The sequence below is a fragment of the Quercus lobata genome, chromosome 7, assembly GCF_001633185.2.
Source record: "Quercus lobata isolate SW786 chromosome 7, ValleyOak3.0 Primary Assembly, whole genome shotgun sequence".
NCBI lineage: Eukaryota > Viridiplantae > Streptophyta > Magnoliopsida > Fagales > Fagaceae > Quercus > Quercus lobata.
In genome coordinates, this window is record NC_044910.1 from 11,641,092 (window position 1) to 11,696,365 (window position 55,274).

The 55,274-nt window shown below is 35.4% G+C and overlaps 3 protein-coding genes across 3 annotated transcripts; 2 read left to right on the top strand and 1 right to left on the bottom strand.

The window, feature by feature from the left end:
- Positions 1 to 10,302: 10,302 nt before the first annotated feature.
- On the top strand, positions 10,303 to 15,817 carry LOC115952448 (3-oxoacyl-[acyl-carrier-protein] reductase FabG-like). The gene is made up of 3 exons (XM_031069622.1): positions 10,303 to 10,821; positions 14,089 to 14,318; positions 15,310 to 15,817. Exons 1-3 carry the CDS (start codon positions 10,482 to 10,484, stop codon positions 15,586 to 15,588), a joined length of 849 nt encoding a protein of 282 aa, XP_030925482.1. The 5' UTR covers positions 10,303 to 10,481; the 3' UTR covers positions 15,589 to 15,817.
- A 6,363-nt stretch (positions 15,818 to 22,180) lies between these two features.
- LOC115951580 lies at positions 22,181 to 23,225 on the bottom strand. Its single transcript, XM_031068756.1, has 2 exons — positions 23,165 to 23,225; positions 22,181 to 23,013 (listed from the first exon to the last, which is right to left on the bottom strand). Exons 1-2 carry the CDS (start codon positions 23,223 to 23,225, stop codon positions 22,181 to 22,183), a joined length of 894 nt encoding a protein of 297 aa, XP_030924616.1.
- An 18,817-nt stretch (positions 23,226 to 42,042) lies between these two features.
- LOC115953145 (3-oxoacyl-[acyl-carrier-protein] reductase FabG-like) lies at positions 42,043 to 46,413 on the top strand. The gene is made up of 3 exons (XM_031070671.1): positions 42,043 to 42,465; positions 44,615 to 44,844; positions 45,903 to 46,413. Exons 1-3 carry the CDS (start codon positions 42,153 to 42,155, stop codon positions 46,179 to 46,181), a joined length of 822 nt encoding a protein of 273 aa, XP_030926531.1. The 5' UTR covers positions 42,043 to 42,152; the 3' UTR covers positions 46,182 to 46,413.
- Positions 46,414 to 55,274: the final 8,861 nt, after the last annotated feature.

The following is a 55,274-nucleotide window of genomic DNA, read 5'->3' on the forward strand; positions in this document are numbered from 1 at the left end:
CTGTATCATGAATAATTTTTTTTTATTTTTTTATATCATGTATCGTAAGATACACAAATACTTTATAAAATTAAAAAAAAAAAATCGATATACATATATGAATGGTATATTTATTATAAAATCATAACATATACAACTAATAACCAATTTAATCGTTAATTATGTAATAATATTTTGGAAAAACTAACTAAATAAATCAAATTAACATATATTTATAACATACATTTTCAAAATGATTAAACCCAAAAGTGATAATACATGATATTTTACCATGTCATGCACGTCATGAATGATATGTTGAACATGTGAAATCAAAATTAAACCATACAAATTTATTTATGAATGAAATCTCTTCTTCTTTTTTTTTTTTTTATGTTTAAAAAATTCAGATCTGTTTTGGTTCGTAAAAAAAAAAAAAAAATTGATTTTGATTTGTCAAAATATCATATTTGTTTTGTAGTATTAAAGAAAAAGTGGTTTTTGGAGATAAAAATTCAGATATGTTTTTATTACATAAAATACAAAGTCTTTTGGTTTGTTAAAAAATTCAGATCTATTTTTTAAGAGATAAAAAAAAAAAAATGTTTTGAGTTTTGTAAAAGATCAGATCTATTTTGATGATGACAAAAAAATGGTTTTTTATGTAACAGAAAAATCAAATCTGTTTCTATATTTGAAAAAGATATATTTGTTATGAAGATGATCTCATTCACAACATAATTTCATATTACATGACTCAAACAAAACAAACAACAAAACAACGATTCATGATCTCTTTCTTTTTTTCAAAAATCTGCATATGTTTTAAGAAAAATCCGATTTGTATCTTAAGAAAGATACAAATCAGTTTTGATGTGAGGAAAATTTAGATTTACATCTAAGGAATATGCAGATCCCTTTTATTTTAAAGAAAAATTCAAATCTGCATCTAAGAAAGATACAGATCTGTTTTATTTGAAGAAAAATTCAGATCTGTTTTATTTTGATGAAAAATTCAGATTTGCATCTAAGAAAGATGCAAATCCGTTTTATTTGAAGAAAAATTCAGATCTACATCTAAAAAAGATGCAGGTTCGTTTTATTTGAAGAAAAATAGTTGACTACATGCAAATCTTTAAAATTAGGAAACAGATTATACCAACAATAAAGAAATCAAGAACATGTTTTTATAAACCAAATTATAAATATTTGAAACAATTAAACATACATCATCATGATAAGAAAAGCATAAAAATAAAAGGGTTTAGAAAACAACCTCTTGCATGAGCACTCTTCTACTTGAGAGGATGTTTTAGGGTTCAAAAAAACCTATTCAGTTATCTTTGAAACCTAAAAACCCTAGCTTCAATAGAAAATGATGCATGTGAAAATCTCAAGATCATTTTTATGATATGCAATAAATGAATTAATGCATGTAATGCAAAGGCAAAATGATGCATGTGATGCAAGAATAAAATGATGCATGTAATGCAAGAATGGCTTTTTTTTGGGTACATGGATGGTCACTCCAATCATCTTCCTTGATTAAATTATGAGTGCAAAATCGAGTGTCTACAGATATATAAGCCAAAATAATAATTTTTTCCATCATCTTGCCTAATCAACTCTATCTAAGTCAATGTTAACATGTTCATCATCTTGCAAAAGTATTTTTTCTTTCAGATTTTCTAACAACTATGCCAAAACCCAATATCCCACTAAAATCCTTCCCACTCAACCTAGTTTCACCAAATCCAGCAGTCTCGGGGCCATCTATTAAGTTTGCACCTTTCTCTAAATCCAATCATCTTATTGTGACCATAATTTACCATAGTTAACCTTTTATTACACTCTTCAAATCCAATAGTTGGATTCCAGATCTAATTTTGGCGCATGATGGACATGTGTCGTATACCTGCATGGTAAACAACTTTGATTGACTCTGTTCTCTCAATTTGACCATCCAAATATTCTCAAATTTGTTTCTCATAAAAAAAATATTCCCAAATTTCGCTAACACCAATATTTGACCATACTCTTCAAATCAAATGATCAAGATTTAAATATGAATTAGAGCATGATGATCACATGCCATGTGGCCCCATGAAGATTTGCTTAGCCTTGTTCTCTTAATCTGACCATCCCATTAAATTATGTTCCCCAAAGTACTCCCTTTAAAGCTATGTTTTCCCCTGGATCACACATGGGGGTGATAGGAGTAGTTCAAAGTACTACCTTTAAAATTATATTTTCCATAAAAAAAATACTGATTTTCAAAATTTAATGTTTAAAGGGAAGATACTTGTAGGTGCTCCCTTGGATCAAACATTAGATTTTCAGTTTATCTTGACATTAACCTTACTAATCATGGGTTTTTCAAATTGTTTTCAAACTAAAGCTATTTTTGTTTTTTCGTCTAAAATCAAAGTCATCAATATCTATACACATAAGATATCATGAGTTATATGCCCCTAAGGCTAGGAAAGTTTGTTCTAAATTGACCAAAATTCTCCCGAAACAACTGGAATGATCAAAATACTCTCGAAACCTCTAAAATGACTCAAATACCCCAAAACCTCTAAAATAACCAAAAATGCTCCCGAAATATCTAAAATGACCAAAATACCCCGAAACCTCTAAAATGACCTAAATACCCTTGAAATATCTAAAATGACCAAAATATACTGAAATTTCTAAAATAACCAAAATACTCCTTAACTTCTTAAAGGACCAAAATTGTCATTTTAGAGATTTCGCGGGGGTATTTTGGTAACTTTACCAATTTCAAGGTATTTTTGGTCATTTTTTAGGTTTTTGTGGGGTTTTTTTTTTTTTTTTTTTTTTTTTTTTTTTTTTTCATTTTAAAGGTTTTGGGAGTATTTGGTCATCTTAGAGGTTTCAAGGTACTTTTGATCATTTTTTAGGTTTTGGGAGTATTTTTGTCTTTTAAAAGGTTTCAAGGTTTTTTTTTTTTTTTTTTTGGTTCATTTTAGAGGCTTCAGGGTGTTTTTGGTCATTTGAGAGGTTTCGGGGTATTTTGGTCATTTATTGATTTCAAGGTATTTGTGTCATTTTAGAGGTTCTAGAATATTTTTTTCTCATTCCAAAGAATTTGAGGGAATTTTTTCTTTTGTGGTCATTTTAGCGATTTCAAGGGGTATATTAATTATTTTAGAGTATTTTTTGGGTATTTTGGTCATTTTGTGATTTCATGGTATTTTTTCTAATTCTAGTGGTTTTAGAGGTATTTTGGTCATTTTAGAAGTTTCGGGAGTATCTTGGTCATTTTACAAGTTAAGGGGTATTTTTTGTCATTCAAGAGGTTTCAAAAGTATTTTCGTCATTTTAGAGGTTTCAATGGTATTTTGGTTATTTTGGTCATTTTTTAGATTTAGGGACATTTTAGTCATTTTTAAGATTTAGGGGTATTTTGGTCATTCTCATGAATAAAATCAATTTTATTATTATGGGCAATTTTGTCAGTCCACAAATTATTTTATCCCCACCAATAAAATTTATTAGTAAAATAAAAAACCTTATTGTGATGAAGCATAATAGTTGTCACAATATTGTGTTTCAACGAAGGCAATGTAAATCTCTCATAATATATGGCCTATTGTGACAAACGAATGCCACAATAGATATAGTTTCTATCACACTAACGCCGGAGATGTTAAAAAAAAAAAAAAAAAAAAGAACACTACCTAACATAACGGATTTGAAGTCCATCATTCCCATCTTTTTCTCGGTTACTCATTATCTCTCGGTTAGTTGTTTGCTTTTCATTTTTTCTTTGTTCTTTAATTCTTCTTCATGTTTATCAAGTTGGTTTGCTTTTCAGATTTTTACCAATTTGATATTAAGATTTGCTCGAAGTCCTACAAGCGGGCCCTAGGTATGACTCTTCTTCTTTGTTTTTGTCATTAAATTAATAAATATATAATATGATAAATTAATAAATATGTAAAATTTTTCTTCTTTAATTCTTCTTCATGTTTATCAAGTTGGTTTGTATTTTTTTTCTTTCTTCTCTGCTTCTTCGTGTTTATCAGTTTATCAAGTTGGTATGTTTTTCAATTTTTTACTGATTTGATATTAAGGTTTGATCCAAGTCCTACAAGTGGGCCCGAGGTATGACTTTTCTTCTTTGTTTTTGTCATTAAATAAATAAAGATATAATATGATAAATTAATAAAAAAGATGGAGTTAAGGATGTAGCTACAGTACTGCAATCCTTTATGCTAAGATTTAGAACCCCTTAAAATTTAAAACACAGTTGCAACATAATATGTTTTCATTGATTCTTTTAAGTGAAGTTGAACATCTAATGGAAACTAAATAGTTTTTTATATTTGATTTTTTTAATATTACTTTCGTAATTAAGATATACTGAAGTAGTGATGTCGCAGAAGCCTGAAGAAAAGCACACATGATGCTCTCTTGATGGAACATAAACTAAACTGTTAGTTTCTAGTAGTAAACCTCATATCCACGAGGGGTTTCCCTGAATCCAGAAGGAGATAAAACTGGAATCTACCAGAAAAAAAAATTTGACAAAACGTCTGTGTTTATTGATAATAGTCTAATCTGCCTTCTGATGGCTACAAAACATATAAATACTGAGATAAACATCTAAAAACTCTAATTCACACTAATTACGCAATTAGGTGACAAAATACTAAAATTTACCAAAAATGACAAAATTGAGTTAAATGCAGAATCATAAACTACTAATCTTAAGGGTCGTTCCCAAATAGATGAGACCTTATTTTGACTTTTAAACTAAAAGTTATTAAGGAAAAACAAGTATTACTATAAATAGCAAAAAACACTGTTATCGGGGCCTTAACGAATGAATTCGCCTAAATTTTAGCGACGTTCATAGCACATGAATCTAGATCAGAACGACGTTTCCATTCGACTTACCAAATTTCATGCAATTCCGACACTGTTACCCCGATGGCCCCCACTGGCACCCCCCTTTGATCTTGTGTTGTGACTTCCTGTGCCCCTGCTGCTCTAGGAAGGCATGTGTTGTCTATTCTACATCAAGTAGATTCTCGATACTTAAGAAATGCTTAAAGGATATAGTTTACTCGAATGTATTTGTTTATTTTTATGTGCACCAAATGGCATACTAAAACAATTAACGGTTTGTTTTCACCAAAAAAAAAAAAATTGTGTGTACTGCATATTACATAATGGATTTATTCAATTTCCAAGTGTGTCTATTAGTTGGCAATGCTACATGTTTTATTTAATTATCATGTTCACAGTATTCACCAGCTAGTTCTTTAATATTGATCTACTAAATATGCAAATAGTATAATGTTTAAATTTGAAGGTGGTGTTGTAGGCTGTTGAAGTGATAAGCATAGTGAATTCACAATATTTTCTAGCTAGTTCTTTAAAAAAATAATAATAATAAAATTGCTAGTTCCACAATTTATTACAAAACTTTTGCCACAACTTGTCACATGGCAAGTTGTAAGTGGTAGGAAAAAAATTGTGAATCCACACCTCCACAACTCACAACTCGTGGCAAGTTGTGGCAAAAATTGTACAATAATTTGTGGTTCTAACATCACTCTTTCTTTAATACTAATCTACTAAATATGCTAATAGAATAATGTTTAAATTTGATGTAGTGCCGTAGGCTATTGAACTGACAAATAAAGTGAATTCATAGGCTGAAAAGACATGCATTTAACGATATATGAATATGTTCATTAAAACTGCAAGCCACTTTCATTAGAGTATTTCGATAATTTCCTTTGTGGCCAAAATGTACCAAGGGGATGAGAGAAGTAGTTTAATTTCTTAAATCTTTGGAGGGAAACAAATAAAAAACACAGCTCACTTGAAAAAGGTGGATTAGTTTTATTCTTTCACTCTTGAGTTCTAAATGTAACCACTTCCCATGTCATTCCTCTCTCACAACATTTCCATCTATTTTAGTATGAGTGTGTTGAACTAATAGAGAATTACTTTGAGCTTCTTGTCAATTTCTACATTTATAGATAAAAATATGGTATAGAATCCAATTTTATATTATTTCTTGCTTTTTTGAACATATCTAACTCATGTAATAGTTGATTACACTTTTTTTGTAGCATACTATGAACAATAAAGGACTTTTTTTTAGAAAGTTTCAATCTATAATGTCCACTCCTAATGATAACTCTTTATCATCAAACTAAGACACTAATTGGTTTTTGGTATAGACGGGAAATGAACCCCAGATCACTTATTCAACTATCAAAGACTTTACTAGTTAAGCTAATTGGAACCCACGAACAATAAAGGACTTAAATTGTATATTGAATTGTGTATTGTAGATTAATTGTCTCTTTTTTCTTTCTTTTTTTGTTGGGATATTGGGACTCAACATGTCTATTGTCTTTCTATTAATCTCCAAAAGAAAGATTCTCCCATGATGCTAGACTATTGTCTTTTTGGTTTGGGAAGTAGAAGAAAGAATTAGGCTTTTTTTTCTATTTATTTATTTTTGTTTAATTAACAATCTGTTTGTATCTCCATTTAAATTCTTTTGCTTTAACTTCATGATATGTTTTTTAGATAAGTGATATTTCGTATGTATTAATGACTTTTCATTTGCTTTAAATTCTTTAACTTTAATTTCTTTACAATGATTATTTTTCTCTATCAATATATATTAGTTGTTGTCATTTTTTTCCCCAAGAAAATGATGAAGACTCAACTATGTTACATAGAGAATGATGTGCTAGCAATAGATTTGGGGGCCTTAATAGCTATTGATGATGTATATGAACAACTTGGTGAAAGTATGTTCATCAATGATGACTTGTCTAATGAGGAATGGGATACAGACTCCAACTGTGAAGAAGAAATATATAGTGATGATGATGTTTTAAGCTTACATCAGGAAAAAGATTTATCTAGCAATGATGAATCTATTGGAGATCTTAGGGATGAAGATTAATTTAAGTTTTGATGCAGGTTAAGTTTTGTTAAGTACATAAAGCTTTCATATCTTCTTAGCTATGGTATTTTTCAAAAATAAAAATGTTAAAGTTTTACTTAGATATTAAAACTATTTTGTACACATTTTTGTCATCTACTTTAGTTGACCTATATGTTGGTTTATTCTTTTTATTTCAAGTTAAAATGTCGCATGTCTTGGGCTACTGATAATGTTGAGGGGAGATACATTTCATTGCAAGCTTGGTTGTATATCTTTTTGAAAAATTTGTTATTATTTGATTAGTATTTGAGAGAGTAGATTTGAATTTAAATTATGTATATGATATTGAACTTGTGTATTGTTTTTCCTTATTAGTAGTTATTTATTGAGCAGTTGTTATGATTATATAAGTATTTGTGATTGAAAATTTGTGATGTGTGGGATTGTGATTTATTATTTCTCATTAGGTAGCCATGTAAAATTCAGAATGTAAATTTTAAAGAAAAATCCAAAAAAATGTAAAATATAATGTCGTCGCTAATATTTTATCATATCATCAGTGATGACAAACAATGTCATCATGTCATCACTAATATGCAATTTTTAGTGATGACATTTAATAGGAAATTGTCATACAAAGTTGTGAATTTTAAAATTTAAAATTTTTACTAAAAGAAAATGAATAAAAACTATAATATATTGTATTTATAATATACTTATATTTTTATTCTTATTTAGGATAATACATTTGTTTTCTTAAACGTTGGAATCTCTAAAATATTAGAATTTAAAATTTTTGATCCCTCATTTTTTTGTTTTTTTGAATCTCTAAACACCTTTGAGGTTTGGGTTAATTGAACTTGGTCCTTAAATTGGTAAACTCATCTTGGACCCTGGAAAATTATTGTGTACTTCCGGAGTACCATAAATGCGTACTCCCTCTTTTCACATAGATAGTGAGTCTTACTAATTAAATTCATGGTAGGACCTACTATTCATGTGAAAGAAGAGAGAGTACGTATTTATGATACTCCGAAAGTACCTAATAATTTTCCCTTGGACCCTATACCATTACTCATTTTTCTCTCATCTCTTATGGTAATTAAGAACTAAGTTAGTCAGTTTTGAAAAGTCTTGGACTTAATTGGCATTAGTCCAAACCTCAAAGGTGTTAACTATATTTTACCTGTTTATCAAATATAAATGAGATGAGTTTAGAATAAACTTCCTAAACTTTAATATGGTTTGATATATAAAATGGATTGAAAATTTTGGGTTTTATTATTATTATTAATTTTTTTTTTTTTTGGCCCAAACCCGACCATTGCCAATTCTACCGATTTTTTACCCATTAAGACATTTAAAAATTAGACTTGACTGGGCTTTGACAACGAAAGCACACAGAAGAAAGTTCCGTGTACCACCCAGGTTCAATTGGACCAGACTAAAATGGTACGGTCCCCCTAATCATAGTCCGGTCCCCCTAATCATGCTCTACACTTGATTTATAGAGTTCCCTTTCATACTAGTACCAGTTCCCACCCAAGTCCCAACAACCCACCCACCTATTAAATTATTTATAGAGTTCCACATTTGCTGGCTCACTTTTTATACTACTTTAATCACCCACCAACCCAAAAGAATTTTTTTTAAAAAAATTTATTAAAAAAAGGTACATAATAAACCTTGAAGTCTTGATCAATCTCATTCTATAATTTTTTTTTAATTATTTGTAATTTGATTCATTAATAAACATTTTCTATATGAATCTCATGCTGAATTTGCTTTTTATAATTCTAGTCAAATACTTGCTTGCAAAATTTGTGGGTATTGTAATTTTTTTTTATAAGTAGATAATGGGATAGGATGATTAGAATCAAGACATAGGATACCACAAAGAAAATGTCAATATATTACTGTTAAAATTAATATACTTTCGAGTGAGTTTATTATTGACATTACTTATGTCATGTGCCAATGACAACAAACTATATTAGAAAATTTTAAAAAGAAAATTGTGTCCTTAAATGCATTAATAGCTTGTTACAACTTATCAAGGAGTGAAAAATTTTATGAAATATTATTAAAATATCATCAATGTTATTATATAAAATTTAATGTCAAGAAAAAAATTGATGCCATATTATATTTTTTTTTTCTTTACTCTTCTCTATGAAAAAAAGAAGGAGGGATATATGCTAAAATTTACAGCACATTATTGCCCTTTTCTCTCTTTTCCGTATTAAAAATAAAAATAAAAGGACCCACTCTTATCATAATGGGGTAAATACAAAATCTTCTTCCCATATTTTAGTATTTCACTTTTTGCTCTAACAATTATACAATGTCACGTGTCTACTTTTTTCAATCGTTTTTATGGAATAATTTTTCTCATTTTATACTTTGGTTAATCTATAAGGGGAAAAAAAAACATGTAATAGACTGTAGGGTGTAAAATGGAACACTCAAAGTAGGTTTCTCAATTAAATTCAATCCGATAATTATATTTAATTTAATTAATCTTAAAAGGAAAACACCATCAATTCATATTGGGTCAATCAAATGATATATTTGAATTTAATTGAAAACTAAAAATCTAATTAACTTCATTATCTTATAAAAAAAATATTGTCTATTTTAAAATAAGAACAAACAGTTTTTATTTTAGCAAACCATTTTTCAAAACATCCATGTTTAATAATCTATTTGATTAAAATATTAATTTTTCTTAATTTTTTAAAATTGTTTTCTCTCTTCACATACAACAATTATTATTTATTCTCTTCCTTCACTTGAGAATCACAAAAAAATAAATAGAAAACTGTTTTGATTAGTTATAGTAAATTTACATTAACACCGTAACAAAATCACATTTTGCATAATTTTTTAATTTTATTGATTATATTAGTCAATCTTTTGATAATCTTTTTTTCTTTTTTAGATAATCGACTATATTAGTCAATTCAAAATAGGAGAAAAAGATAAGCAATATTTTCTTCGAAAATGTTGGAATTTCTCATATTAAAGCTATAGCTAACCTTTTTTTTTTTTTCCTTTGTGTGTGCGGAGAAAAAGAACATTTTTACAAACCAATTATTTATAGATCTCATTGTAGTTTTTAGTATTTTTTAGTATTATTTTTAGCAAACTTTTAACCTTATTTACGGCATTTTCAGGAAAATAAAAAAATAAATTCAATTTGAACTGTTTTCAAACACACCAACTAAATAAGAAGAGATACAGAGCAAGAACCAGTTGAAAAAAGCTGTACCTGACTGGACTATGTTTTCTATTGGTTTGGTAGGCTGACTAGACTTGCCCAAAATAAGAGAAACCCAACAAAATCAGTTAATGCTTATAATAGTAGTTAACTAATTCTGTCCTCGACCACCACCTACCTTAGCAGCTTCCTCTTCTCTCGCTCTCTCACCCATTGCATCGATCTTTCGATCAACACTGTCAGCTTCTTTCCTTAAAAACGGTAAACACAACTCTCCTTATACATTCAAAATTCAATCCTTAGAGCAAAGCAAGAAAAAGAGTCAGAAAAAAAAAAATGGCTAAGTTGTTGGAGTCATGGGAAGGGCTGGAGGGAAAAGTGGTGATGGTGACTGGAGCTTCATCAGGCATTGGTCGAGACTTCTGTATCAACTTGGCTAAAGCTGGCTGCAAGATTCTTGCTGCGGCTCGACGTGTCGATCGACTCCAATCACTCTGTCATGAACTCAATCAGCTATCGGGTTCGGCTTCGGGTTTGGCTTCGACAAGGTACCCAAGAGCCGTGGCTGTGGAGCTCGACCTCACCGCTGATGGACCCACCATCGAAAAGTCTGTTCAGAAGGCTTGGGACGTGTTTGGTCATATCCATGCCTTGATTAACAATGCCGGATTTCGAGGTTTTACTTACTATCTTCAAACCCAACTTTTCCTTTTATTTTGTTTTCTTCAAATTACAAAACTTTTTTTTTGTATATTTGGGTTTTATTTTAGAAACTAATAAGTGAGTGTTTTGATCGCACGTTTTCACGTTTGCGTGTTTTTTTTTTTTTTTTTTTTTTTTTTTTTTCTTTTCACATACTGTATACGCATTATTTACGGGTCCCACAATACTATTTACACATTTAAAAATTATTTTATTATGATATTTTCAGTTTTAAGTTTTTAATTTCTACAAAAATAAATTGCATCCAAATGGACCCAAAAATAAGAACATGTTCTCCGTTGTACTGGCCAAGGAAAAATCAAGCGGTACTATTATATTGAAAAGGTATTATTATATTAAAAAGTAACAAATGTTAATAAATAAATAACCCTTTAACGATTTTATTATTAATAAAAATAGCATTTTTACTGAAAATTGTGTTTTTATAAGTTTTGAAATTTCAAATTTTAGACTGAAATCGTGTTTTGCAAAAGTTGAAGGTTTAATGCTTAAAATTATGTTTAAAGAAAGGCTATTCTCCTAAATAATTTTACCACGATTCTATTTTTAATAATTAATAATAAATTATATTATTTTTTCCAAAACGAAAGCCCTCTTTAACTATAATTTGCTTGACTCTGTAATTACAATAAAAAACTTAAAAGGCAAATTACAGTAAACTTACGTGTAGTTTGGCTGGTTTACATTTTGTTTATCTATTGTTTAAAATTTAACATTTTGTCTACTTATGCTTAGCTCCGTTTGCTCCCATTATCCATCTCACCTTTAAACAATAGAAAAACATATTTTTATGCAAAATTATAACCTAAAAAGATCAAAAGTTCTTCCTATTAGAAAACTTCTCACGAGACCTAGGGTCCATTTGATACGTGTGTTTAAATAACAGTTTTCAATTTTTCTGAAAATATGTGTAAGTGAAAAAATGTGTAGAAATACGTGCAATATTGTTTAAAAACTGAAAACATGTATTTGAACTCGTGTATCAAACAGAACCTAGAAACTTCGAAATCCCATCTTTGAATCTGATCTTGTTCAATTTTCTAGAAATCATGTTACGTTTTCTAGTAAGACTTCCATTTCTGCAACAATAGAGTATTTTTCCGATTATTGTATCGTTTGCTTTCTCGGGAGGCAAGTCACTGATGATTGGCTTCTTTTCAAAATTCATGACTTTAGAAAAATCCATGTCTGTGTAAATTTCTCCAGGCACCCCATAAATGCAATCTGCATGGTCCATTTTATGCGTGTAAGCTCCTTTCACTGTGCTTATAAATTCCCCTCTCATCCCCTCCACGGTCAATTGGGCAATATAGTTATTTTCCATAGGCTTTGAAGAACATCATAGGATATGGTAAGATCTCCATTCTGGCGCGGTAAGAACTTTGTTTTTAGAACTTTGACCTTAAAGTTTGGGTTCCTAGCACAACATACATACATCGAGGTCTCTGCAGAAATATATATAATAAATTTAGATTGGTAACAGAAATTAGAGGCATAAAAGAAACAAGAGCAATCAAGTACTTACTACTACGAGTTGGTGCTGGGCACTTGTATCCATCATTAACAAGCCTTATTGTTTTAGGCATTGGAATCCCAGGTGGTTTCACTCCAAATTGAGTGGCACTTAACTGACTTTTGACTTGAATTCATGTAAGATCTCCAGCAGTGTCAATTGAGGTCTTCAAATCCGCCTGAGGAGATCCTGAAAATAACTCCCATTCCCAACAGCAGCTGGGAAAAAATCACGATTTCTAGAAAATGTAACAAGGTCAGATTCAAAGAGGGGATTTCGAAGTTTCTAGGTCTCGTGAGGAGTTTTCTAAGGGAAAGAACTTTTGATCCGTGTTATGTTATAATTTTATATAAAAAGGTGTTTTTCTAAAGTCTTGAGGGTGAGGTGGGTAACGGGGAGCAAATGGAGTTAAGCACAAGTGGGCAAAATGTTAAGTTTTAAACCACGGATAGGCAAAGTGCAAACGGGCTAAACTACAGGTGGGTTTACTATAATTTGCCCAAAACTCAATTTTAACCTGTGACTTAGTTCTTTGGTGAGTCAACAATGCCAAAAGTCAACATTGCAGAATAGTTTTAGCTATCCAGCATATCCTTATATACAAAGTTTGTTGATCGCATTGGGGTGTTTGAGGGTTGAATGGTGGAACTGTGAATTTGTGCATGTTTGCCTTTTCTGCTACTAGTTTACCATGTTTTGACTTCAAAAAATTGCCTGGATCTATAATGGTCCAGTGAAGTCTGAGCTGTTCAAGGCAATTGAGATGATGTTTGTGCTTGTGTTGGAACTTGGAAGTTATCAATAGTTTCCCAATTACATAAAAAATATTTGTAAATGTAGAGTGTCATTGTCAGTACTCAAGGAAAGCAGATTTGTGTTTTGTTTCTGTGTTTGCAGTCCAATGACTGTTTGTCTGACTGTGTTCTTGTACTGATGGCTTATTTTGTTAGTTTGAAATGAAAGTAGAGGTTATCCCATGTTTGTCAATAATAAATTACCGATTGTCCCAAAAACTTGAGCTATTAGGAAATTGAAATTTATTAATTTAAATCCAACACTTCCTTTCACGTGTAGGCCTGAACAATCCATATTAAATAGGGCCTAACACATGGAAATATTTTAAATAAGAAGCAAGGTGGAAATATGGATTAAACCCAAAACCTCCTGTTTTGATACAATGATAAAATACCAACATTTCCAAAAACTTAAGCTATTAGGAAATGGTGAATGTAATCATCTAATCCAATAGTCACTAGTAAGGGCACAACTGTTGATCATTCTTTTTCTCTCTAGAATTGAGCCCTTTTACTTCTAGCTTCCTATTCTCTAAACACCTTCTTTTCACATTTGACCATATTGTCTTGCTCATAGAGGTAAACTTTGTGTATGTTTGGGGCAGACACAGGTTTGTAAAGCAATAATATCCATACATGGACAAATCTGCTTTAGATGACTTGGACCATCCCACAGTTGGTTATTTAAGACTTATATCTTGGAGTTTTCACTTTTCATTCTTCTATTCACAAGACCAGTTGTGCTTCTTGGAGTTTTTTTGAGTGTATTGTTAACATGGGCTTCTTTGTCTTTTAATTCATGAGCTTTTTAAAGTGTTCTGTAAGCTGGATGTCTATCTGCGTGTTTTTTGTTAGTTAATTGTTGAAGGTTATTGTTGATAGATATTTCTAACTCTTATGTGATGAACATTAGGTACTGTGCAATCTCCATTAGATTTGTCCGAGGAGGAATGGAATCAGGCTATCAGAACAAACTTAACAGGAACCTGGTTGGTGTCAAAATATGTCGGCAGGCATATGCGTGATGCGAAGCAGGGAGGATCAATCATAAACATATCTTCAATTGCTGGTCTTGACCGTGGGCAATTGCCTGGAGGGCATGCCTATGCTGCCTCAAAGACAGGCGTAAACGTCTTGACAAAGGTAATGTCAATTGCCATGCAACTCTTCCAAATTATAGGTGTAATACCACTGTCATTTTTTGTAATTGTTTGGAAACATAATAATTACTATAAGATGAAAAATCATAGTATCTTCATAGAAGAATGCACTACAGAGGAAAGAAAACCTCTCACTAAAAAGAAAAAGTTCACGTCAATTATTTTAACAATAGGTAAATGAATGGAGCTTACTTCTTTTGATTCAAGAAAAGGTCAACTTAAGTACATTTCCTATTTTATTAAAAAGAAGAGGAAAAATTATATCACCAAAAAGATTTTTTTTTCAAGAGGAAGGTCAGTGGGCTTCAGATAGGCACTCATCAGTATGCTTCTTTTTTACCATTTAAAAGGGTGAAAAAAATCCAAGAGCGACACCTAGAGAGTAGACACTCAAATGAAGACTAGAAATTCCCTTCAGGTCAGGCACTTTCAACTGCAAGTTCTAAAGCTTCTCATATTAGTCCCCTTTGGAACTGAGTGCCAAAACAGATATAATTACCATCTCCGAACTCCACCATACTGCATTTTCATGAAGTTGGGACAGATGTATAATATTTGCTCTGTTTGCCTAGATGTGCGTTTGTTTTTCTTTTATTTTTATTTTTATTTTTTATATGAGTACTTTCAGACTGATGACATCTACTTCTTGAGGCATCATCCCTCCACTATGCTATCACTTGGGTTGTCATTTTAGAGTAGGATGCTACCTTTCTCTGTAACTATATGATGAACACATCATAACTATGCTACCCTGAACTTATTTGGAGATAGGAGGAGCCAGTCTTTTTTAAGCCTTTGCCCATAGGAAATGTATTCTTATCAATTATCAGACTAGTTTGTCTTTTTTTTTTTTTTTTTCACTTTTGTCCCTCCTGCTTTTATATAAGAGTGCTGCATATATATATGCGTGTGTTTGTTAATTTTGTTCTTCTTGTCACTATTTCTCCATATAATGTTGGTTCTACTTATAACAGGGCATGGCTGTGGAATTGGGTGTATACAAAATTAGAGTGAATTCTATATCACCTGGCCTTTTTAAGTCTGAAATTACTGAGGGTCTTATGCAAAAAGAGTGGCTGCATAATGTGACAATGAAATCTATCCCTTTAAGAGACACTGGCACCGCAGATCCAGCATTGACATCACTTATTCGATACTTAATACATGACTCTTCTGAATATGTTTCGGGCAACCTGTTCATTGTTGATGCTGGTGCCACCTTACCAGGTGTCCCTATTTATTCTTCCCTTTGAAAGCTATGTAACGTAATGAGATAGTCATAGAACTGTCTTAAAAGCTAGCTTAAATTATTTAATGTTTGTGGGTTCCGCGCTATTTTTTTGTCTCAATTTTATTTCAAATAATCTAATTTTCAATTTTTTGAAAATAAGCTAATTTTTAGCTTTTTGTCTCATAAATTGTAAATAAACTACTGGAAATAAGCAATTTCCAAATGAATGCTTATTAGTACAAGCAATAATATTCTAGCTACATTATTATTTTTGGTTTCTTAAAATTTGCAGAATTTCCTAGGAACTACTTTTTTTTTTTTCCTTTGAATTTTAAAAATCACATCTAAACTGGTTGACGGATATGGTTGACCTATTATATCTGTGTACATAATGCGAAAACAAACCAATTACCAACTCAGTTTACTTTATAGTTTTATATGTGAGATATTCATAGTTTCTGGAACTTATGGTATTATAATTTCTTTTTAATGCTACTATTGAGTTCTGTACACTGTGCTGCCTGCCACTTTTACTTTTATCTATGATTTTAACTTGGTGATCTGATTTGGACTTTCAGAGAAGCATCTTAATTTTTGTTGATACAATGTGGCTGCAACATCTATTTTCATAAAGGCCAATTATCCTTCTATGGCACTTATGAATTATGATCACCATGAGCGTGGTGTAGAATTTTCTATTTATAGTCGTTTGGTCTGCCACATATGATGTTCTGTCAACTGCAACAATCTTATGCCAAAGAGAAAATCTAGGACCACAATTATGTTTGTCACAATTGTAATGAGTGGTGGAAAAAAAAAAAAAAAAGGTCTTAAAACCACTCTATGCCAAAGCAAATGGATATTGATGATGCCGAAAATAGTACCACCAGTGAGTCACACGTTTCTCGTACGATCGCAAATGGCACCTGCACAACGAAAAGGAATAACCTAGCAGAGAGTACCGGTGTGGTACCGGCCAAACACCCTTCGAAGGTCAAGTTAGAACTATTCTCACTGCTCTAGAGTGCTAGAGAGGGTAAATTATGCGTACCTTAGTTTGTGAGGGTGCTTGGGTTTTTATACTAGTAGAAGGTTGACCTCTTTACCTTGGAGTAGAAGTCCTTTCCTTATAGGAGTCCTTTTGAGCGTATTTTACGGGATCTTTTCCTTATGGGGATCCTTTGAATATTATCTAGCGTGGGAAGGAAGTAAACTTGTGCCCGGTCCGTCAGCTTCAATTTACCTCCCTCACCTTTGTTATGCCCGTCAGCCTTAGAGCCGTCAACCATGGAGTCAGCCGACCCTATGACCGTCAACATGAGCACCGTCTGTTACGCCCAAAGGAAATGTATTAAACCGTCGGTTTTATGTCCGTGTGGTTAGGCTCTCCTTTTATCCTCATCAGATATAAAAGGGTAAAACTAGTTGTAAATTTACTCTTTCACACAAGCACCACTTGTTTGTTACGGTGAGATGTGAAATTGGGAGTTTGAAAAATGGTTCTATGGCTACCATTGAATTCCATTGATCACTCGGTCACTTCTCCATGCGTGTGTGTGGGTTGGGGGTGCCTGTGTATATGCACCTGTTAGTTTTGCACTATTTCTTCATAGAGCAAAAGAACTTTTTTGATCTTGTAATAAAAGGCCAAGCTATAGATGAATAAGTGGAAATATACAAAAAAATAAATAAGATTTGAAATGAGTAAATATGTTTAAAGATATGGATAATTCTTATTGATGAAAAAAATGAAGGAGAGTCATTTGAGATGGTATGAACAAGTTCAAATGAGAGTGTCAATGCACCAGTTAAAAGAGCAAGTTGTCCAAGTTGAGGGAATAAAAAAAGGTAGAAAAAGACAAAAATAACATTAGTAGAAGTAATTAAAAAAATTGTCAAGTTGTCAACTAAAGAAATAACAAAAAATATGACTTTAGATAAAATAGAATTGACAAAAAGAATACATATGATCGACTTTAATTAATTTTTTGTGGATTTATAGCATGCCCCAAATTTTAGGACTAAAGCTTTGTGATTGTTGTTAAAAGGCCTAGTTATCTGAAAAATAAATTTGTTGACTAATAGGCCATATACAACCATTAACTGGACAAGAGGTAAAGACCTTATCATCCAGCCTTGAACTCGAGAAAAGCTCAAGATGTCATGCAGAGTTGACGTTTCTAGTGTATGTATTATTTTTGTTTGTTAGAGTACCATGGTAAGCATTAGAAGGAATCTGTAATTTGCTCATTCAGCCAAATTGCATCCTCTCTTCACAAGTCTTCTGCTATTTAATTACACCTATAAATTGTGATGGAAAATGGGTTTAGTTGAGATTAGATAAAAAGTATTTCAGACAAAAATTTATTAAACAAAAAACGGCAAGGATTTCTTTTAGCGGACCCAAATTTGGCATTTGCTATTTTTGTTCACATTGTTTGAAGTTATTTCTGGCTTCAAAGTTTTAGAGAAATCTGAGCTATGGAAATGTGCTTGATTTGGAGGTGTTGGCAAATGTTTTGTGGTGTGCAAACAACGTCTTTATTTATGAAATACTTAGGCATTTTCAATTAAAGACTTATATTGTTTTTTAAAAGGACATTGCTATTCAGTTTCTTTTATCTTGATATGGTGCTACCATTTGCTTTTGAATTTTCTTGCAACAATATTGAATCAAGATTCGTCAACAATCATATAATCCCATAGAAGGATCAAATCTAATTGTCACTTGACATATAAATGAAAAAGTGAAGGAAACAAGATAAATGAATAGATGATTGTTGAAATTTTTCAAATTTTCGGTGGGTAACTTTTAAAGGTTTGGTTAACATGCCTGGTTTTTAAGTAAAATATATCTGTCCATAATGGAGCATTTGGAATGAGAAATTTTTTGAATGGTGATTTGCAAAGAAGGAAAAGTGAGACCTCCTTCTCGTAATCAAGGAAGTCAATACCGTACCGGAGGCTGTATCGGTTTGGTCACCGGTACGATATATTTCGAATACCGGTCAATACCGGTGTACCGTTTCGGGTTTACCGCTATTTTATATATTTAATATATGTATATATATACACACACCCACACAAACACATCCACACAAACAAATCAACACAGAGATACACAAACACACCCAGTGTTTTTGTAATTGAGAAAAATTTTGTAATACTAAAATTATTTATAAGAAAATTATTATTGCACACCTAGTATTACACATAACTGTACACTAACTATCACTATTCTATTTACAAATAAAGACAAACAATTAAAGTGAGTTTGTAGTTATCTCTATGCTTCATTATAATAATTACACATGTTACTATTATTAAATATAATTTAACATAAACAAACATATAAGTACGATGATAAACAAATACAAATAACAATACATTGTTATCAAAACTAAGAATAATATAAAATAGTAAAACATTAAAAGTGAAGTATAATAAAATATAAAATAAAATGTATTCTCAAAATAATAAAATAATACTACATGTGAGTTGTAAACCACAAGTATTTTTTTTTTTTTTTTTTTTTTTTTTTTTTTTTTTTTTAGTGAAATGGATAATAATATTAGAGACTACGAAACAAAAACATCAAGTTCAAGAGGGCAAGCCCTGTTATGATACAGCCCTACAAAATCAGAAAGCAAAACGAGTACAAATAGAGGGGCAATTTGCTCCTATCCTAGCTAATGCATCGGCGTAGCAGTTGGCCTCCCTATAGCAATGAGACACCTTAGCCTGAGGCATCCACAGCAACATCTCCCTGCAATCATCAACAAGACCGAAGAGGTCCCCGTTAGTAGAACAATTGCTTGAAACCAAAGAAATTGCTGCTGATGCATCAAGCTCAACTTCTACAGCCTGTAAATGCATCTCCGTACACAAAGTTAAACCTTCCCTTAGTGCCCATAGCTCCGCTACTATACTGGAAGAGACATTAATGGACTTGGAAAACCCCATAATCCATTGTCCATCACTTCCCCTAATAAGACCACCACATCCTGTGAGCCCATTGACAACGGAAAAAGACCCATCAGTATTTAATTTAGCCCAGCCCAGGGCTGGCCGAATCCATTTCACCTCCTTAGTTATCATGGTTCTATCTTTCTTTGGGTTAGCCACACAATAAAAAAACTCCCTAGTTTGATTCTCTACCTGCAATAAAAGACTTGGGTTAGCTGCCATCTGCTTGAAAGTTTTTCGGTTGCGTTGAAGCCAGATATTCCAAATACCAAATAAGAAGAATAGTCCCCAGGGGTAATCTCTATCTTCTGCGTGAGTAGAGCAAACTGCATTGTCACGAATCCATATTACCAGATCAGTTGAGAAAGAAAGTCGTAGCGAAGAGGGGCAGAGGGCTGCGTTCCAAAAGTTTGGGGCAATGGGACACTCTCTTAGCACGTGAAGAATGTCCTCATCACCCTCTAAACAGAATTCGCACCCTCCTAGTCCCTCAATTCCTCTATGAGCGAGAACACTCTTGACTGGTAGGCTATTATGCAAGCATTTCCAAAGGAAATATAGATTTTGGGCAGCGTGGGGAGTTTCCAAATCCATTTCCCATGAAAGTCAGGGGTGTGAGGGTCCAAACCCGTGGCAAGCATGTAAGCATTCTTAGTATCAAAATCTCCATTCGTGCTTGAAATCCAGCACTTATGATCCCTTCTTTCTGCCACTCTTCTTAGAGGGGTGGCCAAAATAGCTTGCCAAACCAGATCATTGAATTCAAAGGAAAGATTACTAAGGTTCCACCTCCCATTAGAAATAACATCCTTGACTAAAATATTTTCCTCTCCCCTTTGTAAGGGACCTTCCACCAAAGATCGGACAGTGCCCATACTGAGCCATTTATCGTGCCAAAAGCACAAGGTACTGCTGCTTCCAATAACCCATTTTGATCCTTTCTCACAGATAGTCGCACCCTTTCTCACTGCACTCCAAATTCAGGATTTCACTCCTTTGCTCATATCGAGCCTCTGTTGATATTTCTTTTTTAAGACCTCTGCCCATTTGGCATCAACGGCATTATCCATCCTCCAACAAAGTTTGGCAGTCATGACTAAGTTTCTCCCTTTGGCTTCATGAATACCGAGACCCCCTTTAGATTTTGGCTTGGTGATTGTCTTCCAGTTGACCATGTGCATTCGCTTGGCTTCTTCAGTCGAACCCTATAGGAAGTTTCTATTAATCCTATCAACCCTGTTCAGCACTCTGCTCGGCAACATACACCCATGCATTGCATAGGAAGGAATGGCTGCAATAACCGATTGGGATAAGACAACCCGACCAGCCATAGAGAGCAGCTTAGACTTCCAACCCGACAGCTTATTCTGAATCCTATCAAGAACAAAGTTAAAATCTTGAGAAGTCGACCCGGGCAATTTTAGAGGAAAGCCTAGGTACTTCCCAAGATTAGGGGTGGAGTTCATGCCCAAGATCTCACACATCTCCTCCCGGAAGTTGGGATCAACATTAGGGGAAAAGTAAACCTTAGACTTTTGAAGGCTCACCTTTTGACCCGATAGCTCACAAAAAGAGTCCAAAGTATCTCTCACATTATAGCAATTTTTCCTATCAGCTTTGGCAAACAAAACCAAATCATCCGCAAAGAACAGGTGAGAGAAGGAAGGGCCATTTCTAGAGGCTTTCATCGGATCCCACAGATTAGCCTCACACTTCTCACTGATTAGAACTCCCAACATCTCCATACACATTATGAACAAGTAGGGAGACAATGGGTCACCTTGGCGGATCCCTCTAGAAGACAGAAAGGAGTCAAGCTTACCCCTATTAAAAAGAACAGAGATGGAGGTAGACGATATACAACTCACGATTAACTTGACAAGATTCGAGGGAAACTTGTAGAGATTCAGAATGTCCCTAATAAAATGCCACTCCAATCTATCATAAGCTTTCTCCAGATCGATCTTCAAAGCCATATAGCCCACTTTCCCTTTCTTGGAGCTCATGGTGTGAATGAGCTCTTGGGCAATAATCATGTTATCAAACCCCATTCTCCCAGGAACAAAGGCAGTTTGGAGGGGAGAGATGAGGCTGGGAAGCAGGGTTCTTAATCTCATCACGATGATTTTAGTGACGACCTTATAGATGGTATTACACAAACTAATGGGTCTAAAGGCACCAAGGCAGTCCGCTCCTTGATACTTCGGTATAAGAGTAATAAGTGTTTCGTTAAGGTGGGGAGGCATAGTTCCAGTCTGGAAAATCCTACTGACTTCATCAAAGAAAGCCCTACTCACTTTATGCCAAAAGGACTGGAAAAACCCTGCATGGAGTCCGTCAGGTCCCGGAGCTTTTAGAGGTTTAAGACTAAATAAACCATCTTTAACTTCCAAAAAGGTCAAATCAGCTGCAAGCCAATTCCTATCTTCTGTAGGAATGTGGCAGGTCCAAAACGGAAATTCCCAAACCTTTCTGGGAGAGCTCATAGCACTAGTTTAGAACAAATCGATAAAACCGTCCCTGACCAGCACAGCCACATCAGCTTCATTATGAACCCAATTTCCTTGACCATCTAATAAGCAAGTGATTCTATTTCTCTTTCTCCTCACCAAAGTGGAGGAAAGGAAAAACCTGGTGTTTCTATCGCCTTAAATTAACCCGTTATACCGAGACTTTACTGACCAGAATTCTTCCTCTTGGGCTAGGATCTCAAAATACTCCTTCCGAAGTTGGTTTTCCAAATTTAACAAAAAATCATTGGGGCCATTTGCAATATTATTCTGAATGCCCCTAAGCCGGGCCTCCACTCTATGCTTCCTGTGGAAAATATTACCAAAAATCTCCTTATTCCAAACCTTCACATTGTTAGTAAAACTATCAACATTGGCTTTGAAAGCCCTATCAATAACCCAAGAGTCGTCAACCACCTTAGGGAAAAGAGGATGAGACATCCAGACCGATTGGAAACAAAAGGGCCTGTGGAACTTAGAGGTTGGGGAATTATCCAAAGATAGCAGAACAGGACAATGGTCAGAATGAATGCAGGCCAAATGGTGGACAGCAGCCTCAGGGTAAATTTCTCGCCAATCAATGTTAGCAAAGCCTCTATTCAATCTCTCCTGGATATAGTGGCCCGCTTCCCTTTTATTAACCCAAGTGAATCTGGGTCCATGAAATCCAATATCAACCATACCACAAGAGTCCAAACACTCCTTGAAAGACAACACACGGCTAGGGATTAAGGGGTTGCCTCCAAGTTTATCTTGACAGGACAACAATTCATTAAAATCCCCCAGCATGAGCCAAGGCAAGCTATAGAGGGGAGCAACAACAAACAAATTATTCCATAATAATTTTCTTTCAGCTAATCTAGGGCTAGCATAAATAGAGGAAAGGACCCAGTGAGTGTTAGAAGCACGTACCTTAACCACTATGTGGATTTCCTGCTCAGTTTTAGCTAGTTGGGTAATCTCCACCACATCTGAATGGAGAGTGAGTGTTTATAAGACTAGTCAATGCCAAATGAAAACGAGGGTTCAAAGCCCCCCTACAATTCCAAAGTAGAATATTCATTGAGAAAGAGGATATTGGGGAAAAGACCGGTTCAGGATCGATCTGCGTATCCAACACACTCAGAAGTTTCCATGCCATCTCTCTCAACATCTTCCTGGACAAGTTGTCCCCTTCTGCCATTGTTATCAGATGCTGTAGGAAACCCAGCTGCATCTCCCTAGAGCTGATTAGTAAGCTGAAATGCTTGGTTGTTGGACACATCCGAATCAGAGTTTTTGATACCTCATTTCCCCAGCACCTCACACTTGCTGTTTTGGATGTCCACATTTTCTTTTCCACAACTAGCTCCTCTCAGTCTACGTCTTTCAAGCTTTGCTCCAGTAAAAGTGGCGACAGTGCTCTCCAGCCGAATACCCTTGCTTCCGCTGTTGTTGGCTTGTCCGACGGGAATATCCACCAAGGGTTGGGCCACTCCATCCAAGCCGGATCTGTTAGTGAAAGATACCCTATCTTTCTGCTTAGAGGCATTAAAGGAAAGATGTGACTCCAGGCCTTCATCTCGTCTAGGTCGAACCATCCCCAAATCATGGTGGGGCTTGCTCTGATCTGAGCTAGCATTCCTGTTGAAAGTGGCAGGATTTTTCCTTGTCTCAGGATGGCCCACTGAAACTTGCAATCTGCTTCCATGAAGACTCATCGATCCCTTTGCTTTCACACTACCCTTTCGTGATTTTTGGACACCCTCAGCCTGCGTGTTTGAACCCGAGTCAAGCTGCCCACTGCAATAGTTGGATGATGCAAATACCGTCGCACTACCTCTGGGACAGCTAACAGAGGAGGATTGGTTACGAGCTGGGCTACCAAACTGAAAAGAGAAGGGAACAGAAACCCCCTTACTCGAGTCTTTACCCTCAGCTTTGTCTGCAGTGCCTATTGAGTGGTCTTTTCTCCCTTTCCTTCCTTTCCCATCCGCAGACCCCGAAGCCCCAGCCAAATCACTTCGAGAGTCAAGGCGTGGTGCTCGAGAGGGAAGGGTCTCAGGATTACCTGAAGATTTAGAGCCATGCACTGGAGCGGGTTTTTGGTAATTGTCACGTGGCCCTGGCGACCTAGTCCAGGATTTTTTACGCTGGACTAACATCCACGGTCCAAAATTTTGAATATCAGAACCCTTGCCACTATCCACGTCGTGAGCCCCATCTCGTTCGATACCAACTAAATCGTCCACTGTTAACGTAGCCTCAATTGTAGTTGGAGGAATGCATGGCTCAGCCCTAACCATGTACGGGCATCCTTCCTGCCGATGCCCAACTCGCCCACAAGAAAAGCAAAGGGTATTGATGCCCTCATATTGGATTTCCTGAACCCAGCCTTCAAGCAGGATTTTTCGCACCAGAGGCTTGTTCAAATCCACCTGGACACAAATATGAGCATATCGACCTCTTACCTCTATTGCCGTGTTTGAGTCTATCCTAAGGACTGGACCAATGGTGTTACCCACCTCTCTAAGAACACTTAATTCATAGTATTCGATAGGCAATTCGGGGAGCCTAATCCAAACCGCAACCATATTACACACCGCATTTATAGGCCTGAAGTTGGGCTTCCACACTCTAATGGTCAAGAAGTGCTCTCCAACGAACCAGGGTCCGCCTTTGATTACATTATTATAGTCTTCCACAAGACCGAACCTTATGAGGAAAAAGTCTTTCCCCAGATCAACACAATCAAGCCTACCCGCCGACTTCCACAGATTCATCACCTTAGCATGTAAATAATGGAATCCCACAGATCTGCCAAAAACCTTGACAATAAGTGTGTGTGCCCACTTGGCACGAATGTGTTTCCTAGTATCACTAGACAGATTGACCGCGAGCAAACCTTTGTTAACATCCTCAACATCCATGTTTGGTTGTGCATCCCCTTCCTCGGCTGAAAGGAGGTTAAAAGCCTGTGCAAAGGCTCCAGGAATCTCCCCCACGAGCTTATCTCTGTATGACGACGGGGCCGTAAAGGCCGGTGACCCCTTTGACTCTTTACTCTTCTTCATACTATGCTTGAGCTCGGCATCTTCTTCTCTCGATCTTTCTCGTTCAGAGAACTCACAGTCCATCATCTCTCCACTATCTTTCCTAAGTTTCCTCTACATCTACGAAAGTTTAAAAACTTGTTAATGAAGAAGTAACCACAAGTATTGTTTGACTTTGTGTTTTTAGATATTTCACTTATGAGCAATTGTGTTGTCTAATCAAATACCAAGCTTTTACATTTCTTTATCTTTCTTCTTTTACAGTTGCTCCTCTCCTTTCTTTTACCCGTCGTTGCAGCTTCAGTGCCTCTTTCTTTTTCTTTTTTTCCTTCCTTTCTTCACATCTATTGCTTCTTCTTTCTTTCTTTCTCTTCTTTTTTCATCTCTTCACACTGATGCTTTTGTGGGTTTTATTGTACTTTTTTATGGGTCTATTTGTTTTTGAATCAGTGGGTTTTGTTTGGGCGTATGCAGAGGAGGGAGAGATGGTGGCCGGATTTTTGTTCATGGGTTATGTGTTTGTGCGGTGGTTGGGTTGTGTGAGTTGGGTTTTTAAGGGTTGGGATCGATGGGTTTGGGTTGTCGGTAGTGGTAGGAAGCGGAGTGGCTCCGGCTCTGGCTCTGGCTCCGGCCAAGTGCAGAAGCTTTGGGTAAGTTCTGAAAATTCATGAGAATTTTTCTTTGGGATTTCTCTATCTGATTCTTTACCCGGTATCCATTTACCAACCGAAACAGCCGGATTTCGCCAGTACGAGGCTGGTACGGCCGGTATTTTTTCTGGTACGAAACAAGGGGGTAATTTGTACCGGTGCACTGGTCGATACGGTATATTCTGGCCGTACCAGCCGGTATGGTACGGAATTGACTTCCTTGCTCGTAACATGCGAGATTCATATAGATGTCTCATAAAACAGTTTCATAAAATAAATTTTCAATTTGACATTTGGATATGAATTAAAATTATGGCTAAAATACTATTTGTTATCCCTAAACTTTGTATAAATTTCATTTTTCATCCCTAAACTTTAAAAAAAAAAAAAAAAAAAAAAAAAAAAAAAAAAAAAAAATTTGTCACTAAACTTTTTTAAGAAAATTTTTCAATAATTTAGGAACAATAAGAATGAAAATAATTTTTTTTTTTTAACAATAGTTTAGAGATGAAATAATAAATTTTTATAATTGAAAATTAATAAGTGTAACATTTTCAATAATTTAGGGATAAAAAATGAACCGTTAGGGATGAAAACGAAATTAAAATAATATTTTAGCCTAAAATTATTAATAAATTCATACAATATTTGGGTTTTGTTGGGGGAGCGAAAATACTTTTAAACAATTATAAAGGGAAAATTATTAATAAATTTTCCAATGGATCCCCAACCTAGAGAACATGTAGGATATAAAATGGAAAATTCAACTCACACTTAATGGCTACTATGTTGCCCTATGTTCAGTTGTTTGAACCCAACTTCCCAAACTGAGCTCAAGTGTAGGATCCGAGCTTATGCTCTTTCCATGGATTTCAAGTAGGATTATGGTTTCTCGGTCCCATTCATCATTGTGAGAGCTCCCAAAAAACAACCTCCGCCCCTTTTGAAGAGATGACCATGGTCTAGTCAAGGGAATCATACCCCTCTAAGGATATTCTCCAATAGTAATTGTATGGCATACGGCTACAGGCCCATTTATCTTGGGCCCAGGCCAAAATAGGACCATAAATATTGTCAGGCTTAGGCCTAGTGTCATGATCGGCTCATTATTCATAAGCTTAGCACGTGAAGGCCACCCACATGTAGAATGGTTGGTAGGTATTCATGTGATGGGCAGAAATGCCTTGGCAGCTCGGGAGTTCCATGGGGAACCGTGCTTGAAAATTTGGCAAAAATTCCTTGGCAGCTCAATAGGACCATAATTACCTCCTTGCTTTCTTTTATTTATAGCTTAAGGTTAGTGGGGGAATCATGATTACCTTTGATTCTGCCTTTGCCACCCACACGAGTAGAATCAGAGGTGATCATGATTCCCCCACTAACCTTAACCTATAAATAAAAGAAAGCAATGAGGTAATGGGGTTGGATACTAGAGAGAGGAAGAGAGAGAGAGAGAGAGAGAACACATTTGTAGCTTGAAAGAGCACAAGGAGGGAAAGTGGGAGGCTAGGCTGTGCGAGTCAATTCTTTCTTAAAGCTCGGCTAAGAGCTACCCAAAGTAGGAAACCCATTACCCACTATATAAGTAAATTGTGTGCCCAACCCTAGGTTCGATCTAATAAGGAAAATTGGGTACGTACAATTTGCGCCGTCCGTGAGAATCTCCTACATAGCTGTAGAGTATCCAAGGTTCAAGTGAGGAAGATGTCTGAGAGGCATTCAACAAGTTACGCTACTAGCAGCTCTGGAAGGTCTTCTCGGGGCTCCAGTTTGTGAGAAAGAAGGCACAAGGGAGATGAAGACCAAAGATACAAATGGGAAGGAGAACATTCTGGTCCAAGGGAGGGATTGTCCTAGACATATCAATCAATGTCAAGTGCTTCCAAACACGAGCGTCATGATAGCCTAGCCTGTGTAGAATGGTGAGGGATTTGGAGTTAGAAGTACAAGGTAGGCGCTGACGAGAAACTGTGAAGAGGATGCTGAAGGGTCAGCAAGTGTAAGGGGTAGTCATGGAGAAGCATCCCATTAGTCTGGCTCCTATCGGTCTAGGGATCGATCTCAGGAATACGTAGATAGAGACTCAGTTTCCCCTGAAGGGCGGATACCCCGAAATGACGCTTTAGATGCTATGAGTTGGGCATTGCGTAGAGCTGCTCGATCACCATTCTTAGAAGAGATCGAACAGGCACTGATGCCGAGCTAATTTACCAGACCCCCATTTATTCCTTATGATGGGAAAATAGACCCGGTAGAACATGTAAGCCATTATATCTAGATAATGTCTCTGCATAATCATAATAACGTGTTGATGTGTAGGGTGTTTCCTTCTAGTCTTAGGCCCACTGCTCTGAGGTGGTTTAATGGGTTGAGGATGGGCTTGAATCATAGTTTTGGAGAGTTGATTCAAGAGTTCGGGGTCCGGTTTACGGCCTGTAGCCGAGTACCACAACCCGTGGACACATTGTTGTCTATAAAGATGGAAACTGGGGAAACCCTTCAGAGTTATGCTAGTAAGTATTGGGAGTTGTAAAACGAGATCGGTGGGGGTAATGAAAAGGTCGTAACAAGCACATTTCAATTGGGATTTCCTGAGGATATAAGGCAACTAATCAGGCATATCGAAGAGTACAAAAGGTTAGAGGATGATCAGCAGCAGAGTAAGGGGAAGGTGCCGGTCACGACATAGTATTCAAAAGAGTCCTAGCAAGGGTGTTCTAGCCGAGACCTAAAAGGGATTTAAGGATCCAAGAACCCAGTGCTTAGGCAGGGGAAGTCAATGTGACATTTAAGGAGCCCGTACACAAAATTCTAGACAAAATAAAGAACGAGTCATACTTTCGATGGCTGAGAAAGATGGGAGGTGAACCAATCAAGGAGAAATTAGAATTTATATTGCACTTATCATCGGGACAAAGGACATACCACTGAGCAATGTAGGGTTCTAAAAGATCACTTGGAGCAATTGGTGAGGTCGAGGCATCTAAGGAGTATGTTTTGGAACCTAGGGGTCAAGAGACCAGGCAAATTACGAGACCTTGGGGGAACCCTCTCCCACCCCCATTAGGAGTAATAGAAGTCATACATGCCACTTCAAGGGGTACTTTGGTGACCCGAAGAAACAGAGTGTTGACAATGGTGCTGGCGGAAAGTTGTCAAGAACCATTGGGGAAAAGGATGAAATATGCTCGGGAACCCATCACTTTCAATGATGAAGATTTGGAGGGAATGACTTAGCCTCATGATGATGTGTTGGTGGTTACAGCTCGAATAAATGGCTTCATAGTGAAGAGGGTATTGGTGGACCAAGGAAGTGGAGCCGAGGTAATGTATCCCAACCTATTTAAGGGGCTAGGTCTAAAGAACGAAGATTTATCTAAGTATGATACACCTCTAGTGGGATTCGACGGTCGAATAGTGGTCCCTAAAAGGCAAATTTTACTCCCTATAAATATGGAAGGGAAGGAGGTGATGGTGACTTTCATAGTGATTAGTTCATTTTCCCTGTATACAGCCATTCTCGGTAGGCTAAGGATTCATGCCATGGGAGCAATCCCATCCACATTGCATGTTAAAGTCAAGTTCCACATCAAGCACGGCATTGCAATGGTGAGGGAAAATCAGCAAGTGGCCAGGTAGTGCTTGGTGGCAGCTATCAATCGAGAGATAAAGCAAAAAGAGTATGCCGAGGAAGTTCCTTTATAACAATTACAGGAATCCCTAGGAGAAAAGGGGGCTAGTTGTGTCGAAGAGTTGATCAAAGTAAGTATATTACCGGATGAGGGTAAGAGTTTTCAAATAGGAGCAAGTATGCCAAACAAGGATAGGGTAGAAATGTTATTGTTGTTGGTGCAAAATTTGGATTTTTTGCTTGGAGTCTGTATGAGGTGCCCGGGGTGGATTCGGAGTTCATAACTCACTAACTTAATGTGGACCAGTCATATCCGCCCAAGAAGCAAAAGCTGAAGAGGAAGGCAAAAAAGCATGTCTGGGCTATTAAGCAAGAGGTGAAAATGTTGAAAGAGGCGAGAGCGATAAGAGAGGTCTTTTTCCCAGAATAGCTGGCAAATACAATGGTTGTGAAGAAGAAAAATGATAAATGGCGGGTGTGTGTGGACTTCACTGACCTCAACTGAGCATGCCCGAAAGATCCGTTTCCTATGCCGAAGATTGATCAACTGGTATACGCAATGTGTGGACACTCGAGTTTCCTAAATGCTTTTCAAGGTTACCATCAAATTGCTTTAGCTGCTAAAGATCAGGAGAAGACGTCATTTATCTCTCCCAATGCTAATTATCACTATACCATGATGTCATTCGGCCTAAAGAATGCAGGGGGTCTCTTATCAAAGGATGATGACTAGAATGTTTAGGGAAAAGATTGGTCATACGAAGGAGGTATACATTGACGATATGGTGGTGAAAAGAAAAGAAGAGTAGGGGCATGTTGGTGACCTCACAGACATATTTGAAGTATTCAGACGGCATAAGTTGCGTCTCAATACCGACAAGTGTGCCTTTGATGTGGGGGCTGGCAAGTTCTTCAGGTACATGATCACTCACTAAGGAATAGAACTGAATCCCGACCAGATTAGCGCTATAGAACGCCTCAAATCTCTGAGCAATCCAAAGGAAGTACAAGTATTGACCGGCATATTGGCTGCGCTGAACCAATTCGTTTCTAAATTTGCTGACCAGTGCCGTCCATTCTATCAGTTGTTGAAGAGATGGAAAGGTTTTCAGTGGATCAAGGAGTGTGAGGAGGCCTTTTAAGATTTGAAGAAGTATTTGGTTCGAGCATTGATATTGTCAGCTCTAGAGCCTTGTTAGGATTTATTCATGTATCTCTCTGTATCCGAGCATGCCGTAAATGCTGTATTGTTAAGAGACTAAGGCGTACAGCAACCGGTTTATTATATTAGCAAGACCTTGGTCGATGTGGAGACAGGGTATTTACCTCTAGAGAAGTTGGCATTAGCATTGGTACATGCCACTAGAAAGCTGCCTCATTACTTTCAAGCCCACATTGTTTACATGCTGATTGAATATCCATTGCAATCTTTGCTGAAGAGATCTGACTTCATGGGCCGGATAGCGGGGGACTAGGCTGGGTTAATCTTACATACGATATAGGCCTAGAAGTTCAATTAAAGGCCAAGTCCTTGCCGACTTTGTTGCAGAGTTTTCCCCGAGAAGAGAAATGGAGATTATGTGCCATGTGGAAGTTTGGCCTTGGAGAGTATTTGTGGACGATGCTTCCAGTGCAATGGGAGCGAAGGTTAGGATTGTCATAATCACGCCAGAAGGAATACGGGTGAAGCATTCTCTTAGGCTGGGTTTTAAAGCTTCCAACAATGAGGCCGAGTATAAAGTTTTACTTGCCGGACTAAGAGCTGTTCTTAACTTAGCAGTGCAGGATGTAGAGGTTTACTTGGACTCATGGTTGATCATCAACCAAGTAGAGGGTAGTTTTGAAGCCAAAGATCCCCAGATGATCTATTACTTGTAGCTAGTGAAACAAACCATAAGTCTGTTCCAGAAGGTAAGGCTGATTTAAATTGGTCGAGGGCAGAACAAACATGCGGATTCTTTGGCCACCTTGGCATCTTCGTTAACTAAGTAGGTACGACGGTTGATCAAGGTGGAAGTTGTGAAAGAGCCCAGCATAGACGTAAAAGTGAATGTCTCAATTGTTATGGTGTCCAAGCTGTGTTGGATGGATCCAATCATTGAATTTTCAGCCGAAAATCGTGTGTCGAACGATGAGAAAGAGGTTAAAAAAATACGCAAAATCGCTGCTTGGTATTGGCTATCTAAAGATTATAGGTTGTAACGAAGATCTTTTGGGAGACCTTATCTTCTGTGTCTGCACCTAGTAAGGTTGATGAGCTCTTAACCGAGCTCCATGAGGGAGTATGTGGCAGTCATGTCGGGGGACGCTCATTAGCCCACCGAGCAATGACCCAAGGGTTTTGGTGGCCTTAGATGCAAAAAGATGCAGCCGACTATGTCCGAAAGTGTGAGCGGTGTCAAAGGCACGCCCCGTTGATACATCAGCCAGTAGGAAGTTTGAATCCTATTAATAACCCATGGCCTTTCTCACAGTGGCGGCTAGACATCATCGGTTCATTCCCTCGGGCTACAAGAAACTGAAGATTTGTTTTAGTGGCTGTGGACTATTTCACCAAGTGGGCGGAGGCTAAAGCACTAGCCAATATCTAAGATGTAAACGTCAAAAAATTTGTGTGGAGAAATATAGTGACCAGGTTTGGAGTACCGAAGTCGCTAATATCTGACAATGGGTTGCAGTTTAATAGTAAAACCTTTCGTAAGTTTTGTAGCAATCTTGGCATTAAGAACAGGTATTCAACCTTGGCATATCCATAAAGTAATGGTCAAGCTGAAGCAACTAATAAAGCAATTGTTAATTAACTGAGGAAAAGGTTGGAAGGGACCAAGGGTATATGGGCCAAGGAGTTACCAAACGTTTTGTGGGCTTACCGAACAACCCCCAGAAGGTTCACAGGTGAGACTCCATTTTCTTTAATGTATGGGACAGAGGCTATTATACCGGCTAAAATAAGCCTATATAGTGCCTGAGTTTCAGGATTTGCTTCGGCCAAGAATGAAGAATTAATAGTGAAGCAGCTGGATTCATTAGAAGAATGTCGGAAATTAGCGACCATACGATTAGCGGATTATTAGCAGAAACTTACTCAGCTATACAACAAGGATATGAAGAAAAGGGAGTTCGGTGTAGGAGACCTTGTGTTACGGAAAGCTGTGGGGAATGCGTGGGATGTTAGTGTCGGGAAGTTGGCCCCGAACTGGGAAGGGCCATAAAGGGTTACTACTATTACTGGAGCAGGAGTGTACTATTTAGAAAATATGGAGGAGAGACCACTTCCTTGGCCATGGAATGTTCAAAATTTGAAGAACTTCTACTATTAGCTATAGAAAATGCATTAATATAGGTTTTGTACAAGCTACTATGTAAATGAACATATCTATGTACGTAATATACAGAAGTCTTGGCCCTAGTATCAAGTTAAAAAAATTTCTAAGGACGGAAGCCTAGGTTCGGTTCAATCATGATCACCGATTAAGTGGAAACCTTATCACAAAATTTTTTTTAAGGATAAAAGCCTAGGTTTGGTTCGATCTCGGTCACCGACCAAGTGGAAACCTTATCACAAAAATTTTCTAAGGATCATGTTAAAACATAGATTTTGACCGATCTCGGTCACCGATTAGTTTGACATCGGTTACCGATCATGCTAAAACATACTAATACACTTCTTAAAAATACTAGTATGAATTTGATTAGATCCCTTATTCATGGTTAAACAAAACCCTAATTTGGTCTTGATTATTAAGCATCTACAAAGAACAGAAAAGATCTAGCAAAGCAAAGATAGTTTAAATCCAGCATGTAATGGTGTTAAAAGTTTTCCTAGTCATACATATAAAATTCTTAAAACCAACATTGTTTCATCACCACAACCTAGTGATTTTAGGCAAATTGACAAAAAAAGTAAAACATAAAGGGAAAAAAAAACAAGAGACAACTTAAGTAGTTGGATTCTACGGTTGGTCTGGCTGAACGGGAGCAAGGTTCACGGGAGGTTGAATGTTAGGATCTGCAGGTTGGGGCTAAGTTGTGGTCGGCACAACACTTGGATTTTTGGTGATCTCTAGGTCAATCAATTTAGCATGAGAATCGATGGCCTGCACCAGTTCCCTCATACTCAAGGTGTCCTTGTCTTCAGCTTCTGTGGGGTTTTGAGTTGTGGGCGGGGGGGCGATTCCGGGTAGGGTATTTGGTTGGGGTTCCTCAAAGGGGAATCCTCTGGTACACCCATAGCCATCATGGCAGCCAACCATCCTTTGCCAAACCCATACTTCCGGTTCTTGAACATGACAGGCTTGGCCGAGTTTTTAGCATCATTAAAGCCCATATTGTAGTATTTGTTCTCACTCTCCTCCAGGGCAACTTTAAGTTCTACTATCTCCTTGTCCCTAACAGTAATAATGCTCCCAACAGTGGCCACCTGAAGCTTAGCTTCCCCCAATTTAACCTCTGCCTTCGCTCTCTATTATTCGGCCTGTGCTCGATCCCTCTTTGCTCCTCATGCCTGTGCCTTAGCACTTTCAGCAACTATGACTTAGCACTTTCAGCAACTGTGACTTTCTCCTTAGTGGTAGCCTTGGCAACATCCTTCAGGGCTCTCTCCTTGTTAGCCTCTTTTGCAGTGTCCTTTAGCATGTCCTTCATAATGTAGGCTAGTTGCGCAGCCTACCTGGGAAGTGTTAGTATTTGTTTAAAGAATGTTAGAATAAAGTAATAGGAAGTAAGAAAATGAAAGAATCAATACTGCGATGGTGTGCCACTACAATCAAACAGCAAGGGCCTTATCGCTCCCACCGGCAGAGTATTTCACATCATCGGGCAGTTAAAGAGCCTGCCCGAGGCTCCGGGAAATTCGCCCACCCTCACCTTGGGCCCAATTCCTTATGGTGAAGGTCACAGGAAGGGGTTCATTCCCAAGCGTAAATGTGGTTTGCCACCTAACAATAGGAGGGGAGGAAGAGGAAGCCACATTAGACCCAACCTTACACGGTTGGGCGAGCATCGCTAGCAGACTCTCGAATCACCACGACAGCCACGGTAAAAGCTAAAGGAGTCCTTAAAGGAGTCTCTTTAGGCCTTCTCGAAGGCTGGTCGGTATGGCGGGGCCTTTTGCGGTTACGGGGGGCCAGAGGAGGCTGTTCCCTATCTTGGGGTTGCTGTTGCTGTGTGGCAGGGCGACCACCGGGCAAAAATCGATCAACAGCCATCTTCAAACTACTATCTCGTCTTTGGCATTTTTGGCTTCGGCACCTGAGGAATCGACTGACTCTACCTCTACCTGCTCAGCAGTCGAGGCTTCAATACGTTGCTCCTTGACCGATGTATGTACAGCCCAGCCTTGAAAAACAGTTTTAGCAGACTTGTCCCTCACAGGTACCAATGAACCTACGCTTATTAGTCGAGGGCCAAGATCCCAAGCTTCACCGATCATCAATCTTGGAGGAAAAAAGCCTAGGTGCCATACATCTATGTAGGACAACAATGGACTACCTACTGTTAAGGCCTGCCCGGAAGGTTGATAGATTGTGTAGACTGGAGTGCAGCCGAGGATAAGGTGGGAGGCCTGCAATTGTCCATCAAAGTGGACAAAAATCTTTGACTTAAGCACAAAATTTAATCCCTCACGTGTACAACGTTAAGGTTCAGTACGAACTTTTTACCGTCTGCATAGTGGCAAATGAAAATGATCAATAAGTGTATAAACAGTAGTAGTAATAAACAAGTCATAATATATAATGAAGGAAATATTAACATGCACAGTATCGACCAACGTTCCGGGGCAAAGTTGGGCAAGTGAGTTTGTTGGCGTGCCAATTGCCGCTCACCCGAACAAACTCTCTTGCTGAGTTTCTGTTAGAGTCAGGAAGGCACGATATTAGTCGTACCCGAGTATCCCTAACCTTCAAGTAGTATCCGAATCTATCATTATCGCACAAATTGTACATGTAATTTATATCATGGTGATCTAATTGTAACCCATAAAGGTGATTTAGCTGACTAACGCAACTCATTACTCGGTAAAAGTTGGGTGAAAGTTGGTCAGGAGATAGGCCATAAAACCTAAGAGTTCTAAGTAACAAAGGGTCCACGAGAAACCTAACTCCTTCTAAGATAAACATTAAAGGAAAAAACACGACATGAGGACGTCGCTTAAGAGCAATATTGTCCTCATGATAATACGCTAACTCTATATCATTAAGGATGACGAACCTAGCCCTAAAACTGGCTAAGGCAGCCCTGGTGTCAAGAAGATGAGAGAAACTCATTTCTAGTTATAGAACAGAAAAAGAAAATTGAATAAAGAAGAGAAATGAACAAGGAAACTTACTGTGGACTCTAGGAATTTTCAATCTCGGTTGGAGAATCTATGCTCGGGAAGAGAAATATGCTCGGTTATGGAGAACTTAAGGGAGTGAGAGAGTGAAAAGATAATCTGAGGGGAAGAAGGACATTATTTATAGGGAGGGGACATTTAATGAAAAAGAAGCGGGAAAAGCCTTTTCAAGTTACTTTTGTAACTCCCACACGCGTGGCCATGGTTCACAAACCGTCAGGTCATGATTACAGTCGAATGTGATAGGCTGTCATAATGCTTCTTTTAAGAGAACATTAATGACTGTCTTATCCAACATTAATGACTAACGATTAATCTTCCCGAAGAGACGTTGGCTTACCGAGATAAGTCCTTGATTCGTTCCAAGGTGTCGGACATGAATCAAGGGGGGCTATTGTACGGCATATGGCCGCAGGCCCATTTATCTTGAGCCCAGGCCAAAATAGGACCATAAATATTGTTAGGCCCAGGCCCAGTGTCATGACTGGCTCACTATTCATAAGCTCAGCACGTGAATGCCACCCACATGCAAAATGGTCAGTTGGTATCCGTGTGATGGGCAAAAATGCCTCGGCAGCTCGGGAGTGCCATGGGAAATCACGCTGTCTAACTTCCTTGGCACCATTCCCAATGAAGCATATTCCTTGTCAAGAATAATCAATTTGGGCCCCACCCACACAAGCAGAATCAAAGGTAATCATGATTCCCCCACTAACCTTAAGCTATAAATAAGAGAAAGCAAGGAGGTAATGGGGTTGGATACTGGAGAGAGAGAGAGAGAGAGAGAGCACATATGTAGCTTGAGAGAGCTTAAGGAGGGAAAGAGGGAGGCTAGGCTATGCGAGGCAATTCTTTCTTAAAGCTCGGCTGGGAGCTACCCAAAGTAGGAAACCCATTATCCACTATATAAGTAAATTGTGTGCCCAACCCTAGGTCCGATCTAATAAAGAAAATTGGGTACGTACAGTAATTCTCAATTTAAGTCAAATTTTGTTTGGGTTTATTTATTTCACGTCGATCTTGAAAATCTTGAAAAATTGGATATGTTTTTTTACTAGCATCACTTAAGGAGGCTGAATCATTTTCATCACTTATCCTTCAATAAAAGCATCAACTATTTCGTATATTCTACTTTGGAGGAAGGTTATATTATTTGGGATTAAGTTTAAGCCTTTTTTTATATATTAAAATCTCATTGTTTTTTAAAAGTACATTATGATTCAATTTCTTTATCACTTTAATAAAATTAGGCTAGTCCTACTATTTGATCTTGAATTTTCTTGCAACAATGTTGAATGAAGATTCATCAATAATCACATAGTCCTAATGAAGGATTGAATGTAATTGGTACTTTGACATATAAATGAAAAGTGAAAGGGAAAAAGATAATTTAACAGAAGATTGTTGAAATTCTTCAAATTTTCGATGGGCCATTTTTAAAGATTTAGTTAAGATGCGGAAATCATCAATATTATATATAAATATATATATATATATATATATATATATATATATATATATATATATAAGCAGAGATCTCACGTGGGAGAACACGAAGTCCTACCATGTGGCGCTTTGTATAAGTAGTATTTCATTTAGCTTTTCACCCCACCCCATCTTAATATCAATGGCTAGTTTAAGCCGTAAATACAGAAGATTAAGAGGTTTGGTTCCACCCCCTGTTATTTTAAATATTCCAATTTCACAAAATATTGAAGGGCTAAAAGAAAAGAAGAGAGAGAGAGAGAGAGTGTGTGTGTGTGTGTGTGTGTGTGTGTGTGTGTCTAGAAGAGTATGAAATTGGCTTTGGTTTTAGGTGCATATTATCTAAACCTCTCACCAAAATTGTCAAAACTTGCTATAGTGCTTTAGTGACATTTGGGGTTTCAAAAAGGGATGTTTTGGGAAGATATAGAACCTTTATATGTGTTTAATCTTAGTAAGTGATTGAGGTACTCAAATGTATGTAAAATTAAACTTAAGATATGAAATAGTATAATTTTATATTTTTCTATTCAATTGTTTTTATATTTTTAATCTCTTGACTTGTATATTAAAGTTTTGCAAATTAAAAATATAAACTTTAAATCTTAGATGTTTAGCCTTCAAAAGTTCATGTTTTTTCATTAAAAAAATTAATAATAAGAATTTTTATATTGAAAACGTCAAATGCAAGAACCAAATATAGAAATATGAGTATTATAAAATTACTAATACATATAATCCATATATAACACTTATATGTGGATATATTTTATTACAATATTTTTCTTCATTATTTTAGTGACATATAATACATAATCGAAATTAATTTTCCAAACATTATAACACATATGAGTATTATAAAATAACTAATAACGAACACGCGCATCGAGCAAAACATTTGCTAGTTGGGCTTAAATGGAAAAACTATCGTGTTATAAAATAACGGAAATATAAAGACAAGAAAATGGAAATATGAGAGTAAGATTATATTTGAATTATTTTTTTTCTAGTGGTCATCCACCACATCATATTATTTCTAACGTTGAAATGTTGAATACATATATCTCTCTTTTGTTCTCTGTCTCTCATTATTTCACCGTTGCTATCTCTATCTTACAATACTTCTTGAAGTTCCTATTTATAGAAGAAAAGGGGAGGTACAAAGCATTATTTGAAGGGCTAAATTTTTACTTCTAATGAATTGCTCTTGCCTACCCTATGGAATTAGGGTGGGTGGAGCAGCCCATGAGAATGAATAAATGAGAGAGATAGATTTAACATCATGTTTGTAGTGATAGTTTTTTAATTAAAATGTATTTGTCTATCATGGAGCATTTGTAACGAGATTCTTTGAAATGGTGATTGGGCTTGAAGGGTAACAGTCCTTTGAAGCCCATATACATTGTGGGAGAGATGTAAGACGGTCCTATGAAGCCCATATACATTGTGGGAGAGATATAAAACGGTTTTATGAAATAGTTTTTCGATTTGGCATGGGATATGTGTTAAATTAATAAATAATATTTTTGTCTAAAATTAATAGTAAATTTAAATTCATAAAATATTTGGGTTTTTTTTGGGGGGAGAGAAAAAACTTTTAACAATTAAAAAGATGCTATAATTATCTTATAAAAAAGGGGGAAAAAAAACAGTATAATTATTAGGTGCTCTTAGAATACAATGATATGATCTAAGAAGTCAATATCATACTGTATCAGTCGTATCAAAGAAATATATTATACTGGCCATTAAATTAGTATCGATAATCCTCTAAAATGTACAGAAAAAAATAACAGGTTGTACTAGGCATATTTCAAGTGTTTCAGTCGGTTTTGATTTTGACGTTTCGGCTTGTACAATAAAAAAAAATTTAAATGTTAAAATTTTGATTTTTTTTTAAAAAAATATGTTATTTAACATATATATTAAGTGTGAATGTACCTAAGCTAATATTTAAGCTTATAAAATATATGATTTTTTAATATAAAATTATAGTGGTAATTACAAAACAGTATATCGATATCAACTAGTGTTGAAATATTTGGCTACATTGGCCAAACTAAAATGGTCTTTGCTACGAAATTGACTTTCTTGGATGTGGTGCTCTTTGTTCTCTCATTTACAATAGATCCCAATATCCCACTAATAAAATTCATGTTGAAGTCCACCATAAATGTGAGGGGATGGTGCATCACATCGCCATACATGAGACTATCAAAGTGGTGCTAGGAACACATGTTAGACACCCATTACCATATCTAATTGCTTAGAGCATCTCCAATAGACCAGCCAAAGTCATTTTTTGAGAGCAAACCAAAAAAATCAGCTAAAATGTAGATTTTTCCTTTTTTTTTTTTTTTTAAGAGTGGCTACAGTAGCTCTCTTGAAGAAGAGAGCACTATTGCAACTCTGAACTATTTTTCTCTCTTGAAATAATCCATATTTGAATAAATCTAAATAAAAAATTTAACACGGTGAATTAAAATTTTAGCATTTATCTCAACCTCAATGGCTACAAAGACACCAAAGCACAATCAGAACAAAATACACAATGCAATCTAATCACAGAACACAATCTTTCTCATAAAACTAATGAAATCAGAACAAATTAAAAAAAAAAATCTGACCCATTATATTTGGAGAAGGACAGAGGACAAAGAATATTTCTCTCTCTCTCTTGGTGGAGCACAGTGGTTATTTCCCTCAGCGCGTTTGCGTTTTTGTTAATGGGTCCCATACACAGTTTACGGGACCTACAAATTATCTAATTCAGTAAAATTTTCATTAAAACTAACTCTCATGGCACTATTCAGTAGGGACGGACCTAGGGTAGGGTAGGGGGCATTGCCCAAACCCCCCCCCCCCCCCAAAAAAAAAAAAAAAGCGCTATGATATAAATTTTCGTCCTAATAACCCCCCCCCCCCACCCCCACAAATAAAAAAAAAAAATGGTATACAAATCAATCTGAAAAAATCACTGACTAGTTTATAAAAAAAAAATCACCAACTAACTCTCATACAAAAATAAAAAATAAAAATAACCGACAAACACAAACTAAAAACTATAAAATAAAAAATAAATATGGATTGAAAACCTAAATTATAATTCTCAAAATTTTACCCTAACCTCACTCTTCCTCCACTCAACTCATCAAACATCAATGCCTCCCCTCCTCCATCACTGCTGCTGCCTGCTGCTGCTGCTCTTTTCCTCAGATCAGATCCGAATTGTTGCTGCGACTGCTCCTCCTCAGATCCTTGATCACAGTCACACACGATAAATCTAAGAAGTTTCTCTCCTCTCTCAAGTTCATTTTTTTTTTTTTGTCTTTGCTATTTGCTATATTGCTCTGCTAGCCGGTTAGCACTCTGGGTTTTTTTTAGGAACTGTGTTGACAGTTTTTTGTGAGTTATGGCTTTTTAATTTTATTTTATGGATTGGTGTGTTGTGTCATGTGTGGCTAGTGGACCGTAGACCAGGTGTGTTTATGGCTTTGTCTTGACTTGATTACACATTTATGGCTTTGTCTTGACTTGATTACTGTGTAATTGTTTGTGACTTTTTGTGATTGTGTCATTGTGTGGACCATACTTTCAGTGTTTGTAACTTCCTTCTTCTTTTTTTTTTTTTTTTTTTTATTTATAAAGAAATAAAGTGGGACCAAGTTAATAGATATGAGTACTGAATTGTGATAGTAGTCTTTGATAGTCACTATTTTGTCATTTGTGGGTACTGTTAATTGTGAAGACTAGCCTTTGGCAAATGGTAAGTCATAAGTGACTTTTTTGTGAGATCAATTGACCAAGTCTTTGGTCTAATTGTTTTGATTTTATAAAAAATTTTGTCTTTATCACTTTGTGTGATGGGGCTAATATTAGTAATATATATATATATAGATACATACATACATACATACATACATACATACATACATATGAACTTGTGAACTTTGTCTTCGTCATTTTGTGTGATGTGGCTAATATTAATAATATATATATATTAAGAAACACTTATTTTATATGTACTATTTTGTTAAATATAAAATAGGTGTTAGTTTTTATTTTCATAAAAAAAAAAAAAATTGTGTTAAACTTTGGCCCCCTCACGTTCAAATCCTAGTTCCGTCCCTGCTATTCACACATTTAAAAATTATTTTACTATAGTGTTTTCAGTTTTCAGCAATAAGCGATATCTAAACCAACCCAAAAATGAAGATAAAGAGAAGTAGGGATACGTGTGTGGTGGAGAAAAAAGAAAACCAAAAGAAGAAACGTATGGATGGAAAAAATGAAGAGAGAAGGAAGAATTAAATAAAGAAATAGAAAATTGAAATTGAGAAATACTACCACAATATTTTTATAATTCTTTCACAATAAATCTTAAATAACAGATGTTGCCGGCTATTATGGTTGAGAAAAAAAATAATTTTAATGATGAATTCAAATTAAAACCTTTAAAAACTTATTACATATAATTTATTGTAAAATTATTGTGAAAATATTATGAACATTTCTCATTAAAATTAAAATTAGATGATCACTCACTATATTTGGCCACACGTGCTTTATAAGACTTGTTAAAAAAATATCACAAAAAATTTTAAATAATAAAAAAAATGAAAAAAAAAATTTAAATAATATAGAGTAAATATAGAGAGCAGATTGAAAGATATATTAAAAAAAGTATATAGATAAATAATAAATACTCTCTAAACAGTATAAAAATTGAAAGACACCGCTAAAGATGCTACTGTAAAAGTCATCTTTTGATTAGATTTTAGCATCTTCAATTATACGTGGAGAACACGTGTGAAAGCACGGAAATCAAATCATTAGTTGACAGCCACGCAATAGAGTGTGGAAATAGCTTTGTCCCTAGGATTACTCAATACCTCTAATAGTAATACATTGCATCTATATTGAGATGTTTTAAAAGCTACTTTTTTTTTAATCCAAAAACAGAGTCAGAGAAGTGGCGATGGAGTCATGGGGAGAGCTAGAGGGAAAAGTGGTGATGGTAACTGGGGCTTCCTCAGGCCTTGGTCTTGAATTCTGTCTCGACCTTGCAAAAGCTGGTTGCAAGATCATTGCCGCTGCTCGACGCGTCGACCGACTCCAATCACTCTGTCACCAAATCAACTCTTCTTCTTCTTCTTCTACAAGCTCCCCTCGAGCTGTGGCTGTGGAGCTCGACTTGACTGCTGATGGACCCACCATCGAGAAGTCCATAAAGAAAGCTTGGGATGTGTTTGGCCACATCCATGCCTTGGTCAACAATGCCGGACTTAGAGGTTAGGAATTAAATACTAGCTTCTTCTTCTTCTTTTTTCTTTTTTTTTTTTTTTAGGGAAATGTTAAGGAATGACTGACTTAAGGGCATGGAAACTATTTTTAAAATTATTTTATGGAAAAATGAGCATGACCCTTATTTTTATTTTTATAATTTTACTAATTATTATACCAACACATCAATTAGTTTTAGGTGTATTAGGTGTAGGGGGATTGAAATCGATATCTTATTTGACATTTAGAGATTTTACTAGTTGAATTAGCCGAAACCCATGTAAGTAAGCTATACCTATACTTGCTTTATGTGATTGTTTAGTGTAATGAACTCAACAATTTATCTTATTTTAACTACAATTTCTCAACAAAGTTTAGGTGTCAGGTCATAAGTAAAAAAGTGATGTAAATGATGAAACCAGATGAAAATCTTTTATAACTTGTCATTGTTGTGAAAATTGAATAGTACTTTCAGTATTAAAATATCATTTGTGATTCCAATATCTCTACAGACACCTCCAATTTTATAATATGCTAAGGTGTCAAGTTGTGATGGGTGCATAATAAAATAGTATCACTTGACAGTTGACACCTTAACATGCTGTGAAATTGGGTGTGTCTGTACACTTATTGATATGATTCACATGGAAGAATTTGTGTCTAGATAAGTTCTAACTAAAATTGATGTGAATTTGCATTTAAAAAATAATAATAATAAGGTGAATTGAAACAATTTAAAAAGTCTATGGTTTTAATTGGAACTTTTAAAAATCTAGGTGTAATTTGAAACCAATCAAAACTATAGGGAGAATTGTGTAATTTTCCCTTTGTTAAATTTTGTTTTTAATTCTGTTTGTTGTGTGTTTCCTGAGAAATTAACTGAAGGAAAATTAAGGTTTGGATTTGGTAATTTGTAGTTTTGTACTGATACAAAGAAAACTAAAAATGAAATTAAACCTTTTAATTTCTCTTTCCCTAATATGGTTAATTTGGTTTTGTGTGTGTTTGATTGGGTGATAAATAAATTAGTGTGAAGTGTTTGATTCTCCAATTTCACATTGTTAGGCTTCAAATGGTTCGCCTGTCATATTTGGTTGGCACCAGACACAGCAAATTCTAGTTTTTTGTTATGTGGACAGGATTGATGCAATTTAATGCCCATGGGAGTAACTTAGTAAGGTGTGCTTAGAGATATAAATACACGATAATTCAACTTCAATTGATTGTGTGGATTTTTATAAACCAATTAATCTTTATGTGTCTGCCTTTTGGATCTCCTTCTTTGAGAGGATTAAGAGTTATAGAAGCTTCTATGATATTCTCGAGTTGTTATGCACAAGAAATATTATTAGGACTGCCCAGGAACCCACCCTTTCATGTGACGGATGGACTCCACTCTTGAGTCTCCATAGGAACCCACCCTCATGTGAGCTCGCACACGAACATATTTGTGAATATATATATACACACACACTACATGAGTGCTCAAAGTTTTTCCAGTACTTGAGTATTCTCTAAGGGATGTGCACACACAAGGTAATTATAGGGTAGAATCCCTTGGAAGTAGCCCCAAAATGCTAGTTACAAGTTTTGAACCCAAGATCTTATAGGTTTTGAGACCTTTTACTTCTAACATTCTATTCTCTAAACAGTTTATACATCATTTTCACACTTGACTACATTCACATTGTCTTGTTCATAAATGTAAACATTGCACATGCATATATTGTGGACACGCAGGTATGTAAAGGGATGATATCCATACATGGACAAGTGTGCTTAGATGACTGTGGATCATCCACAGTTGATTATTTAAGAAATATATCTTTTGAGTTTTCATTCTTGTATTGACAAGATCAGTTCTAACTCAACTGACACCTTCACTCCTTTTAAGTGCTAGGTGGAAGGTGAGGTCGTAGGTTTAAGACCCATTGGGTATGAGTAACTTACCAATTTATTTATAAAATAAAATAATCAGTGTGCTTCTTGGAATTTTTGTGTTTGTATTTTTGGCATTTGCTTCTTCATCTTTATTATAATTCTATGAGCTTTTTAAACATGTTCATGTACCAGGATGCTTGTCTGGCTGTTTTTGTTACTGAATTGTTGAAGGTTATTGTTGATAAATATTTCTCATTCTTATGCCGTGTACATTAGGTAATGTGAGATCTCCATTAGAATTATCTGAGGAGGAATGGAATCATGTTATCAAAACAAACTTAACAGGAAACTGGTTGGTGTCAAAATACATTGGCATACGCATGCGTGATGCTGAGAGGGGAGGATCAATCATAAACATATCTTCAGTTGCTGGTCTCGACCGTGGGCAGTTGCCTGGTTCTGCCGCCTATGCTGCTTCAAAGGCAGGCCTAAACATCTTGACAAAGGTAATGTCAATTGCCATGGAACTCTTCCAAAATATAGGGGTAATACCATTGTCATGTTTTGTAATTGTTTGGAAACAAAATAATTTCTATAAGATGAAAAATCGTAGTAACTTCATAGAAAAATACACTGCAGAGATTTAAAAAAAAAAAAAACACACGTTAAACAAAAATAAATTTATTTCAATTGATTCAACAATAGCTAAACAAATAGAATTTACTTCTTTTGATTCTTTTGTATTTGATCTGTACACCCCTATATATTCCCTGTATACCTAGGTGTCTATTTTTTTATATTAATAAATCTCTATTACTTATCAAAAAATTTACTTCTTTTGATTCAAGAAAAGATCAAGTTTGGTACATATCCTATAAAAAAATTAAAATAAAAGAGGAAATATTACATCATCTTAAGATTTTTTTTTTTTTTTTTTCCAATTGAGAGGAAAAAGAAAATTCCAAGAGAAACATCTAAAGAATAGACACACAAATGAAGACTGGAGATTCACTTCAGGTCAGACATTTTCAAGTACATGTCCAGATGTCCTAAATATTCTCTTGTTGGTCCCCATTGAAACTGAGTAACAAAACATATATACCATCTCCAAACACCATCATATTGCATTTTCATGAAATTGGGACAGGCTTATTATGTTTGCTGATTGTTTGCCTATATGTGTGTTTCTTTTTCTTTCCTTATTTTTTATTTAGTAACTTTGGGTCTGATGGCCTGTACTTCATGAGTCGTCATCCCTGGCCACTGTGCTATCACTTTGGTTGTCTTTTTAGACTAGGGTGCTACTTTTTCTATAACTATGTGATGAACGCATCATAAATTAATTATTTATGGAATACCCTGAACTTATTTAGAGATAGGAGCCAGGCTCTTTTTAAGTCTTTACCCATAGGAAATGTATCCTTATCAAACTAGTTTGTCTTTTTTTGCTGTTTTTGTCCCTATTGCTTTTTTATAATTGTGCTGCATAATATGTATGCATGTGTGTGTGTGTGTGTGTTGATTTTGTTCTTCTTGTATATAATGTTATTTCTACTTATGACAGGTCATGGCATTGGAATTGGGTGTATATAAAATTAGAGTGAATTCTATATCACCTGGCATTTTCAAATCTGAGATTACCCAGAGTCTCTTGCAAAAAGAATGGCTGCATAATGTGACAAAGAAAATTATCCCGTTAAGAGAATATGGCACTACTGATCCAGCATTGACATCACTTGTTCGATACTTGTTACATGAATCTTCTGAATATGTTTCGGGCAACATTTTCATTGTTGATTCTGGTGCAACCTTACCAGGTGTTCCTATCTACTCTTCCCTTTGAAAGCCGTGTTATGTAGTGAGATATAACTGTCTTATCAAGACAAGTGTAAATATTCTTGCTGCAAATTTTATTTCTTATCCTTCATAGAATTTCCAATAACTATTTCATTGCCTTTTGAAGATTACAACTAAACAGGTTAGCAGATATATGTGAAATATTCATAATTTCTGGAAGACTGGAACTTATGGATTATTTTGTTCCTTTTTAATCCTACTATTGAGTGTTCTGTGCATCATGATGCCTGTCATTTTTACTTATGTCTATGAATTTAGCATTGTGTGATCATAAGCGTAGCAACATAGATTCTAACTGGTCCTAAAATTGCATTGTCCTTGAAATGTTCTCATGTTGATGTACAAGTTTCAAGAAGCTCAAGAGGATTGAAATCTGATTTCGTCTTAAAACTAGACCCTTAGCAGCCGAATTTTATTGCTGCCTAGTGGAAGCCAATACATCTATTTTCTTCAATGAGGCCAATTTTCCATCTATGGCAATTATGAGTTATGATCACAATGAGAGCTAGAATTTTCTGCTATATTCGTTTTGTTTGCTATATAGGCTGTTCTGTCTATAACCTTAAACCTGCAACAATCTTAGGGATCCTAAGCAAATGGATATCAAAGAGGGAAAGATCAGCTGTAAATTCAGCAACCTTTTTCCTGCAGCGGTGTTGTGAAATTGAGAATTTGAAGATAAATCTATTGCTACCATTTAATTTCCCTGGGGTGTTGAGAGTCTGAGATCGAGATTGGTTTTGTAGCAATGATTTGAATCACTTGATCACTTCTTTGTGCGAATGAGTGTGGGTTGCGGGTGCCTGCCTGTGTTTCTGCATAGACCAAAATACCTTTTTTATAGCTTCAGAAATACTTATTGTTTTGATGATTTGATCCATATCCAACATTCCAACCCTTAACTGGCCGAGAGCTCAAGACTTGCTACTTCTTTATCTTTTTCTTTTTCTTTTTTATTTTTCGACTTTCTATGGACACAAAATTTTATCCTCAACATTTTTCACAATTTATTAACATGACAAATTGCCCGTCGTGTACAATCAGCTTTGCATAGGTTGATGGACTCAACACTAACATCATTTTTATTTTCACCACTTATGACATTTTGCTTCAACAAGTTGGGACAAAAGTTGTCCTTAAATTTATTATTTAAAAAAAAAAAAAATCAATAGTTATAATAATGGAATTAGGGGATTCAAAACTTGTTTTGAAGAACAAGCAATAACCTTGAGTTACACGGCCATAAAAGACCTTATTGTCCAGCCTTGAACTCAAGAAAAGCTCAAGATATGAAAGAGTAGACATTTCGTGGACAATGTACCAAATCTAGTTGACAGTTTTAGTGTATGTATTATTTGTTTGTCAGAGGACCATGGTAAGCTTTTGAAGGAATCTTAAATTTGCTCATTTAGTCAAATTGCATCATCTCCTCACAAGTCTCCTGCTGTTCAGTTACACTTATAAATTGTAATGGAAAATGGTTTTTTATTGTAATCGAAGTATTTAACTAGTTTTGAAAGTATTGCGTCTGTACATTACCTATCAAGCTTTTGAAGCTTGTTGTAAGGACAGAGAATCTTAGGGCCCATTTGGTAGAGGGATTTGAGTAATATTGTTTGTGTTTTTTTTAAATACGTGTAGGTGAAAAAATGTATAAAAATACGTGTAATATTTTTTAAAAATTGAAAATATGTATTTAAGATACTCTACCAAATGGGGCTTAAAAATCCAAACAATGTAGGATTTGTAGTAACAATTCTTTTTTCTATTTTTTAAGAGAAATGATATGTCTATAACATTTTTACAACAAATTCTAAGTGGCAGGTTGTCACTGGGTGTTATTGTTAGGGCAAAAAAGTAATCTTAGTGTTAATTTCAAATTTAAACCAATAACAACTAACCACCTATAATTTGTTGTAAAAATATTGTAGACGTAGTATCTCTCATTTTTTTAATGCAAGGATTCACTTGGTGTCCAAGAATTGTCTTTTCTTTTTTCTTTTTCTTTTTTTGGAGAAAGACACGGACTGAACACACACAGGAAATTGTCCAAGAATTGTCTAATCATGACTGTCTTAAATCAAATGCATGCTAATGATAACATTGAAAATCACAATAACTAGACCGATAGCATTAAAATGATGAAATCTCAAATGAGATTTAGCAGGCGAAAATGGGTAACTAACCATAATTTTCCAACTATATAGTTAGTAGTTCTTGTTCCCAAACTATATTATTTACTAGCATCTCGAGTCTAAAAGACTCGATTTTGGCCTATAAATCGAGTCTAGAGACTCAATTTCAATGGTCTGATGTGGCATTTTTTTCCTACTTGGAAATCGAGTCTCTAAGGCTTGATTTATAAACCAAAAAAATTTTAAAAAATTTTAAGTCTCAAGTATCTCGTACAAGCCAAAATACACAAATTTGTTTTTTAAGAAATCCAGAAACACAACAATCAGATCAAAGGGAGAAAGAATCTAGAGACTCAGATCAGATAGGAGAGGCGACCTGCCCAGAACATATCAGAGAAAAAAAAATAGAAATAGAGAATAACCCAAAACATCAGAGAAGAACCTAGGTCGTGCGCTGCTTGGGTCGGTCGCGTGCTGCCTAGATCGATTGGCCTGGGTCGCCGCGCACCGCGTTGCCTGGCCTGGGTCACGCACGGTGTGCGCGGCCTGGCTTCGGTTCTTCTCTCTCTGTTTTTTTTTTTTTTTTTCTCTAGGTTCTTCTGGGTCTGGGTTCTTGTTTGATGTTTATAAGGGTTATAAATCAAGTCATAGAGACTCGATTTCCATGTGGTTGCCACGTGGAAAAATATGCCACATCGGACGAAATCAGAGCATGAAAATTGAGTTTCTGATGCTCGATTTATAAGCCAAAATCGAGTCTTGTAGATTCTGATGCTCGATTTATAAGCCAAAATCGAGTCTTGTAGACTAGAGATGCTAATAAATAATATAGTTTGCAAACTAGACCTACTAACTAAATGGTTGGGAAATTATGGTTAATTACCCATTTCGTCCGATTTAGCAAATTCTCCATCTTTCATAACTAATCGGAGGTAGTTTTCATCTTAAAGTGAAGGCCGTATTTGCAAAAGGAGGCTTTTTTTTCTTTCTTTTTTTCCTCGAAAGTACCCAATGGTTGGATTTTGGTGCAATAGCAAGTGTCTTCCAAAAAATGTTGTGGGTTCGACTTGGAAATCCCCTCTTATAGATCCCGTAGAAAGAGAAGTATTGTGTACTGGATCCAAGAGCTTATCATCCAACCTTTAACTCGAGAAAAGCACAAGATATTATATAGAGTTGACATCTCTAGTGTATATATTATTTTGGGGTGACTGATTTGACTCAAAATCATTTTACCTACAAGTGGTTTTAAAAATGTTATTTTACCCACCTGAAGTAAGATCTGTTTGTCTCTCGTAACCCATCTCTGTTAAAAATGATGATAAATATATATATGGGATAAAACCATTTTTCGTCCCTACATTTTCACACGATTCTCACTTTGGTCCCTAACTTTTATTTTCACTGCTTTTAGTCCCTATTTAGAAAAACATCATCCATTTTAGTCCTTTCCGTCAGTGCCCTAACGGCAAAGTCCTAGGTGGCAAACGGAGTGCATCGCTGGCACACTAAATGCTGATGTCAGCATTAAAATAATAATATAATATATTATTTAGTATTTTAAAAATGCCACGTCATTTTAAAAAAAAAAAAATTAATTTATGAATTTTAACAAAAAAAAAAAAAAAAAACCTAATCTGATCTGAGCAACAACCTAGAAAAACTCAGCAACCACACTCACTCAAGTCTAATCTGATTTGAGCAACAACCCAGAAAAACCCAGCCGCGTCCACATCCTCAACCTTACTCCCACTCCTTCCTCCCCTTTCATAGAACTCGTCTTCTTCAACACCGTCGACGGCGTCTACAACGACTCTCTCCTTATCGCTGCCATAGCCGATGGCTCTCTCAAGATCTACGATCTATCTCTTCCCCCAACCTCCAACCCAATCTGCTCCCTCCATGAACGCTCTCGCAAGGTCTAGTCCGTCAACTACAACCTCGTCCGCCACTACTCCATTATCTCCTCGTTGTGGGATGACTCCGCCACTAACGCCCATTTCCGTTCACCAGTAAGAGAGGAAAACAGAGAGGGTGAGTTAGAGAGAGAGAGAGTCTAAAATTGCATTTTGAAGAGAGAGCTTGAGAGAGTCTGAAGAATCTGATAAGGAATTTGGGGTTTTGAATGTGAAAAAAGTTCAAGCAAATGAAGTTGGGATTATGCTGTCTTGTTTAATTGTTGATTTCATGTTTCTGATGTCAGGGAAAGAACAATGGGTTACTAAATTTTTTTTTTTTGGTAAACACTGACTAGGTTTATTTACTTATTTTCCCATATCAAAAAAAATATTTTTGATAATAAAGGGTTTTCAGCTGTGTTTGGTTGCCAACAAAACAATGACTGGGTTTGTGTTCTTGTCTGTTTTTACTCAAAATAAAGCTAGATCTCAATTTATATTTTTTTTTCTTTTTTTTTTTTCTGTTTTTTCCTTTTTTTCATTTAGTTAAAATTTATAAATTAATTTTGGCGTAAATACTCTTTTCGTCCCTATATTTTGGGGTCATTTCTATTTTGGTCCATACATTTCTATTTTACCACTTTTAGTTCCTAATCCAATTAACGCTTGTTATTTTAGTCCTTTCCATTACTCAACTAACAGAAAAAGCTGACGTGACAAACGAATTGCACTGTTGACACAATAAATGCTGACGTGATGAATAAAATAATAATAAAAATTATTTATTATTTAATAAATGCCAAATCAGCATAAAATAATAAAAAATACCACCTCAGATCCATGTCAGTTTAGAATTTTAATTTTAATTGATCAATTTAAAAAAAAAAAACAGAATTAAAAATAAAAAACACATGAATTTAGATCTAACGTTCTCTTCATCAAGAACACAGAAGAGCACAACCCAGAAAAAATCATACAAACCCAGAAAATCAAACACAAGAACACAAGAAAATCAAACTGAGAAAAATCATAAATGAATACAGAAATTAAATAAAAATAATATAAAAAAAACTCTTCTGCAAGCTCCGTGAATAATATAGAAATTAGAATCTCTGTTGATAGAGATATGGTGGTACCTTTCTTGACCAGCAATGTCCTAAATCTGAGCCTTGACGATCTTGTGATCGATGAGGAGCGTCCTGGTTTGGAACTCGACTCTGATGGTGGCTTTGGAGTCTAAACTGAACTCGTTCCTCGCGAACCGAGCTAGCAGCTGAGATTTCCCAACCGCCGAGTCTCCGATCAACACCACCTTGAACATGTAGTCGATCTTCTACTGCAAATTCGCCATATCTCTATCACACACGCACACGCACACACTTTTACAAAAATCTCAAAATCTACAAATCCGATCAGAGCTTGGGATTGCGATTGCGACTGTGATTTTGATGATGATGATGAGGGATCAACAGCTGCGATTGAAGAAGGTGGTGGCGGGGCCAAGAAGTTGGCGACGCCGCGGAACTGGCGGCCGAGGGTTTGGCCGAGGGCGGAGAGGTCGTCTTTAACGCCACGTGGAGTCGTGGATGGGCTGTGATCATCGTAATCCTGCTCCGACGAATCTGGACCGTCGGATTGGAACGATTTGAATAGTCAAGACATTACTGTAAATTTGAGTTAATGAAATTGAGAAACAAGAACATAATCGAAGAATGAGGATTAGGTACTTGAATCTAAAGCTATCTGTTTTTGTTTTTTTTTTGAAGTGCTTTCTAGTCTTATCTAAACAACTATTTAGCGAGAAGCCGAGAGTAATGCTTTTTTTTTTTTTTTTTTAATATTAAAGAGTTTTGGTTTTTGTTTTGCTTCGCTTTTTGTTCTCGACTTTGTTGTTGTTTAGAAACAAAGGATGTTTTGTTGGAGTTGAGTTGCCACGTCAGTTTTCTTATACAACCCGTGAATAATAAAAAACATCTCCGTGATTTTTCTCAGTTTGATTTTCTTGTGTTCTTGTGTTTGATTTTCTGGGTTTGTATGATTTTTTCTGGGTTGTGCTCTTCTGTGTTCTTGATGAAGAAGATGTTAGATCTAAATTCATGTGTTTTTTTTTTTAATTCTTTTTTTTTTAATTTGATCAATTAAAATTTAAAATTCTAAACTGAGATGGATCTGAGTGGCATTTATTATTATTTTATGCTAACTTGACATTTATTAAATAATAAATAATTTTTTTATTATTATTTTATTCACCACGTCAGCATTTACTGTGTCAACAGTGTACTCCGTTTGTCACGTCAGCTTTTTCTGTTAGTTAAGTGACGGAAAAGACTAAAATAACAAGCGTTAATTGGATTAGGGACTAAAAGTGGTAAAATAGAAATGTAGGGACCAAAATAGAAATGACCCCAAAATATAGGGATGAAAAGAGCATTTACGCCATTAATTTTTTGTTTTTAAAAAATGACGTGGCATTTTTAAATGCTAAATAATATATTATATTATTATTTTAATGCTGACGTCAACATTTAGTGTGCCAGCGATGCACTCCATCTGCCATCTAGGACTTTGCCGTTAGGGCACTGACGGAATGGACTAAAATGGATGGCGTTTTTCTAAATAGGGACTAAAAGCAGTGAAAATAAAAGTTAGGGACCAAAGTGAGAATTGTGTGAAAATGTAGGGATGAAAAATGGTTTTATCCCTATATATATTTTTGCTCTCCTTTTATGTTTGTCTCCTCAAAAAAAAAAAAAAAAAAAAAAAAAAAGAAGAAGGAAAACAAGATCAAAAAATGTCATTTGGTAAAAAAGTTTGTGAAATTTCTTAGCATTTCAAACTTAAGAGTGGCACAAGAAACCAGCCCCTCTTCAATATTTAACCACCGAACCCATTTATGATCCACCCATTTGCCACTTCTGACCTTAACCAAAACACATTCCTTGGAGTTCAAGTAGGGTCACGGCTTCTTAGACCCATTCATCATTGGTGAGAGCCTTTAGGCCCAAGCTCGAGCTCCCTCAAAACAATCCCCACCTTTGGAGATGACCATGGTCTAGTCGAGGGAACCATACCACTCTAAAGATATTCTCCAATAGTAATTCCTAATTTGAGTCAAAATTTATATAGGTCTATTTCATATGGATCTTGGAAATCCTGAAAAATTGGATGTGTTTTTTCACTAGCAAGGAGGCTGAATCATTTTCATCACTTATCCCTCAAAACATCTATCAACTATTTCTTATATTCTACTTTGTAGGAAGATTAGATTATTTGGAATTCAGTTTAGACCTTTTCAATTAAAAAAATTATAGTCTTTTACAAGGACATTGAGATTCAATTCCTTTTATCTTTTTATTAAAATTGAACTGGTCGATCCTACCGTTTAATTTTAAATTTTCTTGCAGCCAATAATATTTAATGAAGATTCATCAATAATCACATAATACCAAGGAAGGATCGAATGTAATTGGTACTTGACCTATAAATAAAAAAGTGAAGGGAAAAAGATAATTAAACAGAACACTGTTAAAATTCTTCAAAACTTCAATGGGCCACTTTTAAAGGTTTAATTAAGATGCATAAAAGGAAAAACTACAATGTTTGAAGTGATCATTTATGAAGTAACGTGTATTTGTCTATAATGGAGCGTTTCGAATGAGACATCTTCTAAGGATGATTTGGTAGAGAAGATATCTCATGTGAACTTTCTTCATAACATGGGGGACATATACATGTTGGACCTATTCATGTTGTGAGAGTTATGTCTCGAAAAATAATTATTCGATTGGGCATGGGGATATGTGTTAAATTTTTTTTTTTTGAGAATCATATGTGTTAAAATTATGGCAAAAATATTATCTCAATTCCTAAACTTTTCTTGAATTTGGTTCCTCATCCCTAATTTTTAAAACATTTCATTTTTTCATTCCTAAGCTTTTTAAAGAAATTTTTTTCAATAGTTTATAAACGAAAATAAAGACGAAAAAATAATTTTTTTATGATAATTTAGGTATGAAAAATAAATCTTTTAAATTAAAAAGTGGTAAGCATAACATTTCAATAATTTAGGAGTTTAAAACCAACTTTTAAAATTTTAAGGATGAAAAATGAAATTCATGCGAAATTCAATAATGAGAAAAATAATATTTTAGCTTAAAATTAATTGTTTCAATGGAGAACCTTATGTGAAGATAGTTTTATGCATTTTCTTATATTTGGTAGTATCATAAAAAAAAAAATTGGTTAAGAGGAAAACTATCTCTTAGAGTATGTTTGGTATGCTGTAATAACTCATATAATGGAATAGTTATACATGTGTAATAGTGATTTGGTCATTTGGTTACATCTTTAGTGCCCGTTTAGATAGGCATTCTTGCAGAGGAAGCACGTGTTAACAAGCTAGATGCAAAAAAGGAAATCATTTGGTAGCTTGATTTTAGTCGAATTTCGTTTACAAATAACACCGTTCCACGTTTTTAAAAAACCAAATTTTTAGAGCTTTTCAATTCACACGATTCAATCAACAAAATATCGATTATCGACCGCACTTTTTTTAATCAAAAAATCTATTTTGCACCCCCCCCCCCCCCCAGATACTAGTATATATTTTGGCTATATGTTCTCTCTCAATAATCCTTCTTTAAATTGAGGAATAACTATTCATTTTTACAATGATTGTAATAAGTTTTAAAATTAATATATTTCCAAAAATATAAATTTTCCTTATACATTATCTTTTACAAGCTTTTAATATGTAACAACCAAACTTATGTCTAGTAATAAACTAATAATTATTCCATTACAATATCTTTTATACCCAATAATAAAAAAGGACAAAATTTAGGTATTGTATTTTAGATTTTCCTCTTAAAATTTTGACATTTGTCCAATTTAACAACCCACAAACGGTGTTAAAATACTACCATTTGTTTTCCTTTTTTTTTTTTTCCTCTATCCTGTGAGAGAACGCAGAAGGTAGAATCGTAGAATCCCATTGCATTTGATCTCTCCAACTTCTCACCCTCAATCTGAACCAAATTAAAGCCA

Excerpts from the sequence above, each read along its gene's own strand:
- LOC115952448 (XM_031069622.1), top strand. The coding sequence starts at position 10,482 with ATGGCTAAGTTGTTGGAGTCATGGGAAGGGCTGGAGGGAAAAGTGGTG. Across the intron at positions 10,822-14,088 it reads TAACAATGCCGGATTTCGAG|GTACTGTGCAATCTCCATTA; the intron begins GTTTTACTTACT and ends GATGAACATTAG. Across the intron at positions 14,319-15,309 it reads GCGTAAACGTCTTGACAAAG|GGCATGGCTGTGGAATTGGG; the intron begins GTAATGTCAATT and ends TACTTATAACAG.
- LOC115951580 (XM_031068756.1), bottom strand. The coding sequence starts at position 23,225 with ATGGCAGAAGGGGACAACTTGTCCAGGAAGATGTTGAGAGAGATGGCA. Across the intron at positions 23,014-23,164 it reads GATGGCATGGAAACTTCTGA|ATGTGGTGGAGATTACCCAA; the intron begins GTGTGTTGGATA and ends CTCTCCATTCAG.
- LOC115953145 (XM_031070671.1), top strand. The coding sequence starts at position 42,153 with ATGGAGTCATGGGGAGAGCTAGAGGGAAAAGTGGTGATGGTAACTGGG. Across the intron at positions 42,466-44,614 it reads CAACAATGCCGGACTTAGAG|GTAATGTGAGATCTCCATTA; the intron begins GTTAGGAATTAA and ends CGTGTACATTAG. Across the intron at positions 44,845-45,902 it reads GCCTAAACATCTTGACAAAG|GTCATGGCATTGGAATTGGG; the intron begins GTAATGTCAATT and ends TACTTATGACAG.